Source organism: Rutidosis leptorrhynchoides, chromosome 10, assembly GCF_046630445.1.
Source record: "Rutidosis leptorrhynchoides isolate AG116_Rl617_1_P2 chromosome 10, CSIRO_AGI_Rlap_v1, whole genome shotgun sequence".
Taxonomy (NCBI): domain Eukaryota; kingdom Viridiplantae; phylum Streptophyta; class Magnoliopsida; order Asterales; family Asteraceae; genus Rutidosis; species Rutidosis leptorrhynchoides.
The window spans coordinates 153,502,393-153,574,481 of NC_092342.1; the positions used below are offsets into that span (position 1 = coordinate 153,502,393).

Below are 72,089 nucleotides of genomic sequence, written 5' to 3' on the forward strand. Positions count from 1 at the left end.
TGTAAGATTCGATCTCTACAATCTCAATTTCTTCACAATTATCATTAAAAATTGTATAGTAAATTATTCGTGTTATATAGTAAATCATTCGTGTTATATCTTTACAGATCATGTTTTCCAAAATTTAGTTTTATAGGTTTTATGCACTTATATTGGAAACTTAAATACTGATATACAATCAAACTGTATCGCCGATTTCCATTAATAATTGAATAGGAATAGGAATAATTATAATTACATACGCGGCAAATTTTGAGAAAAAAAGGTATTGGTTGGATTCAAAATAGCTCGTGTAGCAGTAATAGGTTCAATTTTGTTAAGCTTATTTGGACCTTACATTACCTTTTTTATTTACATTCTCCTTATCAGTGTATTTCTTTGAATTTGTGATCGATGCGAAATGTGAATCAATTTCATGTTAATATGCAGGCTGAACAGGAGATGGAGACTGTGGTCAAAGTACTTCAGCCTGGGCCTCTGGGAATTATCAACGAATAATTGGGTAATGTGGAGAGCAGTAATGACTTTGGATCTAAAATTTGACGTATATTTTCTAGTCAAGAGTTCTTTACTAGATAAAAAAAAGAAATACTCCATATGAGATTTGTATGAGCTACAATAAAGGCACTTGTTTGTAGGTTGAATTCAATTGGTAAGATTTATCATCTAAAAAATTAGTTGCACACCAGATGTTTGATGTTATGTCTCAATGAATGTTTTTTGTTGTTGAGTATGTTGTTTAAGATGTTAATAGCTTCTAGCTATTAAACTTTAGACATCTAAAGTGTGAAACATGAATTGTAAATATAGTTATGAAGCTTCAAACATGAGACATGAAATGATTTTGTAGTATGACTGCAAAAATTTGTCAATATGAAATGATTTTGTACTATTCCGAGTTTGTTAATTGATACAGCCTTGCAACCCAGCAGTTGGTGGACCTGCAAAGTCTCAACTAGTACATGAAGTGGATGCATTAGGGGTGAATTGGAAAGATGGCTGATAGGTAAATCTCATGCCCCAAGTAGACATGTTATAAAACGATTTGGCACCTACGAGTTCGATTCTCCGAATGCCTTTTTTTTAGTTTAAACAAATTTTTTATATATAAAAAGCGTCGTTTAAGTGAAATATTATCATATATTCATGTTGTACCAAAATAAGTTTAACAACTAAAATATAGGACATAATATCTGTCAAAGTTTTTTCCATTGTAGTTGTTATAAAAACATTAAAAACTTGTAAAAACTACAAGTTTGTGAACTTGTAATATAGAAACTTAACTTACCTTGCTTGAAAAAATCGCATTGCTAGTTTGCTAGTTTACTACTTGCTTCACGGAATAATGAATTGTTATTTTGGTTATATATATAAGATATGTGGTTCCAAAATATGGATATACTAATTCACTTGATTAGATTGTTCCATTAGAGTTGTGAAACCAGTAGGCTTTTTGACAATTTACTATACAATTATTTCTTCCTATTGCTTCTGATAAATTCATATGATAAATGCCCAATTGCACCAGCAATACATGATGGTTGTGTAATCATTAAATAACATGTTTTTTTCTATTCATTTTGTAGTTATACGTTAGTGAAGCTGTTCTGCAACCACAACAACGTGCAGTCCCAAATCGCTAAATTAGCTGCTGCTTCTAAAGCTCTCAAGGGTGATGGTGAGTTTACACAGTGTTTTTCTTTCATATATATAAAATTTGTAATTTCTTTTGGAATACTAATGGTGATATATGTATATACGTATATAGAAATGTTGAAGGTAAGTTAAGTTTCTATATTCCTGTTCACGTTCTTGCAATCATTTCAAAATCCAAGTATGCTGATTATATATCTATTCTAACTAAAACCAAACCTAATTACAGTTCATCTTCTACAACCCATTACACCGTTGAAATTAAGGACGCATATCTTCCGCCATTGATAACGATCAATGTTTGTGATGCTCTAAGGGCCAATGGAGATAAATCGTTTGAAGCAAGGTATGATTAGATTCTTGTTTCTAACTTCTAATTGACATGTGATTATTACTAAAACTTTTATCATTCATCATATTTTTCCTCATTCATCATATTTTTTTCTCATTCATCATATTTTCTTTTATCATTCATCAGTTTTTTTTTTTTTTTTTTATCATTGATCATATTTTTTTTATCCATCGTGGTTTTTAATCATTATTTGCTTATCATTTATCATCTATTTATATTATTCATTGGGTATTTTTATTATTAATCAGATATTTTTATCATTCATCAGATTTTTTATCATTCGTCGGGTATGTTTATCATTCGTCCGGTATTTTTATCATTCGTAAGATATTTTTATCATTAATCAAGTATGTATTTTTTATTTTTTATTTTATCATTCATCAGGTCACTTTTATGAGTATCATTCATCATACTTCATACAAAATATAATACTTTGATGAATGATAATTATTATCTTATGAACGATAAATGATAACCGTATTCTGATAAACGATAAGTGTCTTTTATATGAATGAAAACAATTAGATGAATGATAATGTTTGATAATTGGGTATTTGGTCTAGTGGTATGATTCTCACTTTTGGTGCGGGAGGTCTCGAGTTCGATTCTCGGAATGCCCTATTGTTTTTTTATAAAATTAGTCATATTATATCAAGTATTCGAAATTCCACTACTTTTGTAACTCTATTAAAATGTTTGATGATATAAAATATTTTAATGCAAGATAATCATTTTGTGATGAATGGTTATTGTTTTCTTTTGAATGATAACCGATTTTTAAAAAAATGATAACTATTTGATGAAAAATAATTTAGATGAATCATAATTTTTTCTAGTGAATGATAAATGTTTGATGAATGATAATTTTCTGATGAAATGATAACTATTTGATGAATGATAATTGTTTTCCGATGAATGTTAAATGTTTTTGGATGAATTATAATTTTTTTTCGATGAATGATAATAATTTTTCGATGAATGATAATTATTTTTAGATGAATGATAAATGTTTTTCGATGAATGATAAATGTTTGATGAATGATAAATATTTTTTGATGAATGATAATTGTCTGATGATAATTATTTTTTGATAAATGATAATTTTTTTTCGATGAATGATAAATGTTTTTCTGATGGTTGATGGTGGTGGTTGGTTGTGGTGGGGGTGGTTGGTGCTTATGGTTGTGATGGTTGGTGGTGGCTGGTGGTGTTTCGTGGTGGTAGTAGTTGGTGGTAGTTTTTGGTGGTGCGTGTTTGGTGGTAGTGGTGGTTGCTGATTGTGGTGGTGGGTGATGGTCATGGTGTGGGTGGCGGTGGTAAGTGGTGTTGATTGATGGTGGGTGGTGGTGGTGGTGGTGGGTGATCGTTGTGGTGCCAGTAGTGGTGGTGGTTGGTGGTGGGTTATGGTGGTGGTTGATGGTGGTTAGTGGTGGTGGGTGGTGGTGGTGGGTGGTGGTGGCGGGAGGAAGGTGGTGGTGTGTGGTGGTGGTGATGATGGCGGGTGATGGTGGTTGGTGGGTGGTTGGTGGTGGTGGGAGGCGGGTGGAGGTGGTTGGTAGGTGGTGGTGGGAGGCGGCTGGTGGTGGTGGCGGGTGGTGGTTGGTGGTAGGTGGTGGTGGTGGGGGTGGGTGGTGGTGGTTGGTGGTGGTGGGTGGTGGTGGTTGTTGGTGGTGGTGGGTGGTGGTGAGTGGTTGGTGGTGGTTGGCGGTGGTGGTGGTGGTTGGTGGTGGGTGGTGGTTGGGTAGTGGTGGTGGGTGGTGTTGGTTGGTGGTAGGTGTTGGTTGGTGGTGGAGGGTGGTGGTAGTGGGTGGTGTTGGTTGGTGGTGGGTGTTGGTTGGTGGTGGTGGGTGGTGGTTGGTGGTGGTTGGTGGTTGGTGGTGGTTGGGTGGTGGTGGTGGGTGGTGGTGGTTAGTGGTGGGTGTTGGTTGTTGGTGGTGGTTGTTGGTGGTGATGGGTGTTGGTGGTGGTGGTGGTGGGTAGTGATGGTGGTTGGTGGTGGGTGTTGGTGGTGGGTGTTGGTGGTGGGTGGTGGGTGGTGGGTGGTAGTTGGTGGTGGTTGGTTGTGGTGGGTGGTGGTGGTGGTGGGTGGTTGTGGGTGTGGTGGGTGGTGGTGGTGGTGGTGGTGGTGGTGGGTGGAGGGTGGTGGTTGGGGGTGGGTGGTGGTGGGTTGTGGTGGTGGTTGGTGGTGGTGGGCGGTGGTGGTGGTGGGTGGTGGTTGGTGGTGGTGGTGGTGGGTAGGGGTGGCAATGGCCACCCGATCCGGTGGATATTCACACGATCCACCCGCTTCGTGATGGATATGGATGAACCTAAATGGATATGGATACGGATATGGATGAACCTAAATGGATATGGATATGGACATGGATGAAAAGTTTCATCCATGGATATATCTATTATCACCCGAAATACATATACAAATACATAAATATAGATATATGCTTACATATTTACCATAAAAAATTCATTTACCGTTATATTTACATTATGTTTTAATACCTATAATGAAATAACTATAATATATTACAATAAAACACGTATATCTAACAAAACAAACTTAAAATTTCATATTTAATTTTTCATAATCTATGTTTTATAGTAAATTTAACAATTTTTGTTATATTTGCGACAAAGATTACACATTTTTATGGATAGATTTTAATTTGTCATGTTATACTCATATTTGTTATACTACGTTTTTATTTTAATCGCGTTTTTATTTTAATCGCATATTAGAAAATTTTATAACAAAATTTAAATAAACATTAGATATCCATTAACCCGCTTAATCCACTGGATATGGATGTGGATGGATGACTTGGAACTAAATGGATATGGATATGGATATGGATGAACAAAAATTAAATGGATATAGATATGGATACGGCGTCACCCGATCTATATCCGATCCATTGCCATCCCACTGGTGGGTGGTGGTGGTGGGTGGTGGTGGGTGGTGGTGGTGGTTGGTGGTGGGTGTTGGGTGTTGGTGGTGGTGGTGGGTGGTGGTGGTGGGTGGTGATTGGGTGGTGGTGGGTGGTGGTTGTTGGTGGTGGTGGGTAGTAGTGGAGGGTGGTGGTTGGGTGGTGGTGGTTGGTGGTTGTTGGTGGTGGTGGGTGTTGGTGGTGGTGGTTGGTGGTGGTGGTGGTTGGGTAGTGGTGGGTGGGTGGTGGTGGTTAGTGGTGGTTGGTGGTGGGTGTTAGTTGTTGGTGGTGGGTGGGTGGTGGTTGGTGGTGGTGGGTGGTGGTGGTGGTGGTTGGTGGTGGGTGTTGGTTGGTGGTGGTGGGTGGTGGTGGAGGGTGGTGTTGGAGGGTGGTAGTGGTTGATGGTGGTTGGTGGTGGTGGTGGTGGTGGTTGTTGGTTATTGGTGGGTGTTGGTGGTGGTGGTGGTGGTGGGTGGTGGTGGGTAGTGGTGGGTAGTGGTGGTGGTTGGTGGTGGTTAGTGGTGGTTGGTGGTGGTGGAGGGTGTTGGTGGGTGGTAGTGGTTGTTGGTTGTTGGTGGGTGTTGGTGGTGGTGGTGGGTGGTGGTGGGTAGTGGTGGTGGGTGGTGGTGGTTGGTGGTGGTGGTGGCAGGGGGTGGTGGCGGTGGAGGTTGGTGGTGGTGGATGGTGGTGATTCATAATATGTTCACTTTTGTATAATTAATTTTTATTAATTATAATTACTAAAATGACCTTTTTACCCTTCTATGCATTTTAAGCTAAATTGAAGTTTTATGATATTTTGTGGTCCATACTTGCTTATCCGGTTTGTACTCATTTTAAGCTTAGCCACGGATCGTGCCCATATATATATATATATATATATATATATATATATATATATATATATATATATATATATATATATATATATATATATATATATATATATATATATATATATATATATATATATATATATATATATATATATATGTTTGATGATGAAAGAGCAAAAGTCTCTAAATAAAGGCTAGAAAAACTCGAGAAGTTGCCCAAAGAAGAATTACCGGAAGAGCCGAGAAAATTCTAGACAAAATCTTAGCAAAATCCGCATCTTCCGAAGAAAACTCTTACGGAATTTAAGCCGGTCTCTATCCAAAAAGGATACTCTAAAGAATCAAAATCTATCAATTCTCTCTGAAAATCAAAAGATCTAGACACCTTTCACTCTTTTCATAAACTCCTCAACCAACCCTATAACCCGTCTTCCTCTTGAAAGAATTCCTAGGAAGAAGATCAGTGCTGTCCTTACTTAACCAGTAGAGATATCGATGCTTCACCAAGCCTATGATGAGAACTGTTACACGACTGGATTCTGAGCGACAATACAACTAGATTAGGGCACCCTAAACACTTGAGTGATACGAGTGATCCGCTATTGAGAAGCCTGGTCATGTATACTCTACATCTGAGAGTTGGGAAGTACGCCTTTTTCACTATGGATGCGATTGAAATCTAGCGACTAAAATCATCGAAGTTCGAAACTTTTTCTAATACTTTCGAAAGAAATGACGACTTCTGATGAAGGCATAATAAAAGAATCGACGGGTAGGCAAGGAAGAATCTACTAAAAAGAACCTTATATTCCCGCCTTTTGCTTGAGGACAAGCAAAGCTAAGTGTGGGGTATTTGATATTGGGCAAAAAGTCACATTTTTACCCTCGATATTGGGCCCTAAAATCCATAAAGTTCCAAACTTTATCGCAAAAATAATTGCTTTGTCGGTTGATTTTGTAGAATCAAATAAAACAGAGCTAAAACGAAGAATCTAGAACGAAAACGGTGAAAGACAAGAAATCAAATTACGATCCAGTGAATTTCAGCTGACCGGGCAAGCAAACGGCTTGCCAAACGGGCTGCCAAACAGCTTGCTTGGATTGCAAACAGCCTGCCACACGCCCAAGATAAACGGCCTCAGCAAACGGCCTGGCCTGGCAAACGGCCTGCCAAACGGCTTGTCAAACAGCCTGCCAGCTCACACATGCGCCCATCATGATTGCTGCTGATTGGAGTCTACCGTTCGAAATCATGTTTGATGCGTGCGACTTTGCAGTTGGAGCTGTACTCGGACAATGGAAAGATAAACACTTTCATCCAATCTATTACGCCAGCAAAACCTTGACCGGAGCTCAGGAGAATTATACCACCACGAAAAAAGGAGCTGCTAGCTGTAGTTTTCGCCTTCGACAAATTCTGTTCCTATCTCATCCTGTCCAAAACTATGGTTTACACAGATCACTCAACCCTTAAATATTTATTCACTAAGCAAGATGCTAAACTGAGACTCCTACGATGGATCTTACTCCTACAAATAGTCATTTGGAGAACCCATCGATGGAACAACTTGCTGAACAAGATATCAGAGACAAATTTTTGGAAGAACAACTTATGAGCTTAGGAGAAGCTAACATACGATCGCAATTTACTGATACCCCTTGGTACGCTGACATAGCCAACTACCTAGTTGCTAGAGTAATACAAAAAGGAATGAGCACATCCCGAAGAAGGAAGTTCTTCAGGGACGCTAAGCACTACTACTGAGAAGATCCGTACCTGTTTAGAATTTGCCCTGATCAGATAATCAGGAGGTGCACAGATGAGAAACAAGCAACATGGATCCTTCACCAATGTCACCACAGAACAAATGGAGGTTATCATGGGGCAAACTTAACCGCAAGAAAAGTCTACGAATCAGGATTTTATTGGCCGTCTATATTCCGAGATGTGCAAGAGCTTGTAAAGTGTTGCGATGCATGCCAAAGGCAAGGCATTATCTCTATGAAGAATGAGATGCCTCGGACTAATATCCAAGCTTGCGAGATCTTAGATATATTGGGATTAGACTTTATGGGGCCATTCTCTAAGTCTAACGGGAAATAATATGTCCTCGTAGCAGTAGATTACATCTCCAGATGGGTCGAAGCCCAAGCATTTCTAATCAATGATGCCAACGTCGTCACCAACTTCCTGAAGAGACACTTCTGCCGATTCGAAGCTCCACACGCTATAATAAGTGATAGAGGCACACACTTCTGTAACACCCAGTTTATGAAATTGATGAATCTATACGGAGTTACCCACAAAATGTCCACTGCCTATCATCCGCAGACTAATGGAAAACCAGAGGTCACTAACAGAGCACTCAAGAGAATTCTAGAACGCACCGTCGACCATCATGGGAATAAATGGGCCGAGAAACTAGATGATTCTCTGTGGGAATTATGGACTACTTACAAGATCCTCTAGGAACTACACCCTAACGAATGATCTATGAAAAAGCCTGTCATCTTCCGCTGGAACTAGAGTATAAAGCTCTCTGGGCACTGAAAACCTGTAACCTCGATCCTTCAATAACCGCTAGGCATCGAAAGATGCAGATGAATGAACTCGCTGAATTAAGAGACAAAGCTTACGAGAAGTCATATATCTACAAGGAATGAACAAAGCTGACACACAATGCAAAACTAATACCTACAAAGTTCTCTCCTGGAGATAAAGTTCTACTCTTTAATTCCCAGTTCAAGAAGTTCGCTAGAAAATTCAGATCAAGATGGAGTGGGCCATACAAAGTTGTGAATGCTTTTCCACATGGAGCCATCGAATTAGATGGACCCACTGGCAACTTCAAAGTCAACAGTCACTGGTTGAAAGCTTATCTAGAAGACCACGACAAGGAGGAGCACCTCTTCTCCTTTGATCCATTTTGAAGATCTGGCAAGAAAAGTCGAGCTCTAACGACTTGATAAACAAAGCGTTCTTGGGAGGAACCCCTTGCTTATCCTTTTTATTTTATTAAATGTTTTTTCAAATTATTTTCAGTCTACAAATATATTATTTATGTGCACTAACCCTAAGCGCCATACTTGCGCTTAGTACTTACGAGTTTGTTGAATGTATTCAGGTAAAATGTCAAGCTCAGGAGCTTCTTATTGCATTCCAGTTCACAGGAGGAGGACTCCCCGAGTTTACCTATCGGAGAGCAGCACATATCAGTTTAGGCCATCTACAGGACAATTAGGCCCAAGAAGTATGATCCTTGAGAGTGTTGCGGAGGACATTAGTATGGCACTACCAGTCCCTCTAGTGAAACGCTCCCAACGTTTAGCTTAGATACCAGCTGAGTTTCCAGAGCTACCAGAGACACGTGAGCCGCAGAGTATGATTCATTATGGAGCCACCTTAAACGATCCAAATGTTACTTGGGCATTACTTTGAGACCAGCAGAGACTTTACCGAGCTTTCAGAGCGTACCTTCATCGTGAAGGAATGCCCAAGAGTACTCTGAGCCCTTCATCGTTCAAGCTAGCATGCCGTGTTACTCCGACACGACAAGCTACTCCCAGGCACACCACTCCAGTCTCAGTCCATTCAGTCGCCTCAGTCGCCGTTCCGACTCACGCTGCTCCCATCACGCCACCTGTACAAGTTGTTTCACCCGCCCCAGTCATGTAGATGGTCCCTGTTCATGAGCTACCTGAGGGCTTCCACTTAGTGACAGTGCCTATCTCTGTAGAGCCACCCATAACCCAGGTTTTTGAGATTACCGGAAACATCCCCGATGAGGAGCCATTTCCGATCCTATCACACCTGGAGTTACCATCGGACCTTTTTCTAGACACACTTTTGAGTCCCGAATTGGATGTAGGACAGTCGCTCGAGTATTTGCCGACCCTTGAGGATGACGATGATCTCTTCGAACCTAATGGATACTTCGCAGATACCGCTCAGCACTTTGGCCAGGATAGTATTCCGTAGACTACTCTACTTTACTTTAATTTTAGTTTTATCTTCTTTGAAGCATTGCATAAAAAGTTATATATATATAGGTTGAAATGCTGCCTTTCTCTTTTTGTTCTTCATGCAGAATTTTTATCAAAGTGACTGGTCCTTTCTAGCACTAAGAGAACCTGACCGTAGGAAAGCACAACACTAGGAGAGTAACCTAACCGTAGGGAAGTAATCTTTCCTCAAATCTCTTTCAATTATCACGCACTAAAATCTCTAAGTGTGAGGTCATCCCCGCACCAAACTCAGATATTCTAGAAGCACTGTCCTTAATTTATTAAATATTAAAATATTCTATTTCAGAGAACATTAGATACAATGTTCTTCTAAGTGTGGGGTATTGGGTAAAGGTTTAAGGACAAGTAATCGTAAAAACGCCAGAGTTTTGAAAAAATTCTTTGGTCTAAAAGTGACTAGCAAGGAATATTTAGGTAATTTCAAAAAATTCTTACCTCGTTTTACCCAAAAGATTCTATAAAATTGCCAGAAATCAGTTTTCAAAACATTTACTAGAACGGAACGATTAAGCTAAAACTCATGATTTATGTCAAAAGATTTCTTTCGATAAAATATGTTAAAGGCTACGCATGACCAAACACAACCCCGAAAAAGTAAGGACTCTTGGACCCAAAGTATCTGTATGACCCATCAAATCTACAGTACTTTGTCAATTCAATTGATGAGCGTACCGGTGTATGGTTCAAGTTAGAACTTGGTTTTGGCATACGTTTCGAGGCCAATGGTTAGTAAGCGTCATACGTGATGCAGGTGCGATACTCCTTCTGAAATCATTCTGAATAGAGAAGACAAAAAGCCACCCATTTTCGTTTCCACTCTACGAAATTTAAACCCGACCATCTCACACAAAGAGTTGATGAATCAGAAATATTCATCCCAAATTCACTCCCAAAATACACTACCCATTCACCTGCATTCTCTCTCCGCTTATCAAAAGATCCAGAGATTGATGAAGAGATAGATCGATCAAATTCGCTTCAAAAGCACTTGTTAAAATATTCCGAACCCCCAACTGTTTTTTATAGGTCAAAACCTATTTTCGGTGAATTATCACTTCCTCTCTGGGCATCAGGAACAAAGGAAAAAAGTTATGAAGAAAGGGTATGCAGCAAAAATAATATATATATATATATATATATATATATATATATATATATATATATATATATATATATATATATATATATATATATATATTGGACCAATCGAGGGATAAGCACTAAATGGGGTACAAACTGGATAAGTGAAGCCTCACATTTTAGAAATCCTAATTTTATACTAAAAACGCGGAGGGTATTTTGGTCATTTTCATAATTTAATTTCCCATAACTTACATTTAGTCTCCAGCTACCGAAACATATCCGGCGCCGGCGGTAGCTTCTACGAGTAAAACACACAATAGTATTGCAGATCTGAAGGAAATTTCATCGTCGCACGTTGATTCTATTAAGCGTCAGATCGATTGCTCTTATTCCGATTTAATCAAGGACATGGAATTTTCTTACTCTCATTTACAGAAACGATATAAGGTGGGTTGGTGCATAGACCGGAGAAATCAGCAACATCTGTTGACGATTAGCTCTTATAACTTGTAAGATTCGATCTCTACAATCTCAATTTCTTCACAATTATCATTAAAAATTGTATAGTAAATTATTCGTGTTATATAGTAAATCATTCGTGTTATATCTTTACAGATCATGTTTTCCAAAATTTAGTTTTATAGGTTTTATGCACTTATATTGTAAACTTAAATACTGATATACAATCAAACTGTATCGCCGATTTCCATTAATAATTGAATAGGAATAGGAATAATTATAATTACATACGCGGCAAATTTTGAGAAAAAAAGGTATTGGTTGGATTCAAAATAGCTCGTGTAGCAGTAATAGGTTCAATTTTGTTAAGCTTATTTGGACCTTACATTACCTTTTTTATTTACATTCTCCTTATCAGTGTATTTCTTTGAATTTGTGATTGATGCGAAATGTGAATCAATTTCATGTTAATATGCAGGCTGAACAGGAGATGGAGACTGTGGTCAAAGTACTTCAGCCTGGGCCTCTGGGAATTATCAACGAATAATTGGGTAATGTGGAGAGCAGTAATGACTTTGGATCTAAAATTTGACGTATATTTTCTAGTCAAGAGTTCTTTACTAGATAAAAAAAAGAAATACTCCATATGAGATTTGTATGAGCTACAATAAAGGCACTTGTTTGTAGGTTGAATTCAATTGGTAAGATTTATCATCTAAAAAATTAGTTGCACACCAGATGTTTGATGTTATGTCTCAATGAATGTTTTTTGTTGTTGAGTATGTTGTTTAAGATGTTAATAGCTTCTAGCTATTAAACTTTAGACATCTAAAGTGTGAAACATGAATTGTAAATATAGTTATGAAGCTTCAAACATGAGACATGAAATGATTTTGTAGTATGACTGCAAAAATTTGTCAATATGAAATGATTTTGTACTATTCCGAGTTTGTTAATTGATACAGCCTTGCAACCCAGCAGTTGGTGGACCTGCAAAGTCTCAACTAGTACATGAAGTGGATGCATTAGGGGTGAATTGGAAAGATGGGTGATAGGTAAATCTCATGCCCCAAGTAGACATGTTATAAAACGATTTGGCACCTACGAGTTCGATTCTCCGAATGCCTTTTTTTTAGTTTAAACAAATTTTTTATATATAAAAAGCGTCGTTTAAGTGAAATATTATCATATATTCATGTTGTACCAAAATAAGTTTAACAACTAAAATATAGGACATAATATCTGTCAAAGTTTTTTCCATTGTAGTTGTTATAAAAACATTATAAACTTGTAAAAACTACAAGTTTGTGAACTTGTAATATAGAAACTTAACTTACCTTGCTTGAAAAAATCGCATTGCTAGTTTGCTAGTTTACTACTTGCTTCACGGAATAATGAATTGTTATTTTGGTTATATATATATAAGATATGTGGTTCCAAAATATGGATATACTAATTCACTTGATTAGATTGTTCCATTAGAGTTGTGAAACCAGTAGGCTTTTTGACAATTTACTATACAATTATTTCTTCCTATTGCTTCTGATAAATTCATATGATAAATGCCCAATTGCACCAGCAATACATGATGGTTGTGTAATCATTAAATAACATGTTTTTTTCTATTCATTTTGTAGTTATACGTTAGTGAAGCTGTTCTGCAACCACAACAACGTGCAGTCCCAAATCGCTAAATTAGCTGCTGCTTCTAAAGCTCTCAAGGGTTATGGTGAGTTTACACAGTGTTTTTCTTTCATATATATAAAATTTGTAATTTCTTTTGGAATACTAATGGTGATATATGTATATACGTATATAGAAATGTTGAAGGTAAGTTAAGTTTCTATATTCCTGTTCACGTTCTTGCAATCATTTCAAAATCCAAGTATGCTGATTATATATCTATTCTAACTAAAACCAAACCTAATTACAGTTCATCTTCTACAACCCATTACACCGTTGAAATTAAGGACGCATATCTTCCGCCATTGATAACGATCAATGTTTGTGATGCTCTAAGGGCCAATGGAGATAAATCGTTTGAAGCAAGGTATGATTAGATTCTTGTTTCTAACTTCTATTTGACATGTGATTATTACTAAAACTTTTATCATTCATCATATTTTTCCTCATTCATCATATTTTTTTCTCATTCATCATATTTTCTTTTATCATTCATCAGTGTGTTTTTTTTTTTTTTTATCATTGATCATATTTTTTTTATCCATCGTGGTTTTTAATCATTATTTGCTTATCATTTATCATCTATTTATATTATTCATTGGGTATTTTTATTATTAATCATATATTTTTATCATTCATCAGATTTTTTATCATTCGTCGGGTATGTTTATCATTCATCCGGTATTTTTATCATTCGTAAGATATTTTTATCATTAATCAAGTATGTATTTTTTATTTTATCATTCATCAGGTCACTTTTATGAGTATCATTCATCATACTTCATACAAAATATAATACTTTGATGAATGATAATTATTATCTTATGAACGATAAATGATAACCGTATTCTGATAAACGATAAGTGTCTTTTATATGAATGAAAACAATTAGATGAATGATAATTGTTTGATAATTGGGTATTTGGTCTAGTGGTATGATTCTCACTTTTGGTGCGGGAGGTCTCGAGTTCGATTCTCGGAATGCCCTATTGTTTTTTTATAAAATTAGTCATATTATATCAAGTATTCGAAATTCCACTACTTTTGTAACTCTATTATAATGTTTGATGATATAAAATATTTTAATGCAAGATAATCATTTTGTGATGAATGGTTATTGTTTTCTTTTGAATGATAACCGATTTTTAAAAAAATGATAACTATTTGATGAAAAATAATTTAGATGAATCATAATTTTTTCTAGTGAATGATAAATGTTTGATGAATGATAATTTTCTGATGAAATGATAACTATTTGATGAATGATAATTGTTTTCCGATGAATGTTAAATGTTTTTGGATGAATTATAATTTTTTTTCGATGAATGATAATAATTTTTCGATGAATGATAATTATTTTTAGATGAATGATAAATGTTTTTCGATGAATGATAAATGTTTAATGAATGATAAATATTTTGTGATGAATGATAATTGTCTGATGATAATTATTTTTTGATGAATGATAATTTTTTTTCGATGAATGATAAATGTTTTTCTGATGGTTGATGGTGGTGGTTGGTTGTGGTGGGGGTGGTTGGTGCTTATGGTTGTGATGGTTGGTGGTGGCTGGTGGTGTTTCGTGGTGGTAGTAGTTGGTGGTGGTTGTTGGTGGTGCGTGTTTGGTGGTAGTGGTGGTTGCTGATTGTGGTGGTGGGTGATGGTCATGGTGTGGGTGGCGGTGGTAAGTGGTGTTGATTGATGGTGGGTGGTGGTGGTGGTGGGTGATCGTTGTGGTGCCAGTAGTGGTGGTGGTTGGTGGTGGGTTATGGTGGTGGTTGATGGTGGTTAGTGGTGGTGGGTGGTGGTGGTGGGTGGTGGTGGTGGGTGGTGGTGGTGGTGGTAGGTGGTGGTTGGTGGTGGTGTGTGGTGGTGGTGATGATGGCGGGTGATGGTGGTTGGTGGGTGGTTGGTGGTGGTGAGAGGCAGGTGGAGGTGGTTGGTAGGTGGTGGTGGGAGGCGGCTGGTGGTGGTGGCGGGTGGTGGTTGGTGGTAGGTGGTGGTGGGTGGTGGTGGTTGGTGGTGGTGGGTGGTGGTGGTTGTTGGTGGTGGTGGGTGGTGGTGAGTGGTTGGTGGTGGTTGGCGGTGGTGGTGGTGGTGGTTGGTGGTGGGTGGTGGTTGGGTAGTGGTGGTGGGTGGTGTTGGTTGGTGGTAGGTGTTGGTTGGTGGTGGAGGGTGGTGGTAGTGGGTGGTGTTGGTTGGTGGTGGGTGTTGGTTGTTGGTGGTGGTGGGTGGTGGTTGGGTGGTGGTGGTGGTTGGTGGTGGTGGTTGGTGGTGGTTGGTGGTTGGTGGTGGTTGGGTGGTGGTGGTGGGTGGTGGTGGTTGGTGGTGGGTGTTGGTTGTTGGTGGTGGTTGTTGGTTGTTGGTGGTGATGGATGTTGGTGGTGGTGGTGGTGGGTAGTGATGGTGGTTGGTGGTGGGTGTTGGTGGTGGGTGGTGGGTGGTGGGTGGTGGTTGGTTGTGGTGGGTGGTGGGTGGTTGTGGGTGTGGTGGGTGGTGGTGGTGGTGGTGGAGGGTGGTGGTGGTGGGTGGAGGGTGGTGGTTGGGGGTGGGTGGTGGTGGGTTGTGGTGGTGGTTGGTGGTGGTGGGCGGTGGTGGTGGGCGGTGGTTGGTGGTGGTGGTGTTGGGTAGGGGTGGCAATGGCCACCCGATCCGGTGGATATTCACACGATCCACCCGCTTCGTGATGGATATGGATGAACCTAAATGGATATGGATACGGATATGGATGAACCTAAATGGATATGGATATGGACATGGATGAAAAGTTTCATCCATGGATATATCTATTATCACCCGAAATACATATACAAATACATAAATATAGATATATGCTTACATATTTACCATAAAAAATTCATTTACCGTTATATTTACATTATGTTTTAATACCTATAATGAAATAACTATAATATATTACAATAAAACACGTATATCTAACAAAACAAACTTAAAATTTCATATTTAATTTTTCATAATCTATGTTTTATAGTAAATTTAACAATTTTTGTTATATTTGCGACAAAGATTACACATTTTTATGGATAGATTTTAATTTGTCATGTTATACTCATATTTGTTATACTACGTTTTTATTTTAATCGCGTTTTTATTTTAATCGCATATTAGAAAATTTTATAACAAAATTTAAATAAACATTAGATATCCATTAACCCGCTTAATCCACTGGATATGGATGTGGATGGATGACTTGGAACTAAATGGATATGGATATGGATATGGATGAACAAAAATTAAATGGATATAGATATGGATACGGCGTCACCCGATCTATATCCGATCCATTGCCATCCCACTGGTGGGTGGTGGTGGGTGGTGGTGGGTGGTGGTGGTGGTTGGTGGTGGGTGTTGGGTGTTGGTGGTGGTGGTGGGTGGTGGTGGTGGGTGGTGATTGGGTGGTGGTGGGTAGTGGTTGTTGGTGGTGGTGGGTAGTAGTGGAGGGTGGTGGTTGGGTGGTGGTGGTTGGTGGTTGTTGGTGGTGGTGGGTGTTGGTGGTGGTGGTTGGTGGTGGTGGTGGTTGGGTAGTGGTGGGTGGGTGGTGGTGGTTAGTGGTGGTTGGTGGTGGGTGTTGGTTGTTGGTGGTGGTGGTGGGTGGTGGAGGGTGGGGTGGGTAGGTGGTGGTTGGTGGTGGTGGGTGGTGGTGGTGGTGGTTGGTGGTGGTGGGTGGTGGTGGAGGGTGGTGTTGGAGGGTGGTAGTGGTTGATGGTGGTGGTGGTGGTAGTTGTTGGTTGTTGGTGGGTGTTGGTGGTGGTGGTGGTGGTGGTGGGTGGTGGTGGGTAGTGGTGGTGGTTGGTGGTGGTTAGTGGTGGTTGGTGGTGGTGGAGGGTGTTGGTGGGTGGTAGTGGTTGTTGGTTGTTGGTGGGTGTTGGTGGTGGTGGTGGGTGGTGGTGGGTAGTGGTGGTGGGTGGTGGTGGTTGGTGGTGGTGGTGGCTGGGGGTGGTGGCGGTGGAGGTTGGTGGTGGTGGATGGTGGTGATTCATAATATGTTCACTTTTGTATAATTAATTTTTATTAATTATAATTACTAAAATGACCTTTTTACCCTTCTATGCATTTTAAGCTAAATTGAAGTTTTATGATATTTTGTGGTCCATACTTGCTTATCCGGTTTGTACTCATTTTAAGCTTAGCCACGGATCGTGCCCATATATATATATATATATATATATATATATATATATATATATATATATATATATATATATATATATATATATATATATATATATATGTTTGATGATGAAAGAGCAAAAGTCTCTAAATAAAGATAAGAAAAACTCGAGAAGTTGCCCAAAGAAGAATTACCGGAAGAGCCGAGAAAATTCTAGACAAAATCTTAGCAAAATCCGCATCTTCCGAAGAAAACTCTTACGGAATTTAAGCCGGTCTCTATCCAAAAAGGATACTCTGAAGAATCAAAATCTATCAATTCTCTCTGAAAATCAAAAGATCTAGACACCTTTCACTCTTTTCATAAACTCCTCAACCAACCCTATAACCCGTCTTCCTCTTGAAAGAATTCCTAGGAAGAAGATCAGTGCTGTCCTTACTTAACCAGTAGAGATATCGATGCTTCACCAAGCCTATGATGAGAACTGTTACACGACTGGCTTCTGAGCGACAATACAACTAGATTAGGGCACCCTAAACACTTGAGTGATACGAGTGATCCGCTATTGAGAAGCCTGGTCATGTATACTCTACATCTGAGAGTTGGGAAGTACGCCTTTTTCACTATGGATGCGATTGAAATCTAGCAACTAAAATCATCGAAGTTCGAAACTTTTTCTAATACTTTCGAAAGAAATGACGACTTCTGATGAAGGCATAATAAAAGAATCGACGGGTAGGCAAGGAAGAATCTACTAAAAAGAACCTTATATTCCCGCCTTTTGCTTGAGGACAAGCAAAGCTAAGTGTGGGGTATTTGATATTGGGCAAAAAGTCACATTTTTACCCTCGATATTGGGCCCTAAAATCCATAAAGTTCCAAACTTTATCGCAAAAATAATTGCTTTGTCGGTTGATTTTGTAGAATCAAGTAAAACAGAGCTAAAACGAAGAATCTAGAACGAAAACGGTGAAAGACAAGAAATCAAATTACGATCCAGTGAATTTCAGCTGACCGGGCAAGCAAACGGCTTGCCAAACGGGCTGCCAAACAGCTTGCTTGGATTGCAAACAGCCTGCCACACGCCCAAGATAAACGGCCTCAGCAAACGGCCTGCCCTGGCAAACGGCCCCTGCAAACGGCCTGCCAAACGGCTTGTCAAACAGCCTGTCAGCCGTTTGCAGGCAAAAATCAAGTCTATTTAAAGGGCTCTCTCCATCCATTTCAACATACACTTAATTTACAATTCATTTTATATTTTCAAGTTTTAGTTAGTTTTTAGTAGTAGCTCGCTTAACTTTTATTTTTCGGAGAATATCCCGGCGAGTCCCTGCGATCTAGGGCAGATTTCTTCAGCCTTTTCATGTTTTTATCCAAAAGCGCTTGTATTTTGTATTAAACATGTATTCTTACCTTTTATGTTTAATAATGCATTCCGATATTACCATGTTGGCTTAATTAATCTGTATGTTGACATGATATAAGTTTGAGTTAGCATAGTTATGTTAAATTAGTACGGTTACTGTTATTATGTTGAACTTGTGAGTCTGATAGATTTGTATGCTAGCATCTTAAGGATTGACCAACCTAGGTTGTGATCAGGACTTGTCCACCTATATGACCTTAGCTACTTCATAAGATTACGACCCCCGGTTATACTGTATCTGAAGATTCTATGAACTCGGTATGGCCGGAGTTTCCGAGAGGCATCTAATGAGCTTTTAGGACACGGAACTTAGGAATTGATACATGAATGACCTAGTATGCCTATTGACTATTCCAAAGAGACCTCTTAGTAGCTGTTAAGATCTAGCTAGTGCCCTGACTTTATTACCCAAACCTATTGCATGTTCTTGTTTGATTGTTGCCCTAGGATTAAGATCTAGCTAGTGCCCTAACTTTATTACCGTATCTTTAGAAGCACATCAACGGTCTAAGAAGACCAAAGGTAATTTGCACATTTCGGCATACTTATTTGTCTACTATGATATGTATTATGTACCAATAATTTTGTAATGTTTGCAGGTCTGGTGGGTTCTTCTGCTACTGACGGTGGTGCCACCTTGACGGATCCCATCCAGTTGAAGGATGATGAGAAGGGTGGGTAATACAAGTATACGCTGGAGAGTTTCGATGATGCTACCTTTGACGTCTCTATCGGGGATGACATCATCCGAGCTTTCTCCCAGCTACACATTGACTATGACGGTTGCCAGAATGCCCTAGAGAAGGGATCCTCCTCTACCATGCTGCAAACTGTTGTTGTCCTCTCCCAGGATGAGGCGAAGATTGCCCGTGCCCGGGCCTTTGTGACATTAAATGCCTTCGTGTTCGACAACTTTATCCAGGAGGATGAGGCGAGCAAAGTCCGGGACGCTGCTGTTGAGGATTTGGAGAAACGGTTGAAGGCTGCCGAGGAGAAGCTGGCTAGAAGGATAAGGAAATATCCTCCGTCTCTCGGTTGAAGGATGCGGCTATGGCCGAGTGTAAGCATTTACAGGTCGCCCTGCCTTTTGTGCTGAAGAAGGCTATCAACTTTGGTACTGTTTGATGCATAATTGAAGAATTTTGGGGCGGTAAACTTTGTTCAGGTAGTGCGGTTGATGTAGAGGCATCATGTTGGAGGAGGGGTTACCCTTCACGCTGATATTGCCAGGAAGGTTGTCCCGGGTGCTATGCAGGAGCTGCAGGCTGCCGAGAAGGCTTTATCGGAGATTCAATTTGCCAGTTTCGAGGAACTTTGTGTTGCTAACGGCATAACCGTTCAATAAGTGTTGGATATTCAGTTTTAGTATCCTGTACTGCAGTTTGTTGCACGTGTTTTTATAATCAATTATACATTTTGTAATGAAAACTTCGTAATTAATGAAGCATATATTGCAGTTTATTTTTTGTTATGGTTGTCTTTTAGTCGAACTAGTTCGTGTCTTCGTATATAAGTCTAGACTACATTTGTATTAGTTTTGGCATGTACACTGTGCAGTCACATGTGTGTATGCCATCTACTCTTTGGCCGTTTATCAGTATAAACTTGTACTGACGAGGGCTAGACAATCACCTCTTAAGGGGGTACAAGTAACTCGCAGGGGACTTATTTGGATGTCTGAATCCGTCTGCCGCTAAATGGTTACTTTATATGTGAACAACGTTGTGAATAACTGATGTGTAAAATCGTGTATATAATTTATCAGTGGAAAATACCGGTTTAATTGATTAGACACACTAACGGGCAGTGTACCCGATTGTGTACTAGTATGATTCGGTAAAGTCCAAAGTTCGTTCCAAGGAAAGTTTTCGTATCAACTTAAAAGTGTAGCTACAAGTAATTAAACTACTTTATCTAGAAATCTAATGAAATTACTGGTTTTTGTAGTTTTGGATATTTAACAATTAGCCGAATCAAGAAAAAGTTTATAAAAGTAAAAACAGACATTTTGTTCTTTTTAGTTTATGAGCTAGCACTTAACAAATATTAAAGATAGATTTGTAATCAATTCAAACAAGAATGTTCATCTAGACCTTTTACCCTCGGTAATGGATGTTCGTGTTATTAAGACCTTTTATCTCAATTATGCATGCAAATTAACTAAACGGATCACCAAGAGTTCTCTTAATGATCACTCAAACTCTAATTACACAGTGTAGGGTTCCCTTGCACTTAAGTCCTTATTGTTTGTGTTCAACTAATTAACTAACTTAGTAATTCGATTAACAATTGTGCTTACGTTCGCTTACACAATTCATTCCTATCCAATTTACTAGTCTTTACCCAATTTATCCCCTTGGTCCGGTTTAGCAAACAACCACTTAAGACACAATAGTTGTAAATTAAAGTGTTAAATTAACCCTGAGTTCCCTTGATCAAACAAACACAATAATCAATTGAGAGCAGACATGTAAACATGAACAAGAATGGGTCTTTTAATCAAGACCAAATTAACATGCATAAAATCCTTGATAATTCAAATCAACATCCAAAACCTCGGTTATTAGTCTAGACAAACATTAAACAATTAGCAAACAATCATGGCTAAAACCAAAATCACAATCAAAATAATAGATGAATTCATTGTTTGAAACAAAGAGATAAACCTAATAGATGAATGAATCTTGAGTGATGATTGAATCGAAGCACGTTCCCGTAATGATTGAAGCGTTAGAATGATCTTGGGATTCCCCAAAAATCACCCTTTTTCATCTAAAAGCTGCTACAATTCGTCTGGGAATAAGATATATAACTAGGGTAAAAATTCGTGCTTTAAATACCCAAATTCTGAACCCGGCTGAAGATGGAGTGGCGCTCCAATTGTTGAGCGGTGCTCAAAGCCTCAATGTATCTGATCTATGGACTTTTAAAACTCTCGACCTCATATTTGTGCCTAATGGAGCGGCGCGCTAGGTTTGTTAGCGGCGCTCCAGGCCCCATTTTGCTGAATCTAAAGCTGCAAACTCACTAACTCCAACCGAACTCGAACCGAACCAACATCTTTCACTCGTTTACATAGAAAGTCACTAAAACCATCAAATAACTTCAAATTTCATCTTCTTGGTCTTAGAACTCGAACTTTCATAACACTTATCGAAATAAATGCCAAATCGTATCCGAAAGGACTAAAATGTGATCGATATCGCTAAGGAAAACGTGTATTAAATATGCGATATCAAACAACCCCACACTAGAGTTTTGATTGTCCTCAAGCAATTGAACTCGACAATAATCTTCTACCATATAATAACTTCTTCAAACATGAATGTAGAACCAAACGAACAACCAACAAACCAACAACTAGCGTGGGCACGATTTTGGAGTAAATATCAACCATACCTCCCACTTGCATTCCCCCAAAATTAACTTCCCAAACCTCAAGCAATTAATATTAACAAAGTAGCTAAATATAGTCTCGAATAGCGTACCATAATAATGAGGTAGAGAATCTCGAACCATAATATAAGTCTTCAAAGAAACCGAGAATCAAGTGGGAGCCGAACACCAAAGATATGATAATCGAACATGTGTGCCAAAAGAACGCACGGGCTACCCCGCAATTAGTCAAGCCAAGCCTCCAACAAGTACCTAACATCGTAATGATGTCGGTAAGAAAATAATGTCGCTTAGGAGGATACTACATTACGTCCAGATATCATCGATAGTCATGAGGTAACCATCTAATCTATTAAATCAATCATGACGATTGAGGTTCATCAGTCTTAAAAGCTGATTAATCTTTAAGGAGATTATCCTTTCGGGGATCTGATAAATCACTGACATTTTGTGTATACATGGTGCCCCCCCCCCCCCCCGGTTTTACAAGACAGATCTCCCTCATTGAGATGAGTCTAACCACTAGCTCCCTGTTTGATGTTGAGGCCTAGTGGATTTCCAGCCGATGATAGAGAAGACTTTTCAAGACTGTTCGTCAACCTACAGCTGGTCTGGACTACATCTTATGACATAAGTCATCAAGTGTGTCGGTCGGGAGACTTGACTCCTTTGAGGGTGGAATGGATACATCCTGTATGGTAATATTAGGTGGTCGGGCACAACATTATCCTTGTTAGGAGAAACAATGAAAATCGCCCTATTTAAGTGTTCGATCTAGCTCATGGCCCGGTTTTGACCATGCGATCCGATCACCGTTCATACGGTTGACACCCCGTTTGGTACAGGTGACCTACGTATGAACTTTTATGTTCATGTAGGATATCACATTCAAAATAATGAACATGTTTTGAAAGTTTAAGACTTTCACCTCTAACAGTACCTCTTCATGATATGATGGGTAATGAAATGGTACAACTTAAGAGGTATACGTACCAAGTAAAACGGTCGGAAGACTTTACTTCCTTAATGAGTGGATCTGACTCACTCTGGATTTCCAATCTATTTCAATTGACACTCGGTTTGAAACATCTTTCGGAACACTTTACTTCCTAGTTGGATAAATCCCAAAAACCTTTGGGTGCCATAGCTTTTGGCTATGGGTTGTGTTGTCTAAGCAAACACAAGCACGTAGCTATTGTTCCTAAAAAGGACAACACTGGTGAAGCTCGCGGCTCCTCTTCCCACAGTATCACACCATTAGATGATGTAATAATAAAATGATATAGTTTCGGAAGTCTGCTATACCAAGTAACCAAAAGTTTTTGATCTGGCACGTGATTCGGTCACAATCATGCTATGCAATCACCGCTCTCTCACGGTTTACACCCATTTTGGTACAGGTGACCTACTATTGAGTTCCCCGAACTCGTAGGATTTCATGTCCAAGAAAATGAACATGTGAAACAATGTTGGCTTCTTTGAAATCACGAAATGCCATAAAAATACCAAGCCATATCAAAACCAATTTTAATAAATAAGGTTTTGGCCGAATTTTCAATTGTTTTTCTACTTTTTTTTTTTCTTTTTCTCTAATTTTTCTATTTTTTTATTTTATTTTTCCCTAATTTTTTCAAATTTTTTTTACGACCAAAACCCGTGAAACGTCAAGACTTTTAGATTCAAAACATACATGTTGATAATTCCTAAGAAACCAAACCGAGAGATTTTACATCCCCACCCCACACTTGAGATCAAGTAATGTCCCCATTACTTGAGATCAAAAATAGATTAAAATCGAAAGGGTAATGTGAGAAAGAAAATAAAACTTATCGAGTTTAACCACTGATCGAGGAATGCAAGTGATAGATGGCGCTGAACTGACTGCCAGCATAAGAACATCGTCCATTCTCGATCCTTACACCAATATCATCAATCACGCAGTTTTGCTGAACTTAATGCCAGACTTGAAAATCGTTTCACCACCAAACCTAACAAACATAACTAAATAATAAAGTGAACCTAATACATGCCGGGGCACAAGGTGGCACCACCGAGGTGACCAAACGCCTTGCACCCAAAAATAATATCCAAGTTTAAACCACACATAATAAATAAAACCTACAAGCATTTAGAGTTATCACATGCGAAAATGAAATAAATAGTCTTAAACACCAAATACAACAACATCATGTGCAACGACCAATCATTCCCTCGGCCACAAATCTCTGAAGGGGTCCCACGCCACACCATATGTGTCCTGGCAAGCCTAATAAGGGTCATACGACGGATCCGGCCTCGGGGGAGTAACTGCTGTATAATCAAGAATCGTAGTATGCGTCGGAATGTAAGCCTCCGGTGTCTGACGCATCTGTTTCTGAATCTGCTGCTGATGAATCTCCCAGTGATTATGAGCCTGAATCCCCATCACATTATACTCAACCCTATCAACTCGCTCACCCAAGCGACCAACCTCCGTTCCAAACAGCCCCAACACTGTGTTAATCGAACCATAACTATTCTGATGCCAAACCCTCATATCCTCGTTATGCTTTCGTTGTTCCTCCAACATTCTCTCATTATGCTCCACCTGAGCATCGTACGCTGACTGACTATTCCGACACTCCAAATGCATTCCATGTACACTGTTAACCAAAGTATCCCAACTTTCTTCACTAAGTGCCCACGTACCCTGTACGTTTATAGCACTTGAACTACCTGCCTCATAAGTTGATCGACTAACACCACTCCCGCGACCACGACCAGCACCATCACCTTGTTGTTGTTGTTCATCATCCCATAACACCCAACCTCTTGGACTTCTTGATAAATTCGACTTTTGAGAAAAATAAAATATTAGTAGGCATCTCCTCAATTCCCAACCTATCACACCTATTAGTAGGAACTGAAAATGCCCGAGCAAACCTAGTCACCAAATGCCCACCTAACAACGGGCGTTCCGTGCGTTTATCCGTTCCAACCTCCTGTAACCAGACTCCTACCATACAAGGCACATCAATTCGTTCTCTAAATTAAATTTGCTATAAAATCTAAAGATCTCTTCGCTGCACTTTATTCGCATTTCCACGTGCCATGAACATATGAGCAATCATTTTAAAAATTATACGGTCCTCCGAAAATCGAAACATTGACCCAACACTTCTACTTGCACTAAAAGCACCCGCGGTATCTTTCGCCACAGTTGGCCAATACTCACTCTCACTAAAAGCTTCTTGCCCGAACACTTTACACTGTATTAAAAACCACTTCAAATCATTGTCATTCAACTCGGGATACAAATCCAATGCCCGAGCTAACCCAATCTTACTCATGCCACGATCCAATCAGCCTAACCTAAGCGTCAAGAAATTCTCCTCAGTCGGAGAAGCTCTTGGTCGACAACTAACCATCGAAAAGAACTCTAAAGTCAATTGCTCATAAATATCCTCTCGGATTTCAAACAACTTTTCATACGGCCTCAAATCTTGACCCGCATATGTTAACCACAAATAACCACGCAACTTTCTTACAATATTATTACCCAACGCTGTAAGTTGCGTCCAATCCAAATAAAAAAATGTTCTTTCAATCGGACGTGCGCTAATTATTGTAAATCGTTCCTCCAAGTCCTCATCATTAGTAATCTGTGACAATCAAAGTTCCGGATTGTTCGGTAGTTGTCGTGGTTGTTCCAGGTTGCTTCTCGTTCTCTACACACATGAAACAAGTAAAGGAAACAAAACACCAAACTCAAAAGTTAGTGTTAGTTAAAATAATAATTATCAAATACCCATCACAACCCAACCATGTTGCATGTTAATCCACCTTAAAAACAATCTCCAAGTCAAACAAGTAACACATGCGAAGACCTCAAATCTAACGCATATCGCATCATCTCTTAAAACATAGCAACATATCAACCATACTCACTTAACAACACAACCAAAATATTACAAACATGACTATACATAACCCTTTTAATTTCCACAAATCTAGTAAAGTGCATCATGTTTGCTAATTTTCACCAACTCAAGTTACTACTAATAACATACTTATCACATCTCCAAAAACACATGTTATATAACCTCTAGCATTGCATCATACATAAATAAACCCAATATAGCACAAGTCATTCAAATCAACATGACCCGTCCATACTAACACAACCCCACACTAGCTCAAAAAACACATCAACAACTCAAGAACAAGAACAATTTAAGCAATTAACTCTTCTATCACATATAAATTCGGATTTGCAAACACACAAACCCTAGATTCAAGTGAAACTTCTAAAAACACAAAATTAATCATGAATTCAAAGCATACAATCATAATCTAACAAAACCCATCACCAATTAGAACACAAAACCCCAATTAAACCAACCCCACACTAATTCATCATGTAAATCAAAGAATAAGCAAGTAATTACACATAATTAGATGAGATTAGCAAGGTAGAAAACAAATTCGGACCTTAGTGGGAGGCATTCCTGTAAGATTTGGCGGTAACTGAACAAGAAATTGGGGTTATGGAAATTAGGGTTTTTAGATCTAGGAATATGTAGGTGTAAGGAAGATAATTAGAATAGATGGAATGAGAGGTTGGAGTGTAAAAAGGCCATAAAACCGTCGCCTATATTTGTGGTTGTGAAAAATGGTTTTTTTTTTAAATCGGACAGGTCCAACAGCTCAATCGGAGCGGCGCTCCATGGGGTCGCGCGACGCTCAATTTGCTGTCAAAATGGAGCGGCGCCCAGAAACCTTGCGCGGCGCTCCGTTTAACTAAAAAAATCAGGTCGAGGGTTTTCCAACATCTGGTACATCATGTACGTACATGTTGAGCGGCGCTCAAAGTTCTGGAGTAGCGCTCCAAATGCTGTTAACCCAGAAATTCGAAATTCTAAGTGAATTTAGCACAAATCCTCATCCTAAAAACCAACAAACGACCAAACCACAAAGCCGAGCAAGATCACATTGCACATATCATCAAACAAGCACAAAAAGACACAAACTCTACAACAATGTGAAGTTTATTACCGAGTCGTTCACAGGACTCGACTCCGCAATCACTCGTTTTCTGGCTCGAAGTTGAGGTTAACCTCATCTTCGATCTCGGTCTCTAGAAAACCATCAATGTAAGGTCTGAACCAGTGGCCATTTACCTTAAACTCTTCACCTTTCGAATTCACTAACTCAATTGTACCATATGGGTACACCTTCTTCACAACGAATGGCCCGTTCCATCGGGACTTTAACTTTTTGGGTGACAACTTATACCTAGAATTATAGAGAATGACTCGATCGCCCTCCTTGAACTCTTTCGGGTTTTTGATTCGGTTATCATGCCAACGTTTGGTTTTCTCCTTTTAAATAACCGAGTTCTCATATGCGTCAAGGCGCAACTCATCTAACTCGTTTAATTGATCCAAACAAAAGCAACCCGCCTCATGGTAATCCATATTGCACACCTTTAAAGCCCAATGAGCTTTATGTTCAATCTCCAAAAGGATATGGAATGCTTTACCATATACCAAACGATAAGGAGTCGTGCCTATCGGTGTCTTGTAGGCCGTATGAAATGCCCACAATGCATCTTCAAGCTTTGTAGACCACTCCTTAGGATTCGTACCAACGGTCTTTTCTAAGATTTGCTTCAATGACTGGTTGGTATTCTTAACTTGCCCACTTGTTTGCGGGTGGTAAGATGTTGAAACTTTGTGGGTTACCCTATATCGTTTCAACACTTTCTCCATTTGAGCGTTACAAAAGTGGGTCCCTCTATCACTAATGAGGGCTTTCGGGGTGCCAAATCGGGCAAAGATGCCCTTTAAGAAGGTGATTACAACTTGTGCATCGTTAGTTGGGAGAGCTTTGGCCTCTACCCATTTAGAAACATAATCAATTGCAACGAGAATGTAAAGATTCGAATGAGATTTAGGATACGGGCCCATAAAATCAATCCCCCAAATGTCAAACACCTCACATACTTGAATGCTATGTTGGGGCATCTCATCTCTTTTGGTGATTTTCTGGCCCGTTGGCACGCATCACAAGATTTGAAAATTAGGTGGGCATCCTTGAAAATACTAGGCCAATAAAAACCTGCCTTATAAACCTTCATCCCCGTGATATGGGGACCTAAGTGCCCACCTGTAGGACCAAGATGGCAAGCTAGCAAAATTCTCGTGCATTCATTTCCGGAAACACACTTTCGAATTGTACCATCCGGACAACGACGAAAAAGATAGGGATCTTTCCAGAAATAGTGTTTAAGGTCACAGAAGAATTTCTTCCTCTTTTGATGTGACCACCCTTTCTCCAAGAATCCCCCAACAAGATAATTAGCTATGTCCACATACCATGGCTCGTCCACCATATCTACCTTCATGAGATACTCGTCGGGAAAATCATCATGAATACTCGACTCATGAAGGACTTCGATATTTGGATTCTCGAGTCTAGACAAGTGGTCGGCCATGAGATTTTCAGCACCCTTCTTATCCCGTATCTCGATATCGAATTCTTGCAAAAGCAAGATCCATCTAAGCAGTCGAGGTTTGGCATCCGGTTTCGAAAATAGGTACTTTAGAGCAGAATGGTGCGTAAAAACAATAGTCTTAGACAAGACTAAGTAGGACCGAAACTTATCGAATGAAAAGACCACCGCAAGGAGCTCTTTTTCAGTGGTAGTATAATTCAACTGTGCTCCTTGCAAGGTCTTGCTTGCATAATGGATGGGTCGGAAATGTTTCTCGACCCTTTGGCCCAAAACAGAGCCAACAGTAAAATCGGATGCATTACACTTAAGCTCGAACGGAAGGGACCAATTCGGAGCAATTATGATAGGTGCATTGATGAGTTTCTCCTTAAGAAGTTGGAATACCTTTTGGCACTCTTCGGAGAAGTTCCAAGGTGTGTCCTTTTCGAGGAGTTTGTTCATCGGGTTAGCAATTTTAGAAAAATCCTTAATGAACCGCCGATAAAAATTGGCGTGCCGAAGAAAACTCCGAACACCCTTAACATCGGTGGGAGGTGGAAGGTTCTTAATAGCAGTTACCTTTGCGGGATCCACCTCAATACCGTTCTTAGAAATCTTGTGCCCGAGAACTATGCCCCCTTGTACCATGAAATGGCACTTTTCCCAGTTGAGCACAAGATTAGATTTCTCACACCTTACCAACATCCGTTCTAAATTAAGAAGGCATGAATCGAAAGTGTCACCGAAGACTGAAAAGTCATCGATGAACACCTCCATGCAATCTTCTATCATATCGTGGAATATGGCCATCATGCACCTTTGAAAAGTGGCCGGAGCGTTACAAAGGCCAAAGGGCATGCGACGGTATGAGAATGTGCCATACGGGCACGTGAAACTGGTTTTCTCCTGGTCCTCGGGCGAGATAGGAATTTGGAAATAGCCCGAAAAACCATCAAGAAAACAATAAAAGCTGTTTCCCGCTAACCTTTCTAACATTGTTCCATAAAAGGTAACGGGAAGTGGTCTTTGCGTGTGGCGTCGTTAAACTTTCGGTAGTTAATACAAACACGCCACCCCGTGACAGTCCGAGTGGAAATTAACTCATTTTTATCGTTGGTGGTAATAGTCATACCACCTTTCTTGGGTACACAGTGTACCGGGCTAATCCACGGAGTGTTAGAAATCGGGTAAATCAGACCAGCATCGAGGAGCTTAACGATCTCTTTCTTCACGACATCTTGCATGTGAGGGTTCAACCTCCTTTGACGTTGCACCACAGGTTTGGAGTTTTCCTCCATTAGGATTTTGTGGGTGCAATATGAGGGACTAATACCCTTGATGTCGTGAATTTTCCACGCAATGGCCGTTTATGGGCCTTTAGCATGGTTACAAGTTCAGTTTTTTGACCTGTAATAAGAGAAGAAGAAATAATTACCAGGAGCTTAGATTCCTCCTACAAATAAGCGTATTCCAAATGATTTGGAAGTGGCTTCAATTATAACTCGGGAAGCTCTTCAATTGAAGACTTGCTTTGGTAATCAACATCACGATCGAGTTCTTTGAACTCCTCCTCAGTCGGCTCATAGCCGTTTTTCATCAAGGTGGTCAAAATATCCACCTCCTCAACCTGCAACTCTTCATCAATTTCAACCAATGAACATTCTCCTGAACCCTGTAACTCTGGGAATTCCTGCAAAAACTCAGACTGGACATCCACAGTGTTAAGAAAATAACATGTATCATCAGTGTAAGCAGGGTATTTTAAAGCACGGTCGATTGAGAATGTTGCACTCAAGTCATCTATCTTAAGGATCAACTGTTGGTCATAAACATCGATGATACATCTAGCCGTATTTAAAAATGGCCAACCCAAAATAAGTGGAATGCTTTCATCCACTTCCATACCCAAAACCACAAAATCGACCGGGAAAACCAACGACCCGGTCTTAACTAGCATACTCTCTATAATTCCACGAGGGAATTTAATAGAGCGGTCAGCTAGTTGAATAGCCATACGCGTGGGTTTTAACTCCCCGGGGTCTAGCTTTAAATAAATAGAATAAGACATTAAATTTATGCTAGCCCCCAAATCTGTCAATGCCCACATACAATCCAAATTACCAAGTAAACAAGGAATGGTGAAACTCCCAGGATCCTCAAGCTTCTCGGGAAGCTTGTTTGCAACTACCGCTGAGCATGCGGCATTCAACCTGACTGAAGACACGTTCTCCAGCTTCTTCCTGTTAGTCAGCAAATCCTTAAGAAACCTTGCATACTTTGGCATACCTGCAAGCACATAAATAAAAGGCATATTTATGTTAACTTTTTTAATCAAGTCCATGAACTTGGACTTTTCTAACTCTAGCTTCTCCAATCTCTGCTTCCTCGAGAATGGGAGCGGTGGTTGATACTCTTTAACTACCGGTTTAGCAGCAACGGTTTCCGGTACCCTTACAACTTTCTCAATCACCTGTTCCGGCTCCTTTTCCCCATCCGGTTCACTAACCACAACTGGCTCACAATTCTTCGCTAATGGCACCTACAAATCATACTCATCGGGCTTCCTCGGTGGATCATATGCTAAACCACTTCGGGTGGTGATTGCATTAACGTGCCCATTCTTCGGGTTAGTATCTGTTTTACTCGGTAACTCCCCCGGTTTCCTCTCATTACTCTGATTAGCAAGTTGACCAATTTGTTTCTCTAAATTCTGAATAGCTGCTTGCTGATTTCGAAACATTTGATCATTCTTCTCATTGTTTTGGGTAACAGTGGTAACAAGCTGAGTTTGAGATATCACATGCTTTTCGATCATAGCTTCAAGGTTGGACTTTTTCTCTTCGGGTTGGGGTTTCTGAAAATACCCGGGAGCTTGCTGTTGGAATCCTCCACTCGGCTGATTCTGATAATTATTACTACTACTCCCTTGTCGACCTTGAGGATTGTAGGGACTATTGAAGTTGCGGTTGAACTGAGCACGCCCTTGAAATTGATTATGATTCTGCTGACTGATGAACGCTATCTCTTCTTTTTGACTTATCGTCAAACCCGCATCACAATCTTTTGCTAAATGTAATCCCCCACAATATTCACAACCAACCTTCATACCATGAATATCCTTATCCATCTTCTCTAAATGTCTACCAAATTTATTTAACTTGGCATTTATAGACCCAAAATCATCATACGCACCAGTGGTCTCGGTACGCCTTACTGAAGCTGAACGGGATGACTCATAATCTTGATGCCATTCGTGAGTGTAGGCAGCTTGCTTTTCAATAATCTCTAACGCCTCTTCTTCTGTCTTATCCATTAATGTACCACCTGCTGCTTGATCAATACTCTGACGAGTTGGTATGTCACAACCTTTGTGGAAAATCTGGACCTTTTGTAAATCATTCAACCCGTGTTGCGGACACGAGCGCAACATATTAGAAAATCGGTCCCAAGCATCAAATAATGTCTCACTGCTCTTTTGTCTGAATTGTGAAATTTCTGCTTGAAGTCTAGAAGCTCGAGACGCAGGGAAAAACTTTGATAAGCACTTATCTACCAACCCATCCCAAGAGGTAAACGTACCCTCGGGTTGCTTATCTAACCACCTCTTAGCTTCTCCTTTAAGAGTCCAGGAAAAAAGCCTTGTCTTGATCGAAGTATCATTAACCTGATTCAGCTTGAATAAGTTGCAGACATCATTGAAAACATGAAGATGCTCGTTAGCATCCTCACTATCCTTGCCATGAAATTGGCAATCAGTAGCTATCAAACTCAGAATTGGACCTGTGATTTGGAAAGGCTGAGTAATGTCTGGTTGAGTAATCGAATTCCCTTAGCCAGCTCGGGTGGCCTTCAACTTTTCTGCCATAGTATGAGGCAAGGTTGCAAAATACGTGAGACGGGGTCGAGACGGTCGGGTTCTAAAAAGGTCGAGACGTTCGAGACGGGGTCGAGACGGGGGTCGAGACGGACGTTGACCAAAATTGACTTTTAAATATATAAGTATATAAATGTATATATGTGTACATATTTTAAAGTTAAAAACTTTAATCGACTAATTTGTACTCATAATTGCTACCACCGTTAATATAATAAAGAAAATTCAAACTAAAATACTACAAATTTGACCGATTTTATCGACTTTCTGGCTTTTCCAAATTTTGAGAGACTTTGACTTGATTTTTTCAACTTTGACCCGAATTTTGACCGTTAATTGTCATATTAGACGGTTTTCTTCAAGACGGGATGGGCTAGTCACCAAAACGTCGCAACGGGCGTCGAGACGGCTCTAGACGGGGTGTTTTGCAACAGAGGTCTGAGGATGAGGTGGTTCTTCGGCCATCTCTTCAGTCTCGAAAATATCTAATGAAACGTAAGTGTCATCCTGTTCGTTGATTTCAAGCGGTGTATTTGGCACCACAGTCTCAGAACTACTACCCAATGGAATTATATTATCACTCGAAGAAGCTGATGAATCCACTGTAGACTGTTGTTCTTGACTTCACGCTCTAAATCACTCTCTTTCAGGTTCTTCAAATGGTCGAAGAATCGGAGAATCTGAAGAACGCATATGTGGCATGCACTACCTGTTATCTGTAAAACACAAACGATAAAAAGATTAAACGCACTGACTCAAGAAATATTTAAAATCTAAGAAAATAAATCCTAATTAATCACAAATAGATAGCGATCTCAAATTGACACAACTTTCCCCGGCAGCGGCACCAAAAACTCGATGTGTAAAATCGTGCATATAATTTATCAGTGGAAAATACCGGTTTAATTGATTAAACACACTAACGGGCAGTGTACCCGAACGTGTACTAGTATGATTTGGTAAAGTCCAAAGTTCGTTAAAAGGAAAGTTTTCGTATCAACTTAAAAGTGTAACTACAAGTAATTAAACTACTTTATCTAGAAATCTAATAAAATTACTGGTTTTTGTAGTTTTGGCTATTAAACGATTAGCCGAATCAAGAAAAGGTTTATAAAAGTAAAAACAGAATTTTTGTTCTTTTTAGTTTATGAGCTAGCACTTAACAAATATTAAAGATAGATTTGTAATCAATTCAAAAAAGAATGTTCATCTAAACCTTTTACCCTCGAATATGGATGTTCGTTTTATTAAGACCTTTTATCTCAATTATGCATGCAAATTAACCAAACAGATCACCAAGAGTTCTCTTAATGATCACTCAAACTCTAATTACACAGTGTAGGGTTCCCTTGCACTTAAGACCTTATTGTTTATGTTCAACTAATTAACTAACTTAGTAATTCGATTAACAATTGTGTTTACGTTCGCAAGCAAAATTCATTCCTATCCAATTTACTAGTCTTTACCCAATTTACCCCCTTGGTCCGGTTTAGCAAACAACCACTTAAGACAAAATAGTTGTAAATTAAAGTGTCAAATTTACCCAGGGTTCCCTTGATCAAACAAACACAATAATCAATTGAGAGCAAACATGTAAACATGAACAAGAATGGGTCTTTTAATCAAAACCAAATTAACATGCATAAAATCGTTGATAATTTAAATCAACATCCAAAACCTCGGTTATTAGTCTAGACAAACATTAAACAATTAGCCAACAATCATGGCTAAAACCAAAATCACAATCAAAATAATAGATGAATTCATTGTTTGAAACAAAGAGATAAACCTAATAGATGAATGAATCTTGAGTGATGATTGAATCGAAGCACATTCCCGTAATGATTGAAGCGTTAGAATGATCTTGGGATTCCCCAAAAATCACCCTTTTTCATCTAAAAGCTGCTGCAATTCGTCTGGGAATAAGATATATAATTAGGGTAAAAATTCGTGCTTTAAATACCCAAATTCTGAACCCGGCTGAAGATGGAGCGGCGCTCCAAATGTTGAGCGGCGCTCAAAGCCTCAATGTATCTGATCTATGGACTTTTAAAACTCTCTACCTCATAATTGTGTCTAATGGAGCGGCGAGCCAGGTTTTGGAGCGGCGCTCCAGGCCCAATTTTGCTGAATCTGAAGCTGAAAACTCACTAACTCCAACCGAACTCGAACCGAACCAACTTCTTTCACTCGTTTACATAGAAAGTCACCTAAACCATCAAATAACTTCAAATTTCATCTTCTTGGTCTTAGAACTCGAACTTTCATAACACTTATCGAAATAAATGCCAAATCGTATCCGAAAGGACTAAAATGTGATCGATATCGCTAAGGAAAACGTGTATTAAGTATGCGATATCAATAACATAGTAAAGTTATTGTAAACAAAGAGCCATTTTATTCATCTTAAAAAAGAAAGACATACAGAGTTTCTTATTTGAAAAGAAAAACATAAATAACAAGATAACCTTGACTGAAGTGATCAGTTTTAACCAGGGTATCCGTCTAAACTTCAGCGTGACATCTGGCCACTTTTGTTTCCTTTAGCCGGTGTTCTATCCTAATTTGAGATCTCACAACTTTCTGGCTTGGAACGTCCGAGTGACGTACTTAAAGGTTCGTTCATTTCTCGTGTAGAGATAAATTGTCCTTCCCATTCTGACCGGCGGTACTGATCGGCACTGCCCTGCCCTATTTCATAGGTGGTGATGGGTTTCTTCCTAGTTGACTGTGTCGGTGGCGTTAAGTAAGTCAGCCTTTTAAGAACTGACACACGTTCTTCTTCCAGGATATGTGATGTCCCCTAGTTTCGATGTACTGCCTTGCTTGTGTATTCTCTGCTTCTGGGAACGGTTGACGGGTAGATTTGACCGTCGCCACACCCTATCGGGTTGGAAATTTAAGCAGACCGTGAGCGGTGGAAGCTATTACACCTAACTTAGTAAAAAAACTTTCTTCCCAAAATCACGTTCGTGCCGGTTACAGATTTAACAACGTAAAAGTAGATGATTTCACTACGGAGGTAAGGCTGAGTGCCCACTGTGATTGTTGCCTTGAGTTTGCCAATGGGTTTCTTGGTTGACCTCGTGAACCCAGAGATGATAGCGTTAGATTGCATCATTTTTCTTCCAACACATTTTGGGAGTTGGGAAAGGCAATGGGCATACAGAATATCGACTTCACTCCCTGTGTCGGTGTAAATTTCTTTAACACGAAAACCATCTATTAGTCCGTCTATCACTACCGGTTCTTCCCGAGAGTCACGTCCCGGTAGCTTTGGGAAAGTGATTACAACGTATTTCCAGGAACTTCGTGCAAAGTGCTTGTTTTCTTCAACGCTGATCATGTTGATTACCACCGTGTCCTTTGCTTTTCGCATTTTTTCTCATCTTCTTTTTAGCAGCTAAACGTTTTGTTCGGATCAGCTTTTTTTAAATTTTCGCCCTTGCAGCAAATGATTTAGTTCACCAGCTTTGATTATTGCAATGATCTCGCGCATTAACGCTTTGCATTCATCAGTGTCGTAGCCATTGTCCTAGTGGAACTCACAGTATTTGTCTGACTTTTGGCCATCCCTTTTTTACATTGGTGCCATAGGGGTGAATTTTTCTTTCACCGGCTCTGTCAGTAATATCTCCCTTGGTGTTTTTTCAGACTATCGATTAAAGATCCCTTATCATATGGCCTTCGGCTACCTTTGTCATGCTTATGACTGTCATGGCTTTCTACCGTGGCTGTTATGGCTTCTATGATGGCTGTCGCTTCGGCGGCCACCGTCATGATGGTGTCGACTTTCACTACGCCTTTTGTCATCTTGCTTCTTCTCGTCCTGGTGATATCCGGCTTGCCTTTCTCACCCAGAATGTTGATATTTTCTTGCTACCATTACGGCGTTCGCGAAAGTATTCCGGATGTTCCACTGAAGTTCGGTGACGAGCGACGGGTGTGCTTCTTTGTCACGCATGTTACGAACCTTGAAATCTGTTGCGTCTCCGGGAGCCATTGAATTTTTTAGCATTCTGACATGTATCTGGTGATAAAGTTTCCGATTCCCCCCCTCCCCGGTACATTAATATTTTGTGAGCATACAGGTGGGTGAGTGTGTGCCATCAGAAGATTTGATATTGCATGAGAATCTTCTCCCACAGATCGGCGAATCATGTGATGCCGTTAGGTGGCAGTTTGGCGAACCATTCTCTGGAAACAGACTGTAGGATGGTCGAAAAAAGATGGCATGCCACCTCATCACTCTAATGTTGGGTTTTCATGGCACCCTCAAAAATTTGATGGAAATCATCCAGGTCAGTTGTGCCGCTGTATACCCCCAACGTAACCGGTATGACGATGTTGTCGGGAAGAATGCAACCAATAATTCGTTAACAAAGGTTTTGGCTGGTAACCGACATCTCAACCGGTCGTTTTGCTTTGTTTTCGGCTGTAAAGCAAACGCGTTCTCAAGTGCAGTGCCTTGACGACATGTTGCGGCAGAGAATGTTTATATGCCGGTGGGGCAGCCTGCACAAGGAGTTCAGCAAGCTATGCATTGGCAGCAGCCTTTGCGACGCCTTCACCCCCTGCACCGTTGTTTGGCAGAGAGCTAACCTTCAGGATGTCGGAGCTCTGCCGTTGTTTTCTGCTTTCCAAGTTAGGACTATCACCCAACATGGCCTTCAATTTCTCGATCACTTGCTTTTCAACGTTAGCTGAGATCATTTTGGTGATCATTTCAGTGTCACCCTGAGATGATCCAAAACCGATTGAACCACCAGTTTTAGGAACGGAGATGCTGAGGTTCAATCGTCTATCACCAGTTGGGGATTTCTCCCGTGTATCTTCGTCATCGCCAGAAACGTTCATTTGGTCATCTGAAGTTTTACCGGAGTGAATGTGAGCGATCAATTGTTTCTGGGGTTGGGATGGTTCCACTGTTGGTGAATTTTCTTTGTTCAAAGTTTGTGGAATGACATCAGACGTACCCTTCTTGTTTGCCGTTTCGTTGCCTTGTTTTATTAGATTGTTCGTACCTTTAGGTGGCTCCATTTGATCAAACCAAAATGGTATCTAATGAAGTGGATTTTAGATTTGAGTGTTAGATTTGTGGAGAAAAGTGGATCGAATATTTTGTCTCCAATAACTGTGCAAACCCCGATTTGAAATCTGGATTTCAAGGGAGTAAAACAAACGATGGGATTAACCTTACTCAATTTGGATCAAATAAGTTAATATCTTAAAGATTAACTCTGATATCGACCGGAATCTCTATCGGAGTTGTATTTTTGGCCGGAGAATGCAATCATAAGAAATTTGGGCAGAGTAACATTAATGCATCCAGTGTTGTGTAATGAATGATCTTGTGCGTGTATTTATAGGTGTTATGAGGGAATGATCACCTGACACATGTCCCTTTCATGGTTATAACAAACTTCATAAGATCTGAGGGCTGACGTGGCACCCGTCCCCTTCATTGGTATAACAAACTTTCCTAGATTCGTGGGCTGATGTGGCGTTCAGCCTGTTTGTGCGTTTGTTTCAGGACTACGTGCCTGTCCGGGGTCAAGTGTTTGTTCCGTGACTAAATGCACATCCTGGAATGGTGCAGTCATTCCGAGATGGTGTGGTGGGTCCGACTATAATGCGACGGAAGAATGTCTTGCTCTTGGTTAGGACTTTGCTTGATGTTTGTTTCAAGTGCTTCTTCTCGGTATTCTTATGACAGGGTAAGATTGCAACCAGTTCATATTTCGTAATGATCTTGTATAGATTGTTGGGTGCCCGACGGACTTGGTCCAGTAGGCCTTTTTGTTATAATATGGTTCATAACCTCCCAATATTTTGTATTCGGCTAAGTGGTGCCGGTAGCCTGCACATTTGTCTAGGTAGGATGGGCCTTATGTGGCATCACGGTTAGCCTTTGTCCGAGACTCTTCTTCCCGGATGTGCACACGAATAACCTTCTGGTCGGATTACCAAAGTGGGGCCGGGAAGAGGTTCTTTGTCTGGGATAGTTCATGCCGGTTATGTTCAAGACGGAATGTTGTCAATAATGTGTCTTTTTGATACAGATCACTATGCGTATCATCAGTATCATAAACTCGACAACCTCAAAATCATTATCTTCAGTGTGACGACCCGGAAATTTCTGACCAAATCTATACTTAATCTTTAATGTGATTTAGACATGATAAGCAAAGTCTGTAATGATTGAGTCTCAAATTTTTGGAATTTATTATATGGATTCAGTGACCTTTGACTACTCTCGACGATTCACGAACAATTGTGTGTAAATAGATATGTAAATATATATATAAATATAAATATATGTGTATATATAATAAATTAATAAAGTACACTTAATCAATTGGATTTAAAAATGTAAATAATAAATAAAATAATTAAGTTACTATTATATGAATATATATAAATATATATATGATATTATTATGGATATATATATATATATATATATATATATATATATATATATATATATATGTATATATATATATATATATATGATTTCTTTAAATTATTATTATTATATTGTAAAGTATAGATATTAAATATTAAATATATGTTATATTATATATATATATATATATATATATATATATATATATATATATATATATATATATATATATATATATATATATATATATATATATATATATATATATATATATATATATATATATAATGTATTATATAATTATATAATATTACATAGTTAATAAATTTTAATATTAATATACTAACTGTAATTACAATTTTAATTAAAATTGTTATATTAATTAGTATTACTAGTATTAGTATCATCAAAAATTATAATATGAAATCTGTTACATGTAATTGTTATATTATTATTACTCTTATTATTAATATTAATATTAATATTAATATTAATATCAGTATATTGTTATTTTAATATAATATATAGATATAAAAATTGTTATATATTTAATTTGTTACATCATTATTATTGTAAATAGTAGAAAAATTATAATGTTAGTATTATATGATTATTATTAAAATTGTTACTAAAAATTTATTATTTTTATTTAAAATTATCATAATCATAATTTTTATTATTTTTATCATTATTATTAATGTTACCAGTATTATTCTGATATTAATATTATTAATTTTATAAATAATATTTAAGGTATTATTATTATTATTATTTATATAATTATAATTACTAATTACTAATTATTAATATTAAATATATATTATATTTATAAAATCAAAGAAAAAGGATCGAATCTGTTATACTTAAACATCAAACTGTATTAATTTTTTTGTTTCTGTCTTCAATTTGTTACAAGTCTTTATCGAACGTACCAATCAATTTAACATCACAGCTCGAATTTTCGTGTTCTTAATTGAAGAACTTATTCGACTACATTTTATTATAAATTGATCCATTCATGAAGTATTGCAGTCATTGAGATTTATTATCACTATCAATATCGTTTATAAAAATCAATAACTGTTTAAATCAATTAAAATCATCGATTTTTTTTTAAAACAGTCAAATACTCTGTACGCTCATCTCTTATCCAAAATCTCGAATTTGAATTGCATTTCAAAATCCTTAAATGTAGAAGTGTTAGGATTCTTCTACTCAATCTTTCTAAAAAATCTCAAATCCCAATTCTTTCTATCGAGTTTCAATTTACGAGTCAAAGTTAATTGTCAAAAAGTCCAAGTTTGTGTTCATCGCGAAATTCGTAATCACTTTGATGTTTTAAGTCTAATTGACGATCCAGAAAGTTTCTAGGAGTGAATTACAATATATTTCATGTTGTAATATCTGTCTAAAACCGCCTTAATTTCATAATCAATACTCGAGTTCTTGTTTTGAATAAAAACGCTGCTGTGCTCTTTTTATTTTATTTTGTTTTTGTTAAATTCAAATGTCAAGTCTATGAATCGTTTATGCTTTGGTTATAAATTCTAAAACTAATCCAATGTGTGATATAATTATGGTATTCGATCACTGGTCGACTTATTAAGTGAAGAAGAAGAAGATAAATACGTACGGGTTATATATATATTATAAGTTGGTTTAGTATCAGAAAACGAGCAACAACTCAATGGTTAAGTGTGTTTTGGGTGAACGGGAGGTCATGGGTTCGAGCCCGGGCATGGCCTGTTTTTTTTTTTTTTTTTTTGGAACATCTTCCTTTGAGGTAGTTTTTTATTATTATTATTATTATTATTATTATTATTATTATTATTATTATTATTATTATTATTATTATTATTATTATTATTATTATTATTGGTATTGGTATTGGTATTGGTATTGGTATTGGTATTGGTATTGGTATTGGTATTGGTATTGGTATTACCAACACAAGTAGTAAATATCATTGTTATTGTTATTATGATTATAGTTACAAAAATGAATATTATTATTAATATTGTTAAGATAGGTATTATTATAACTATCATATTACGATTTATTATTATTATCATTAAATATTAATATTATCATCATATTTACAATTGTTATTAACATTACTATCATTATAATTATTATAAGTGTTATTATTAATATTACAATTATTATTATTAAAATGATTATCATTATCAATATGGTTATTAATATTAGTATGGTTAAGTTAATTATTAGTATTACTATAATAAAGCAATTACATATTATTATCATTTAAATAGGTGTTATTATCATAACTATAATTATTATTATCTCCATAAATATTACTATTAAGGTTGTTATTATTACCACTAATATTACTATAAGTATTATTATTTATATTTATGTTATCATGAGTATTATTACGTATTTACTAAAATCATTATCATAATTAGCATTAACAATAAACTTAATATTTTTACATTTACTATCATTAATATCATTATTATTATTATTATTATTAGAATTATTAACATTATTATCTCATTAATAATATTAAGTATTATAAACATTTTTACCACTATTAATATTATTTTGGTATTATTATAACTACTATTATTAATATACAAATGATATATTTAAATACATATAATATAATAAAAATTAATATTTTTATATACAAAATGAATATATGAAACATATATATACTATTAATATAAAAAGGATATAACTAATAAATTTATATATATATTTGTTCGATTTCCATTATGTATATTAATAAATATACAAATGATATAGGTTCGTGAATCCAAGGCCAACCATGCATTGTTCAGTATCGTCGTATGAATATTTTTACTACAAAATATTGTATCGTGAGTTTCATTACTCCCTTTTTAAATGCTTTTGCAATATATATTTTTGGGACTGAGAATACACGCGCTACTTTTATAAATATTTGACGAAATAGACACAAGTACTTAAATACATTCTACGATTGAGTTACGAATACACCGGATATCACCCCTTTATAATCTGGTAATCTAAAAATTAGGGAACAGACCCCCTAATTGACGTGAATCCTAAAGATAGATCTATGGGCCTTGGCAAGCCCCAGTCAGAGAATTTGAACTGCTTTAGTACTTCGATTTTAGTATACAACCGCCAGCTTTAAAAGATATGGACCTGTTTGTGAGGTGTACACAACCGTCATATTTAAATGAGTGGCCTGTTTGTATGCTGTTTGCATGCAGTTTGCGAAATCCCTGTATGCGGGGGATATTCTAGATGCATTTTGTTAATGTCGATTACCAGGTGTTAATTTTGTGTGAATGATTTTTATAGCAGTGAGCAGACCTGCACAGATTATTTTCGAAATATGAGTATCTTGTGGTCTATTATACTATTGAAAATGATTGATTATGATAAACTAATGAACTCACTAACCTTTTGGTTGACACTTGAAAGCATGTGTATTCTCAGGTATTAGAGAAATCTTCCGCTGTGCATTTGCTCATTTTAAAGATATTACTTGAAGTCATTCATGACATATTTCAAAAGACGTTGCATTCGAGTCGTTGAGTTCATCAAGATTATTATTAAGTCAATTATAGTTGGATATATTATGAAATGGTATGCATGCCGTCAACTTTCGATGTAATGAAAGTTTGTCTTTTAAAAACGAATGCAATGTTTGTAAAATGTATCATATATAGGTCAAATATCTCGCAATGAAATCAATTATTATGTAACATTTATAATCGATATGAACGGGGCATTTCATTCAGCAACTAGGTTTTCATAATCAGCATACGCGTTCGAATAAAAAATCACAATACGATTTGAATCAGGAAATTCATCGTTTAAAGATTTGAATCATGAACACTGATCGGTCCGTTGGATTTCATGCAGGAACTTCATTGTTTAAAAATTATTATTTTTTGAAAAAAAAAATCAATCACATGTGATTGTCGCGCCACATGTCGTGCTCTGATGATTGGTCCGTTGGATTTCAATCAAATTGTTGGATTCAAGAAATTACAACTCATATATATATATATATATATATATATATATATATATATATATATATATATATATATATATATATATATATATATATATATATATATATATATATATATATATATATATATATATAGTGGTAGGATCAAAGAGGGAAGTAACCAATCGGGGGGAAGCGGGGGGAAGCAAAAACTTTTTTTTCTTCGTTTTTTGAAAAAACTTTGTTCACGAACATTATAGATGAGATGAAAATATGAACATTTAGTAGAGACACTTTGTGATAAATGTTTTTATTTTGGCGAGAAAACGCTCAAAGAAGTAATATATAACAATTATCGTGTTTTTCTAGCGTATATTGAGGTTTTAGCTATTGCGGTTTAGATATTAGGGTTTAGATATTAGGGTTTATAGGGTTTAGATATTAGGGTTTAGAAATTTAGGGTTTATGGTTTAGATTTAGGGTTTAGATTTAGGATTTAGATTGAGTTTTTAACACGAACGGTTTAGAGTTTAGGGTTTAGGGTTTAGGGTTTGGTGTTTTGGGTTTATGGAATAAACCCAAAACACCAAACCCTAAACCTAAACCTAAACCTAAACCTAAACCTTAAACCCTAAACTCTAAATCGGGCTAAATTTTACTTCACAAAACATGAAGAAAAAAAAAACGTTCATATTCTTCATGAACAATATTATCTTGAATGTTATTTTTGTCGATCGTTTTCCCGCCTAAATAATAACATTCATCACGAAGTATCTCTTCTAAATGTTCATATTTTCGTGTGATCTTGATGTCGAAAAAAAAAATTCCAAAAAAACAAAAAAAAAAAATTTTTGCTTCCCCCGATTGGTTACTTCCCCATTGATCCTGCCCATATATATATATATATATATATATATATATATATATATATATATATATATATATATATATATATATATATATATATATATATATATATATATATACAAGTAATTTCTCGCAGCAATGCGCAAAGCATCTCTCTGCTTTTTTAAACTTTTGAGTATATTTATTTTATAGAAAGTTTGTAGAAATTTCCGATATGTGTATTGTAATTAGAAACTAGCGAAAGAGTGTTTAATGCATACCAAATGAATATTCAATGCATATAGTGCAATGACATATGCTGCAAACCTTTTTCTCCCCAATACGCGAATCATATCTACTACAGAAAGATGTTAAAGATATAGAGCGAAATTATTCCCCGCATTAACGCGCGGGCAACCCTTCGCTCCTCTGAACCATGAAAAAGGAGACTGATATTTTGTTATACTTCCAATTCTATCTATTTTTGAGGAATAACTTTATGGTTACAAAAGTAGGGAATCATTCATATTTGCGGCACAAACATGGGGACCACCAACTAATGGTGTTTGTACATTCATATTATTCTTTGCATTTCTATCCAACTAAACAGCTACTAGTAGCTCTATAAAAAGGCCCATGGTATATAACAAGAGTTTCTCATCACAAAGCTTTTAGATATCAAATAGCTAAATTTTCAAAAGAATAAAATGGGTCTAACTGGGAAGAAGGTTGTTAAAGTTGATATCAAACGCAACAAAGATGTTGTTTATGAACTCTTTAGGTACAAATTTTTTGAATTGGTCAACATAGTCCCTGAGCACTTTCTTAGTGTTGACTTGCAAGATGGCGAATGGGGCGCTGTAGGATCCGTTATCAACGTGAACTATCTCCTTGGTACGTAAAGATTCATTTTTTGTAGGGAATAAGTATAACACATTTAATTCCCGTTGTTGTTGATGATGATATTGATGATGTTGCTTGAAATCATATTCTATGATTATTTAGAGTTGATAGACATACATGTTACTATGTACACTCATAAGTTAATAACTGAAGTAAATTCATAAGTTAAGTAACATGATGATACTAACTTGTTTGATGATCAATGAACTCGACAAATGATGTAAAATTAATGTAATAAGCTTATAAATGAATAAATAAAATAATATAATTGTTTAATAACTAATTTATATTTCATTTAAGAAAGGTGTTAGAGGAAAGGGGGATGATTCTCACACACACTTTTTTGATCCTCACACACCAATTGATTATTATTAGAAGAGTAAAAGGTTAAAATAGGTGTGTGAGGATCAAAAAAGTGTGTGTGAGAATCATCCCCTAGAGGAAATAGATGTGATAAGTAGTTATGAGAGTATTTTTAACTTTGAGTGATTCAACAGATAGTTGAATGGTTCATCATTGTTTATCATTCATTCAGATGTTATCAATCAACTTACTGAAATACATAGATTGCTGATGAAGCAATCAAACGCACCCAAAATTTTATGATCTGTATGTATAATATTTATATGTTAAGTAATCTACATAACGTTTAGCAAGTTTGGAATTTCAATTGAACAATTTAATATACTGTAGTAGAACATTTTCATAAAGTAATTAAAGTAATGTATATGTCTATTTATTAATCATTTTATAAGAAGACATGAGATGAATTTTATTTTTTTGAAAGGCAGTCATGAAATGAGATGAAAAAAATGATCATATTTGAACTTGGAAGGTTTCAGTCCATAATTAATCATATTTACAAACAAGGCTATATAATTTCTATACTAGTGAAATGGCCCGTGAAATCTCGGGTTTGTTTAAACGAAACAGTTTAATGATATATTTTAGGTATTAAGTGAACGCAAATGCTAAAGTTATTTAGTTTAATGACCCGTGGAATCACAGAGTTCGACTAAGAAACTCGTCAGCTGAACATTTCATTAAACACCTAAAATGCATATTAAACAATCCACATCCAATCATAAGAGATAATATTGATTGTCATTTTATTTAAAACTGTAAATTAAAATATAAATTTAGAATTTGTTTTTTCTGCCTAACTTTTATACCTTCTCGTACTCAATTCAAAATAATTAATTAAAATTATTCAAAATTATTTAAATTTAATAATTAAAATAATTATTAATAAGATTTAATAATAATAATTAATTAATTAATAAGATTTAATTTTAATTCAAAATTATTTAGATTAATGACATCACTTATCCATGCTTAGATTTTTTTCTTTTTCTTTCTGATTTTTTTTTAACAAAAGAATTAGTCTAATAATATCATCATTATAACATTTTAATATTAACTATCGATGTTAAACAATTTGTCAATATTGAATTCTTCATTATTAAGTGACAAATCAGTAGTAGTATCCATATCATGTTTGTTTGATTATTTGTAGATGGAAAAAAACAATTCTGTAAAGTTAAAATCGAAGCTGTTGTTGAGGCCAACATGTCAATCACCTTTAAGATATTGGAGGGAGATCTGTTAAGTGTTTACATAAGCTTCAAAGCGGAACTGCGTGTTGATGGAAACAACGTTAACTCCACTGTCACATGGACCATTGAATACCAGAAAGTGAACGAAAGTGTCCCCGACCCAGATTCGATTATTCGGGCTGCTCAAAAAATTATCAAATATGCTGAAACTCGTCTGGATGCTGCTCTTAACATTACCAAAGATGTTAAGATTCCTCAGCTTCAGTGATCATATATATTTAGTACTGATGAAGTGATGATGAAGTCTTTAAGAAGTTAAAGGTTGTTCCAATAAATAAATGTTTGCACTAATTAATAATGGGATGTGATATGTATGTTTGAAAGTTATGAACACGAGATTTCATGGCTTTCAGTATGTCTGATAAGAATAAAGTTGATTTGAATGTGTTTGTAAGATAATGTTGATTGTTAAAGTACTTCAAACTAATTTTCAACTATAACAACAACAACAACAATAATAACAACAACAACAACAATAGGCCCAATCCAACATGCGTGAGTAAGGGCGGAGACAAGGGGGACAGGGTGGTGCCGAGCCTCCCCCAATGCCCAAATCTCGATCATTATTTATACTGTTGAATTGTGAGTCTGTGCCATAAAAGAGGTGAAGATGTCGATTGATTCGTTTGAGTTTCAGATTGGTAAATGGTCATGTAGCCTATATAAGTTAGGTGAGTAGAAGATGGTTTATTTTGGTATAGATTTCATTTTAGTACCTTTAACCAATATCTTATATATTAGTTTAACCCTTCAAGTTTAGAATACATATCAATTAAAACCATCATGAAGAAATAAATATTGTATCATTTAATAAGAAATCAAGTAATCAACATATCAATATACGGAGTAATTAGCAAAATTTTCATTCCTTGAAAATATAATATTTTTTTCGTGTTTGAATAAGTTGTACAAAATATTATATCTATAAGAAACTTAAAGAATTAATTCTTGTTACTAACTCGTATATAATTTGAACATGGTGATTTTGTGTACATTTAAATATTTTTCACTTTTTATATTTTGAGTCATGAAACATTTTCATATAAATTATGTAACTATGTCAAAAGCAAGGATGAAATAACATTTCATATTAATATTAATAAATGTATATATATTATGTATACTGTTTAGAACAAATTCTAATAAACTTTTGAGATGCAATTGCATATAGCAGAAAATGACTAATGAGTTAATCTATGCTATTTAGCCCCACTCAATCCTTCATCTATCATAGAATAAAGAGAAATCATTTTTCCACCTCGAGTGAAACACTCACAAGAGTAGAGAAAGTTCTCTCTCTCTCTGTTCGACGGATAAAGAGATTGCTTCCAAGAGAACCTCCGGCCCAAAAAGTAGGAGAAAATAAAATAAAACAAACTACAATGAATAAAGTAAACAATTTAAATAAATAGAGATAAATAAATAAATAAAAAGAATAAGATACAAACTTGATAAAAGTAATAAAATTGAGACGCCATGAAAATGGTAAAAGCAAATTTCCATGGGTTTTAAATCAAGCATGGAGTTCAATTTAATTAGCCTCTAAGCGGCAGTCAAGTCGCCAATAAATCGACGCTTATGTTGCCTCATATGATTTTCAAGTATAAGTATGTTGTATTTATTTTGTCCGTAATTGATTTAATTCATTTCTCAAGTATTTTGATACAGCTTCATATTCCTTACAAGGATCATTTTTAAGTACGTGAGACTCTCGCGTCATACGGCTCCGTCCCGGAATCAGGACCCCTTTCCTTTGACCAATGGAAAGGAGCGAACGGAAAGAGCGATCTTACTTATAAGGGTACAAGCTTAGAGCCTTGCGTCACTCTGGTATGCTAATTACTTCGAGGCTTGCCTCGAGAGGATGATCGGCGTAAACTAATCGAAAGAAAGAAATCTATTGATCCTCCATCGCTCGAGCAACTCCTTTCCTCTATACATGAAATATGTTGGAAAAACTTGATAAAACATGTGTTTTCACCAAACTTTGGACACAAATAATTATATGTTCGAGTGATATATAATAGTAACTATTTTGTGAGTTTTGTAGTCCTTGACGAGGGCTTTAAAATTGTGACGACCCGGCAATTTCCGACCAAATTTAAACTTAATCCTTATATGTTTCCGACACAATAGGCAAAGTCTAGTAAATTGAGTCTCAAAATGTTTGAACTATTTTTCATGAATGTATTTGACCTTCGACCGCTTCCGACGATTCACGAACGATTGTTTGTAAATAAATATGTATATTTATATAAATGTATGTATATATATATATATATATATATATATATATATATATATATATATATATATATATATATATATATATATATATATATATATATATATATATATATATATATATATATATATATATATATATATATATATATATAATTGGAAATAATAAAATAAATATAAAAAAATTAAATATGTGAATTAAGATAGAAAATAATTTAAAATTAACTTATATATAATTTCTATATATAATATGTATATTGTGGTATATATTAAAAGGTATAAAAATTTAATATTAAATAATAGATCTATAATATACATTATATAGTTATATTACATAAACAATAACATATAATACTAATATACTAAATTTAATTATTAAATTTTATAATAATATTGTTGTTTCTTTCAATATTAATATCAATATTATTATTATATTATTATCTGTATATAAGAAATTTAATGTATACAAAGTGATAGTTTATTATTATTAATCTTATGATTATCATTAATAATAAGTATTACTATAATTAGTATTATTATAAGTAATATTATTGGTACCACAAATAATAGTGTTAATATCATTTTTTTTTCATGATTATTAAATCGATTAAAATCAATATTATTGTTATTATTAATAATATCATATTATTATTATTATTATTACTTTTATCATTATTAATGTTAACACTAGTATTGGTATATTTTTTTTATTTAATATCAATATTAGTAATCCTATTATTATTATTATTATTATTATTATTATTATTATTATTATTATTATTATTATTATTATTATTATTATTATTATTATTATTATTATTATTATTATTATTATTATTATTATTATTTTTATTAACATTAATATTATCATAACTAATATTATAATTAGTATCACTAATAATATGATTATGACCATTTTCATTAATAGTAACATTATTATTTATTATTAATATTAATATAATAATAATAATAATAATAATAATAATAATTATAATTATTATTATTATTATTATTATTATTATTATTATTATTATTATTATTATTATTATTATTATTATTATTATATTTATTAATATTAGATTAATTATATAGATTAATTATAAAATCAAAGAACTCGTACCAATCTGTTTCATGTATCCATCGAGCTATAGTTAATTCTGATTTTCTGTCTCAAATCAGGTACCAGTCGATTCTTTTACATAAACATAAGTCCAAATTCAGTTTCATATCATCCTCAACTTTTTATTTAATTTTTTTCTTCTTCTTTCCTAACCTGCTTGATTCCTTCTGTCGAGCAATGGATTATAAGACAAATCTATTTGCTTAATGATTTTGATAAACACACTTCACCCTCCATTATCAAATATAAATTACTAAACAACAGCTTTCATATTATTGAAAATTTTTTTTAGAAAGAAAGATGAACACAGGAATATATAAACTCTGTTCTTATGCAAAATTTTGAAAAACCTTAATTCGATTTTAATTGCGAATTGTATTAATGCAAAGTTGTTAGGAATAATCTATACAAACTTTCTGTAAGTTTTCAGCCTTCAATTTCTCTTATCAAGCTTGAATTTTCGAGTCAAACTTTTAAAAACAAAAAGTCAAAATTTGTGTTCATCTTCAAATTTGTAACCGTTTTGAAACAACCCAACCCGTATTAAAACCGGCCCATAAAATTTTTTCCTTTTAATACGCGTTAAATAATACTTTAGGTCCCGTTACACATATTCCAAAACGTATTTGTTATCAAAGTAAGTTCATCGAACTTAAAACATACATTAATGCTTTAAACTCCTTAATACAATGGTTCGTTAATTAAATCGTAAACCGGTTATAATCATTATGACCCGACTAGTTATGTTTACACAAAACCGAGCATGGTGATTTGGGACTACGCTACCCAAATCCTAATCGAGTCCAAAAGCAAGATCTTCTAAAGCAACCTAGCCGAGATCTCTAATTCCCAAGCTTACCCGAGCCGCCAAGCATGCGAACCTATAAAAATATCAACAACGAGAGGGTAAGCTAACGCTTAGTGAGTGAGAATATACTACATACATATATATGCATAAAATGGACACGCCACAAAATAGCAAATACCGCATACCGGAGCATCCAAACATAAAGGCAAGCTAGTCTAAGCATACCGTAAGATCACTAAGCAATGAGCTAAAGATACATCAACAAAATATAAGTTTGCCAACAACGATGTGAACAATGGCAATAAGCTACACCCGGAGGGTTAGCTACAACACGACAATACAACATTATATGTATACAATATATATGTATATATATGTATATATCTCTCGAATAACATAATTTGCTTACGCTTACAACACAATAACCATGGTTAACCAATCGTACAAGGGAACGATACTCGTAAGAGACCGTCGGAGTTCGTAACATCCATTAGCGTTACTTAAACACCGCGTAATCACTAATCCCCCGGGTGATGTCTTAAACACCGCGACTAATTCACCCCCATGACAATGTGGCGTCTTAAACACCGCGACGAATCCACACGCCAATCAAAATAATGAGTGGTGTCTTGAACACCGCGACAATTCCACTCCCATGACAATGTGGTGTCTTAACCACCGCGACAATACCACATGCCAATCAAACAATGAGTAGTGTCTTAAACACCGCAACACTACTACTCGTTACTTAGAATGTGGTGTCTTGAACACCGCGACAATACCACATTCATACTACACAAATAAATACATTATATACGTACACGCATAATTATTCCACTCACAATATTAACCCTTCGCCATTGGGGTTATATAATCCACATCACACGCCCATGTGATAGAGTACACGCAAGGTGTGCACCTCGTCAAAGATGGTCAACCAAAACGCACAACCTTGCCAATTGGACCTACACACAAGTCCATCAATCCACCTATATGTGAAGTGAGCTCTATAACCGAGAACCACTTCACCCGACCCGCACCCATCCTACACATACATATGCATATAGGATATTAACACTCACCTTAAGCCTTGATGAATGCAACCAAGTAATCCGCAACTCGTCAATGGAAAGTACCTATTCCATTATCACAAATTCAACAACACACTTAGATTGGATTTACAAACCAACCCAATTTGACACTTAGTGCAAATTCGACCCAAATGTAATTCCAAGTACAAACCGCGCCCAAACTAACCAATAATTACTAACACGGGTGAAAATGGTCCTAATATGCCAAGTAAACCCAAACACAAGTGTTAAACACATGTCTCACCCATTTTGACACCAAAACCCTAATTTTGACCCATTAAGTCAAAATCTCACCGTTTACAAGTCTTGACACCAAAACACATTTAACTCGATTTAATACTTCAACTTAATCCATTTTAAGTTTATAAACCTTAATAAATCAACAATCGGGTCAAAATCATCACCAAACCCTAATTTTGGCTCTAGTCAAAATTAGTCAACTCCAAGAACCCTAAATGTCCCCAAAACCTCAATAATCACTAATACTAGTGATTATACACCATTTACAAGTCTTACAAGCATGAACTTGCACACCAAACCCAAAACCCGACATTAACAACAAAAAAACCGAATCTTGGTGTTAACCTTCAATTAACAACTAAATGGGTTTCACCTATGAATCATACAATCAAAAGCCCTAACTTGAATGATGAACACGAAAATGAATTTCGGAGTTAGAGCTTACCACTAGTATCACCGTGTAGCTAAGAACGAGGAGAACACACTTGTCAACTACGCCAAGGATCAACTCCCGATCCTTCCTTTTCAAAAATCCTTTTGAAATCAAATGGGTGTTTGAGTTTGAGAGGAAAAATGAAAAGAAAAGGGAAATTAAAATGAGAAATGAAATGAATGGATGAGGTTAAATCCTCAAATCTGGCTCAAACGCGAAAAGACCAAATTGCCCTTGAACTTCATTTAAATTTACAAGAATCTGGTGCCAGTTCACACCATTCGTCGCGCCGCGGCCTAATTCGTCGCGCCGCGACGATTGCCTCGAACTGGTGACTTTGTTAACAAGCTTTCTGATCTGGATTTATTTGAAACGCCGCGCCGCGGCTCCCTTTGTCGCGCCGCGACACCCAACGTGGCCTGACACATTTTCTCGCATACAAGACTTTAACACCCAAACATGTATCGAACCCTTCATACGCCTGTCGTACATACACAATACACCTATAAATCATGTACGGGGAAAAACGGGGTGTTACAACTCTCCCCCACTTAGACTCGATCACGTCCTCGTGATCCTTGTCATTTAACCAAACGGACCACACTTCACGGTCCTCAAACATAAGTCCAAACCGACTTTCCTAAGCAATTCTTCCCACTGAATTGCCTTTAACAACTAAATCGTCACCCGCGATTTATCAAATCCACAATCCGAGCACTAAAACCATGCTCATTCCCTAACATCGGGAAAACTCAACCAATCTCGTACAGAGATATCAACCCCTTAGCGTACCCTTACCGAGTACAACGCTAAAAGCAACCAAGTCTCAACCTAAGGTCAACAATCCGAAACGATGAAGACCGAACCAACGAATCCTGACGGATAACACCAATCACTAAACATCCCTTGTAGTGCGCAATACGATCAATACGCAACTACCGTAACATCATAATCAAAAGGCTAAAACCGATAGCGCCCAAAACGACTATGAAAATGCCAAATCCAAAGGTGTACAAAATCGACTATCGTCACACCCGTAACAACACGTGAGCGAAACATGGCTATCGCATCACTAATCATACCACATGGTCCTCGCGACCCCACCATCGGCGTATAAAAACACCCGATCGATCACACAACACGGTCCTTACGACCCCACCATTGGTGTATAAAACAACCAACAGATCAACATCATGGTCCTTACGACCCCACCATCGGTGTATAAAACAACCGACAGATCACACAACACGAAGGCTGGCCGAAAACACACGCGCCTTAGTGAATCCGAACTACACGCGATTCACTACCATGATGAAGTCAGCGAACCCGAATATCATGCTTCACCAATCAATAATCCCATGATGAAGTCAGCGGACCCCGAAGGTCATGCTTCACCAATCTCAACACCGGATGAAGTCAGCGGACTCCGAAAGTCATGCTTCACCGATATAACACCTCGCTCATGATGAAATCAGCGGACCCCGAAGGTCATGCTCCACCAATCGCATACTCCCATGATGAAGTCAGCGGACCCTAAAGGTCATGCTTCATCTATCACCAATACCATGATGAAGTCAGCAGACCCGAAAGTCATGCTTCATCAATCAACGCCCTTTTGGCCTCGAACGACGAGCAGCGTAACATCGCGCTCTGCTACGCCATAGTGAATCCTAACGGATACCACTAACCATTCACATACACGAGCAAGAACCACCTATATCAAACATAGGCACAAAACAATTATTCTCTAGAAGAGAATCCGACACACACCTCCCTTAACCGAAGGATTTCACCTTGCTCGCCAAACACGTCCATTATCTCTCAATCGAGATTTACCACATTACCACCTCGGTGATAATTCAAATCCAAACCATAAGTACAATTTATCCGAAATTGTAATCTACCACAAATCGACCAAAATCAGGTCTCGACAACATTTTCCGGATCTACCAAAAGCATCATCCGAAATCTCACACTAAAACTTCCTCGTGCGGGAGTGTAACTCCCCCATTTGGAACTACGTCCCATATCCACAACTCGTACAACCGTACAATGCTACCTAAGGTAGACTTTACAAAGATTGGGCTCACATGACCCGTCACCATATCTTGCTCCAGCCTTGAGCACACAAAGGATTTCAATCAATCCTTAAACACTTCGAGCAAAAAGTGTACCACGATTACACAAACCATACCTTCGCAATCATCCAATTGCTTTAGTTTGTCAAATTACACCTAGTCACTCATGTACCTAAGGATTTCACTTCGGTACCCTAAGTACAATGTAACCGCAACATAATCGGAGTCGAACACCACGCTAGTAGGTATAAAAGAGGCACCTAATGTCGCGTCATAAAGACTCCATTACCAACATACATCGAGATTCAAAACACTCGATCTCAAGGGTTTCAGCCCACCCGTCGAACCTCACGGTTCATCGACCTCAACACAAAAGCGAACACGCGCTTAACAACCGAACACCAACCCATTTCCATGGCTTGGTAGAAACATTTTACAAATATCAAGGAATGCTTGGTTACACCAAGTCTTACGCCCTTCGCCCGTCAATCAAAACGTCGTCATAGGGTACTTCCATTAGGAACGTCACCCATATCAATAACATGCACAACACAATGCATTTAATAAACTCAACTTCAAACGGCACTTAATAAATAATCAAAAGACATATTTATTAAAACGAAACGTACCTTAACGTCTCCTTGCCGGCCTCGTCCCCGCTAACTTGGGACATTCCGACTTACGATGTCCTTCTTCTTGGCAATTGAAGCACACCATGCCATCGCCTTTTGGTACCGAACATTCCCACGACTTGTGACCCCTTATGCCACAATTGTAACATCTAGACGCACTAGAATCCAATATACCCGTCCGTGTACCACTCGTGCTCACACTCGGACCCTTAGTCCTCTTACTCAGAGCACCATGCGAAACAACCCTTCTCTCGCTCGAAGGTTCACCCTTCTTTGATCGTGAATACGACTCGAAACCTCTAGCCACGGCGAATAATTCCGCAAACGATTTCGCGTGACCCCGGCTAATCTTATTCTTCAAGTCATCATTCAAGGTTCGATAGAAATCCTCCATCAACAACCGATCATTCCCTAAATACTCCGGGCAAAAACGAGTCTTCGCCATAAAGGTCGTCTTGAGAGTATTCAAATCCATAGATCCCTGTTGCAAGTTTCGCAACTCATCACGCAATTCCGACAAGTCGGCCGAAGTCCGGAACTCCTCGAAGAATTCCTTCTTAAAATCGTCCCACGATAATGCCATAAACGGCTCACCACTGACAAGATCAATCTTACCATCCAACCAATCCTTCGCCCTACCCCGCAATAAACTTGTAGCGAGTCTTGTATTTTTCTCGGGAGGGCATTCAATAGTACGAAAACACCCTTCAACATCCGAGATCCAAGTTGTGCTTACTAAAGGATCCGGTTTCCCGTCATACATCGGAGGTTTAGTCCTCATGAAGCTCTTAAGACAATGCTCCATTTCTCCACCATTTCGAAATTCGGAATACTTCCTATCCATTTCTTCTCGAAACGCACTCATTTGCTCTGCAACGGCGGCCGCAACTCTAGCGTTAAACTCAGCATCGTTCGTCTCGATCCCATTTCCTGTCGCCATTCTAAGGAATGCAAAGCGGTTAGACCACGAACGTGTAAATCACACGCACAACACCGCCCCATCTTGCTAAACATTTGTCGTACATCACTTGCTAGACACGATTTGCACCCGTAATAAGGTTTGCAAGTCCTTATTACGCATACACGCTGTATCGGCTCGTTAGTACAACAACTGTCTCGCTCGATGATATATGTAAACACAAACAAAATTCTACGCGATATAAGCACACGCGAGAATTATTATCACATCACAATAGCATATTAATAATATTCGTATTACTAATATAAACGTTAGTCAACCTATAAACAAGGCACTAGCTAGAACCCATTCCGACCCGTACTCCTACAAGTCCCGCAACAAATTAAGCACACACAAAAGTCTAAGTCTAGGCACCTATCTCAAGTCACCTAAATCCCTTACACCATGCTCTGATACCACTTGAAACAACCTAACCCGTATTAAAACCGGCCCGTAAAAATTTTTCCTTTTAATACGCGTTAAATAATACTTTAGGTCCCGTTACACATATTCCAAAACGTATTTGTTATCAAAGTAAGTTCATCGAACTTAAAACATACATTAATGATTTAAACTCCTTAATACAATGGTTCATTAATTAAATCGTAAACCGGTTATAATCATTATGATCCGACTAGTTACGTTTACACAAAACCGAGCATGGTGATTTGGGACTACGCTACCCAAATCCTAATCGAGTCCAAAAGCAAGATCTTCTAAAGCAACCTAGCCGAGATCTCTAATTCCCAAGCTTACCCGAGCCGCCAAGCATGCGAACCTATAAAAATATCAACAACGAGAGGGTAAGCTAACGCTTAGTGAGTGAGAATATACTACATACATATATATGCATAAAATGGACACGCCACAAAATAGCAAATACCGCATACCGGAGCATCCAAACATAAAGGCAAGCTAGTCTAAGCATACCGTAAGATCACTAAGCAATGAGCTAAAGATACATCAACAAAATATAAGTTTGCCAACAACGATGTGAACAATGCCAATAAGCTACACCCGGAGGGTTAGCTACAACACGACAATACAACATTATATGTATACAATATATATGTATATATATGTATATATCTCTCGAATAACATAATTTGCTTACGCTTACAACACAATAACCATGGTTAACCAATCGTACAAGGGAACGATACTCGTAAGAGACCGTCGGAGTTCGTAACATCCATTAGCGTTACTTAAACACCGCGTAATCACTAATCCCCCGGGTGATGTCTTAAACACCGCGACTAATTCACCCCCATGACAATGTGGCATCTTAAACACCGCGACGAATCCACACGCCAATCAAAATAATGAGTGGTGTCTTGAACACCGCGACAATTCCACTCCCATGACAATGTGGTGTCTTAACCACCGCGACAATACCACATGCCAATCAAACAATGAGTAGTGTCTTAAACACCGCAACACTACTACTCGTTACTTAGAATGTGGTGTCTTGAACACCGCGACAATACCACATTCATACTACACAAATAAATACATTATATACGTACACGCATAATTATTCCACTCACAATATTAACCCTTCGCCATTGGGGTTATATAATCCACATCACACGCCCATGTGATAGAGTACACGCAAGGTGTGCACCTCGTCAAAGATGGTCAACCAAAACGCACAACCGTGCCAATTGGACCTACACACAAGTCCATCAATCCACCTATATGTGAAGTGAGCTCTATAACCGAGAACCACTTCACCCGACCCGCACCCATCCTACACATACATATGCATATAGGATATTAACACTCACCTTAAGCCTTGATGAATGCAACCAAGTAATCCGCAACTCGTCAATGGAAAGTACCTATTCCATTATCACAAATTCAACAACACACTTAGATTGGATTTACAAACCAACCCAATTTGACACTTAGTGCAAATTCGACCCAAATGTAATTCCAAGTACAAACCGCGCCCAAACTAACCAATAATTACTAACACGGGTGAAAATGGTCCTAATATGCCAAGTAAACCCAAACACAAGTGTTAAACACATGTCTCACCCATTTTGACACCAAAACCCTAATTTTGACCCATTAAGTCAAAATCTCACCGTTTACAAGTCTTGACACCAAAACACATTTAACTCGGTTTAATACTTCAACTTAATCCATTTTAAGTTTATAAACCTTAATAAATCAACAATCGGGTCAAAATCATCACCAAACCCTAATTTTGGCTCTAGTCAAAATTAGTCAACTCCAAGAACCCTAAATGTCCCCAAAACCTCAATAATCACCAATACTAGTGATTATACACCATTTACAAGTCTTACAAGCATGAACTTGCACACCAAACCCAAAACCCGACATTAACAACAAAAAAACCGAATCTTGGTGTTAACCTTCAATTAACAACTAAATGGGTTTCACCTATGAATCATACAATCAAAAGCCCTAACTTGAATGATGAACACGAAAATGAATTTCGGAGTTAGAGCTTACCACTAGTATCACCGTGTAGCTAAGAACGAGGAGAACACACTTGTCAACTACGCCAAGGATCAACTCCCGATCCTTCCTTTCCAAAAATCCTTTTGAAATCAAATGGGTGTTTGAGTTTGAGAGGAAAAATGAAAAGAAAAGGGAAATTAAAATGAGAAATGAAATGAATGGATGAGGTTAAATCCCCAAATCTGGCTCAAACGCGAAAAGACCAAATTGCCCTTGAACTTCATTTAAATTTACAAGAATCTGGTGCCAGTTCACACCATTCGCCGCGCCGCGGCCTAATTCGTCGCGCCGCGACGATTGCCTCGAACTGGTGACTTTGTTAACAAGCTTTCTGATCTAGATTTATTTGAAACGCCGCGCCGCGGCTCCCTTTGTCGCGCCGCGACACCCACCGTGGCCTGACACATTTTCTCGCATACAAGACTTTAACACCCAAACATGTATCGAACCCTTCATACGCCTGTCGTACATACACAATACACCTATAAATCATGTACGGGGAAAAACGGGGTGTTACACGTTTTAAGTTTTCTGTTGAATTTGATAATTCAGAAAGTTTATAAGAACGATTTAGAATCTTTTTCATGTTTTGATCTTTACCTAAAACGCCTTTAATTTTCGAATTTGAATTTGGGTACATATCGAACTCTATAGTCTGTTCGTTAGTTTTTTTTATTTTTTTTATTTTTTTTCTCTCTTCGTTGCTATTAATCTCAACATCTCAAATAAATTCTCTCTGTTTATTTAGGTCGAAAATAAATTTTGAGTTTTAATGTTTCTGTTATTTGGGATTCTTGGATCGATTGATTTGGGGTTGAGGCATTTGAAGAAGAAGGTGAAAAAGAGGCAGCAGATATTACGAGTTATAAATTTATTCATGAGATATAATTTAGAGAAAATGAGAATAGCTGAGTGGTGAGTTTGTTCGTGTGTTACCGAGAGGTCGCGGGTTCGAGTCCCGGCTTGGACAGTTTTGATACCTTTTTGAGCCTTTAAGGTAGTAAACATTTTTGTTATATTTATTATTATTTATTTTTATTTTTATTATTATTATTATTGTTGTTAATATTATTATTATTATTGTTATTGTTATTATTAATTAATGATAATATTACTAGTATTATAATTATTATTATCATTTGTATTATTATATGTATCATAAATATTATTATCAATTTAATATTATCCTTAAGTATTATTATTATTATTATTATTATTATTATTATTATTATTATTATTATTATTATTATTATTATTATTATTATTATTATTATTATTATTATTATTATTATCATCGTTAATTATTATAAGTATTAATAATATTATTATTAGTAGTAAACTTATCATTTTAGTATTATTATTATCACTATGATTATGATTATGATTAACATTATTATTATTATGAAAGTAATAAGGATATATTATTATTATCATTAATATTAGAATTTGTATCATTTTATTAATATTAGTATTATCAATATATTTATAATTATTAATATCATATTTATCCTTAATATTGTTATAAGTATTATCATTAATATTATCGTTAGTAATATTATGATTATCATTATTAATACAATTATTATAAAAATTTATTATCATTACTATCAATTTTATTAAGGTTATCAATAAAACTATCTATATTATTATTATTAAAAATAGTTTATTAATATAAAAATAAAAGTTTTACTAACGTTGTTAAGACTATAGGTGTGAAAATAAAGATTTCTATATACAAAGATATATTCAAAGTACAGAACTTAATTATATTAATATCTCTATGTATATAAAATGAAAATGTATAAATAAATAATGAAACTTATAAATATAACAAATACATTATTAATAATAAATAGATTTATTTGATTACGAGAATATGTATTAATATATAAACAAATGTTATAGGTTCGTGAATCCGAGGCCAACCCTGCATTGTTCAATATAGTCATATGTATTTTTACTACAAAATACATTAGGTGAGTTTCATTACTCCCTTTTTAAATGCTTTTGCAATATATATATTTTTGGGACTGAGAATACATGCGCTTTTATAAATGTTTTACGAAATAGACACAAGTAATCGAAACTACATTATATGGTTGAATGATCGAAGCCGAATATGCCCCATTTTACTTAGTAACCTAAGAATTAGTAAACCAGTCTACTAATTGACGCGAATCCTAAAGATACATTTATTGGGCCCAACGAACCCCATCCGATGTAGCGGATGCTTTAGTACTTCGATGTTGTTTTATCATGTCCGAAGGATTTCCCGGAATGATAGGGGATATTCTTATATGCATCTTGTTAATGTCGGTTACCAGGTGTTCAATCCATATGAATGATATTTTTGTCTCTATGCATGAGACGTATATTTATGAGAACTGAGAATGAAAATCTTGTGGTCTATTAAAATGATGGAAATGATTATTTATGTTAATCTAATAAACTCACCAACCTTTTGGTTGATACTTTAAAGCATGTTTATTCTCAGGTATGAAAGAAATCTTCCGCTGTGCATTTGCTCATTTTAGATATTACTTGGAGTAATTCATGTTATATTTCAAAAGATGTTGCATTCAAGTCGTTGAGTTCAGTAAAGATTACGATTAAGTAAATGACAGATTAGATCATTTATAGATGGATATTATGAAATGGTATGCATGCCTGTCAATTTTTGATGTAATGAAAGTTTGTCTTTTAAAACGAATGCAATGTTTGTAAAATGTATCATATAGAGGTCAAATACCTCGCGATGTAATCATATGTTATTGTATTCGTTCTTATGGATTTGGATGGGTCTTTACATGTGGTATCAGAGCGGTGGTCTTTGCGAACCAGGTCTTGCATTAGTGTATCTAACTAGTAGTTGTTAGGATGCATTAATGAGTCTGGACTTCGACCGTGTCTGCATGTCAAAAGTTTTGCTTATCATTTCGTGTCGAAAATTATCTACTTATCATCCTTAGGAAATTACCTGCTTATCATTCCTAGTCTAGACACATCTTACTGCATTGATTGCATGAAAAGTGTATAGACAAATCCATATCTTAGCGTATCTGTTACTGTAGACTTTATCTGACACGTTTCCTTAATTTCCTCCGTAATCTACGGGATCTTCTGTACTATATTAGATATTCTATATAATTAGAATATTATCCGATAACCGAAAATCATTTCATATCAAAAATCCTCTAACTGATCATAAGAGATGAATCCTACACCTAGCTTGGATTCCATTAGTTCCGGAAGCAATTTCGAGATGCGTATTGAAGTAGACTCCGAAGTCAATGAACCTGAAGTGTCTCCACCATTTAGCTATTTTTCTTTCTGGAGTAGATGGGGGTGGGTCCGAGACTTACTCACTCGATGGAGAAATGAAGAAGGCGAGCCCTACTGCGAACCAAACTTACCTCCTAACATCGGAGAAAACGATGTACTCACCGGTGAACCTATGCGCAACACTGTATTCACCCTTCTTGCTAAATTTTTCCACCTCGAAGGTCGCATTACTGCAATCTCAGAGAATATTTAACATCTACTTCCGAATACCAATCGAAGGGGAATATTAGAAGAAGTTAAGGAACTTTGAATTGATAATCAAGATCTATCGAATCAGATGAGTGGATGGATTGAAATGATAGAGGGTAGGATAGAAACCCTGACAAGAATGGTGCGTGATTTACAAGCTATACTTACTACACCAACATCATCACCAACCTCAGCACCAACAACACTTGTAGCACTGACAGCAACAGTACCACCATCAGCAGCACCAGCAACATAACCAGTACCAACAACAACAACATCATCACACGTCTTAACCTCGCAATCTATAACTCAAGCATAATCATCGTTCTACGAATCATTCTACATAAACTATCTTCGTCCTTCATGGCGATTATGTAATCTCTAATGTTTTAGAGATTATGTACTCTAATTTTAGCCGTAAATCTGATGAGTTTAATATCATATTAACTCATAAAATCCATGATTACATATGAAAAAAATATATATGTACATATATTTTTATAAAGATTGTAATTAAAAATTCTTTCGTACAAACTGTTAATGCTGAAAATATTTTAACGGGTAGGTAATACCCGAGGAATATTTAGATTTCACATTAATAAGTACACTGTACATTCTTTCAAATCTAATTCAACAATCATTTACTATCCTATTTACATCCACCGATATACAAATCCGTTCACCACATAATAACCATATTCATCCAATTTCATATTTAAATTTTGATTTATCAGAATCCAACAAGTGGCATAATGAAGAAAACATTTGACAAAATAAAATTTGTTAGAAACAAACAAATTAACTATAAAGAATTTTGTTAAGAATCCACGCTAACTGTTCCTAGCTAATTGTTCCTAGCTAACTGATTACATTTTATTTATCGCAATTTAATTATCGCAATTTACATTCTCGCAATTTTATTTATCGTCATTTAATTTCTGTTATTTACTTTACGCACTTTATTTATCATCATTTAATTTCTGTTATTTATTTTTACGCACTTTAAATATCGGGACACGTATACAAGGTTTTGACATATCATATCGACGCATATATATATTATTTGGAATAACCATAGACACTCTATATGCTGTAATGATCGAGTTCGCTATACAGGGTTGAGGTTGATTCTATAATAATATATATACTTTGAGTTGTGATTGAGTCTGAGACATTACACGGGTCACGATACGTATTAATTAATTCGAATATTATATATTAAACTATATATGAATTATTGGACTATTAACTGTGGACTATCGACGGTGGACTAATGACATTGGACAATTAAAATGAATTAAAATATTGATTATAACATATGAAACTAAACATCTCTTTAAGTTTGCCACTTGATTTCATCCTAAACTTCATTTGTATCTTGACGATTACGATCTGCGTTCAAACCTTTCATGATTCTTGAAAACACCTCAAGCAAGAGAATGGACCAACTGCACTTCATCCACGGAAGAAAAGATTTATGCATATAGCTATGCACCTGAAAAACTCTCGGGAACTGAGTAAACGTTTAACACGTAGCTGTGCTAACTCCTTTGGCGTTATTATTACCAAAAATAACTTTTCAATTTCTTTCCAAATTAGCCAAATTTGTCACAGCTTCAACAAGTCAACTTCGACTTTTCGTTCGAAACAACCTTATTATAACCTTGACATATATGTGTGCTCTTTTATTGTTACCGGGAAACCTTTTATATTCCACCATATTACCATCAGCATTTAATCATCTAAAAACACAATCCTCCTGAAACCACCTCGGATTGATAACCGATGATTCAGATATCGTAGCATTAAATGCAGAGGAAACAGAAAAATTGTTGATGATCTAAACGGCCAAAAGTTTGATGATAAAGAAAGGAGTGTTAGGAACGCTCGATAGAAAATTTAGAGCTGAAAAACATATTAAGCAAACCATGAAGGAGACCAAGGCCAAATACAAGGACCATACCATATATTAAAGAATTCAGGTAATTCTGGATCCGATGAAACCTTCAACGAATATCTTGCTCCGTACTCATGTTAAAATCTTGCGGGAAATCTTTCTTCATCAACCATCAAAATTAGAAATTCCAAAATATCATCATAAATATCTTCGATATTTCTAAAGATATTTTCATAAATATTCTCGTCCGAAATTATTTATCTCTTCGTGCTATCTGTATTACATCATAAAGGAAACTATTTAGTTTCTATCTTCTGAAAACCTTCGAGTTTAAATTTGAAGGTTTTTGAAGTAGTGTGGAAAATTGATGCATGAGTTAGTATAATATAATGACACTTGATCAACGTGATTATATTACAGTAAGTCGTGCTGAATTTCTAATGGAACGTGATGATTCACAGAATCATAACATCATCATGTACTATTCTACACGACTCTTACATTCTACCTAATCTCCAAACATATCAAGAACATATTTCCTTGATAGTTCTATTCTCAGTGATTTTGGTAATTTGACAAATCAAATCGTGCTATTACGTTCTTTCTTGTTTAGAACATGAAGTTCATTCGAAAACTCTATAGTTATGAATTTTGAACCATTACTCGCTTTACTAGAGGTCGAGAAGAGAATGAAAAGGCAAAGAGCTCCAAAATATAAGAGAAAATATAAAGCCCAATAACAACACGGAGATTACAAATCGTGGATATTAATACGAATGGCAATATAAAGACACGGTAGAATTAAGAATATATCACCCCAAGGTAATAGTATAAGTAAACAGATTTTCTGGTGGAAGATTGAAAAGAAGGATGACAGAAATAATAATTCGGAAAATATCAAGGATTAGAACTGGATTAAGCATTTTCATAATCTTTTGGATGTATCAATTAAGAAAGAAAGTATAGGAATGGTGAGAATAATGGAACGGAAGAGCTTAATTTATCATGGAAATATCAGACAGAGTAATCGAGGCAGATCACCGTATTTAATTATAGAGATCTTTGATAATGCTAAAAATGAACATATATTTCATAGAATTATCCTTCAAGAAAGACAAGATTTTAGTTGCAATTGTTCTATTTACAAGTGATATTCGTTTAAATAATAAAAGGTGAAGACAAAAGACAGATTTGACGAATTGAAGACGCAAATGACCAAAAAGCTCAAAAGTACAAAGTACAATCAAAGTGGTTCAAATTATTGATGAGATACGTCTAGAAATTACAAGAGTACGAGCCGCAAAACGCAAAGTACAAGATATTAAATTTTACGCAAGGACGTTCGAAAATTCGGAACCGGGACCAGAGTCAACTCTCAACGCTCGACGCAACGGACTAAAAATTACAAGTCAACTATGCACATGAATATAATATAATATAACATATAATTAATTCTTAAAATTATATATATATTACATTATTTATTAAAACCGTCGGCAAACTAGCAAACAAAAGCATGTGGCCTGATCCAGCTGGCCATGCGATCGCATGGTGAAAGGATCCGTTCATATACATTATAAACGATTCACAATAGTTGATTACATCGCGAGGTATTTGACCTCTATATGATACGTTTTACAAACATTGCATTCGTTTTTAAAAGACAAACTTTCTTTACATCAAAAATTGACGGCATGCATACCATTTCATATTACATCCAACTATAATTGACTTAATATTAATCTTGATGAACTCAACGACTCGAATGCAACGTCTTTCAAAGTATGTCTTGAATGACTCCAAGTAATATCCTTAAAATGAGCTAATGCACAGCGAAAAATTTCTTTAATACCTGAGAATAAACATGCTTTAAAGTGTCAACCAAAAGGTTGGTGAGTTCATTAGTTTATCATAATCCATCATTTTCGTAATAGTAATAGACCACAAGATTTCAGTTTCTATAAATATCCGTACACTCGCAAGTGTATAAAAGTATTCTATAAGTTGTAGGCACCCGGTAACAAGCCTTAACGTTCATGTTTTACCCTCTGAAGTACACCAGATCAGGTGTGTTCAAAATAACCTCGAAGTACTAAAGCATCCCATAGTCAGGATGGGGTTTGTCAGGCCCAATAGATCTATCTTTAGGATTCGCGCCTACCGTACATAGACAAGTAGTTTAATGTTACCAAGCTAAGGGTATATTTCTGGTTTAAACCCACGTAGAATTAGTTTTAGTACTTGTGCCTATTTCGTAAAACATTTATAAATCAGCGCATGTATTCTCAGCCCAAAAATATATATAAAAAGGGAGCAAATGAAACTCACAATACTGTATTTCATAGCAATTATGTATATGACGGCACTGAACAAGTGCAGGGTTTGTCTCGGATTCACGAACCTGTATTAAGTATATATATTTATATGTTGGTCAATATCTGTGTAACAATTTAGGTCAAGTCGTAGTTTATCACAATCCTAATGCTCGAGACCGACATGCAAAAGTCAACAAAAGTCAACTTGACCCAAAATGACTTCCAAAATCTATACATGTTTATTATATAACTTATATATAGTAGTTTTATATATTTAAATATATTTATTAGATCTTATTATACTAAATAATACAAGTCATTTATTAATAAATAAAAATTTATATTAAAATTCATATATGATAAAAATATACTTTTATATATCTCAAGTAATAAAATTTATAAAATTCACTTAATATCATAAAAATATAGTGGTATGTATTATTAATGTAATTACATTACGTGTGGTAAAAATATCTTTGTACGCATATTTATTTGATAAAATAATATTGATAATAATGATAATGATAAAAATAATAAAATGATAGTTTCAATAAAAATATTAATTTTTAGTAATAAAGATAATTTTAGAATTAACATCAACTGATAACAGTTATAATAATCATTTTAATAATAATATTAAAATTAATGATAATTCAGTTGACCATATCTTTTAATCCGTTCATCGAAACCACACGATTTCTAAATGAAAAGTTATTAATTTTTTCTTCAGCTTTTCAACGACATGCATATCATATAACTTATCTCAGTAGCATATGTATCAAATTCGTGATTTATCATAAACTATTTAACGACGAAACTAAGCATACAAACATGCATAATCATATATACTCGAGCACTAGTTAGGGATACACTATTAATATATAAAAGATAAGATATGAATGCTCACGTATCAATATTGTGATTCAATATTGCAGGAAAGTACGTAGACGCAACGAAAATGATAAACGTTAGGTTGACCTCACGAGCAATACCCTCGATTAATACCCTAACCTTCATAGCTATAACCCATAATTTCCTTAGCTCTATCCCATTTGAAAACTTATTTTGAAATCGTCTGAATATAACTCCGTCGTAGTATTTTATGTATACTAATAATATCTTGAAATAATACTAAGTAAATATATATATGTAATTCGATTGAGAGAGTTTAGAGAAATATATTTTCAAGTTTCTATGAAATAATGAAACCTATTGAATTCTATTTATAATAGATTTTTGAATTATTAAAGTGAATTATTAAAGTATGAATTATTAAAGTGAATTATTAAAGTATGAATTATTAAAGTGAATTATTAAAGTATGAATTATTAAAGTGAATTATTAAAGTATGAATTATTAAAGTGAATTATTAAAGTATGAATTATTAAAGTTAAAGTAAAGTAAAAGTAAAGTAAAGTAAAGGTAAAGTTAAAGTATAGTAAAAGTATAAAACTATGTACGTATAATACGCGTATAAAAAAATATATATAATATTAATTTAAATCGTTTTATATATTTAATAAAATAAAATATAAATATCGTTATCTTTATCATACTGGTTAAGTATTGAGTTGTCAAAATGAATAGATTTCTTAAATCACAGTGGACCTCATAACATAGGCCCGTAATCATATCATAATGTATCTGATAATTCAATTATTTGATATTATCTCTTAATTCTGTCGATAAATATATCGAAATAAATATGTTCATGTAAAGTATCATATATCTAATACTTTGTTAATGTTTTCAGTTAATATTATATATTATATATATATATCTATATACACATAATTGTTCGTGAATCGTCGAACACGGTCATAGGGTAATTGATTACATTAATGTAGTTCCAAACTTTTTTGAGATTCAACATTACAAATTCTGCTTATCGTGTCGGAAACATATAAAGGTTAAGTTTAAATTTGGTCGGAAATTTCCGGGTCGTCACAGTACCTACCCGTTAAAGAAATTTCGTCCCGAAATTTGATCGAGGTCGTCATGGCTAACTATAAAAATGTTTTCATGACGAATATGAGTTGATAAATAGAGTTTTATCATCATTGAGTAATATAGATAAAACAATTTGATTACGCGAAGAGTATAAGTGAAGCTATCGCAAGAGAGTGAAATGAGTAAACGTATATTCGTTTTAACCGATGACGTAGTTATGATTGATTTTCGGAATTCATGGGATTTAAAGAAAATCTTTGCAATAAGATTTGGTTCTTCGGCGATTAAGGAAATCAGGATCTTCTTTGATTAAATGCGATAATCTGTCTCGATTTTTCTGTCTGATATTTTACTATAATTCCACCCCCTTCGTTTCTTTATTTCCACAGCTCACACCTTCTAGTCTTTCTCCCCAATTCATACTTTAAAGCATTCGTTAATATGCTTCATCCAGTATTGATTCTTGATATACTCTTAACTTTCATATCTGTCATTCTTCTTTTTCATCTACCACCGGAGGAAGTTATTTTATTCTACCATTACCTTGGGGTTATTGTGTTTTTTATTCTCCCGTGTCTTTATATTGCTATACGCATTGATATACACGGTTTGTAATTTCGGGATTGTTATCGGGCTTTATATTCTCCATTATATTTCGGAGCTTCATGCTTTCGTTTTCTCTTCCCGACCTTAAGTCAAGCGGATAATGGTCCAGAATTCATAGATATGAATTTTTGGATGAACAAAGTTAATGTTCCAAGAAGAAAATCTTAATGGCACGATCTTGATTTGGCAAATTACCAGAATATCCGAAAATATAGAGCTATCAAGATGATATGTTCTTAATATGTTTGGAAATTGGGTAGAATGTAAGAGTCGTGTAAACAGTACATGATGACGGTATGTTCTGTGAATCATCACGTTCCATTAGAAACTCAGCATGACTTACTGTAATATAATCACGTTGATCAAGTGTCATTATATTATACTAACTCATGCTTCAATTCCCAACACTACTTCAAAAACATTCCTATTTTAAATTCAAATTATTTTTTTTTAGAATTTAGAAACTAACAAAGTTTCTTTTTATGTTGTAACGTAGATATTGCGAAGAGATAAAAGATTTCGGATAAGAATAGTTGTGAAAATATCTTCAGGAATATCGAAGATATTATAATAAAATATACGATAATATGGATGATGAAGAAGATTTGTCTGTGAAGGTTTAGAATAAGAAGTAAGTTGTTTGCTAACGATTTCAGTAGACACTGAATCATTTGGATCCTTTGAAGGCAGGTTTAGTCTTTGTGATTTGTCCACAGCCTCCTTCATGGTCTGCTCAATCCGTTTTCCAGTTTCAAACCTTCTCTTTTTCTCAGCTTTACCACCATACTATTCTTTATCATCAGACTTTTGACTGTTAAAGTCGTTTACAGTTTTTGCTGCTTCATCAACATTTTTCCAATTTCGGAGAACTAGTTCATAGTTTGGGATGTTTTTCAGAAAATTCACATTCGAAGTATGTAAGTCTAGGAGATAGACGTTATATGTATAACTTTTGACGTAAAATTGTCGCGAAATTCAAAATACTGATTGCTAATTCCCAGTAGTTGGTTTGACAATTATTGTTACAGGATGTAGGTGACTACATGATGGGGTTTTAATGAAAAAGTATAGTGGCTTTTCGGAGAGGCTTAAGTCGAAGGTTAATGAAGTTGTTGCTAAGTTTACTGCTAATGTGGCGAGATATGAAAGGTTCCCCGGTAACAATGATGAAGAGGTAATTGTTATAATAAGGTTTATTCGTATAAACAAATGAAGGTGATTTGCTGGAGCTGTGACAAAACTGTCTATTTTGGAAAGAGATTGAAAAATTATATTTGGTAATAAATATCAAAGGATCTGACACGGATACGTGTTAAACTATAACTTTGGTTTAGAGAGCTTTTCAGATGCATGACAGTGGGTAATATGTAGTTGGATCATCATCTCGCATGTCTTTAGGAATTTTGAAGTGTTTGAACACATATTGTAATTGTTAATATACATATGATGTTCTAAGATTTTGAATGATACAAATGTTTTTTGTGAGTTCCATGAATAGAAATGAGGTTCTAGGACAGTTTTGAAGTCAAAGTATAGTTTTGAAAGATGTAGGAATCTAAGAGTGATGATTTCGGTTATATCTTGAATCGAATTCTGAGATTTCAAAATCAGAATATGTAATTAGATTTTGAATGAGTATGGTTGTTTTGATTTCTATAAAAGAATGTATATTGTTGTGAAAGTAGGGAGTATAATGGATGATTTGCTGAATCAGATTCGAAGAATGTAACATATTAATTGTGAATTTATATATCTCCCGGGTATTACCTACCCGTTAAAAAAATTTTACAATTAATATTTTGTACAAAAGAATTTTATTACAGTCTTTATGGAAATATATATGTGTATATTTCTTCAGATGTAATATTGATTTAATGAGTTAATATTAAATTAAACTCATTTGATTTATGGTTAAGGCTAGGATAGATAATTTCTAAACTTTAGAAATTACATAATCGCCGTAGAATGTTTCCCCAATGAAGTTATGAATCAATACTTCATCGTTGTGGTATTCCTTGGTATCTACATGGCGTATGACGTCGATGCTCGTGGGACAGATTGTGAAGTTGAGGTTTGCGATGCGGTTGTTGTTGGTGGTGGTAATGGTACTGTTGATGTTGTTGATGGTGGTACTGGTTATGCTGCTGGTGCTGCTGCTGGTGTTTGTAACCTTTGCACCATATTCTCCAAAGCCACTACCCGAGCGCGAAGCTCGTTGACTTCTTCTATTACACCGGGGTGATTGTCGGTTCGGACGAGCGGATAAATAAGATCTAGAATTTGGTGTAGTATACAATTATGACGAGATACTCTGGAAATGAGAGAGAAAATGGTGTTTCGGACAGGTTCGCTGGTAAGTGCTTCAGGTTCATTGCCAAGAGGGCAATGTGGTGGATGAAAGGGATCGCCTTCTTCTTGTCTCCAATGGTTAAGTAGATTATGAACCCATCCCCAATTCATCCAGAATAGATGATGGCTAATTGGTTGATCTATTCCGGTCACACTGCTTTCGGAGCTCATGTGGAAATCCATATCGGCACAGCTGTCGGAATCCGAGGAACTCGAACTGGTTGAGGGATCCATCTTGTATGATCAGGGAAAGAATTTTTTTTTTGGTATGAAATAGATTGTAGAATTTAGATTTGGTATTCTTCAATACATAATTTACATATGTATATATAATACCAAAATCCCATAAATTACGGAGGAATCTTTGAAAGATGTCAGTCAAAGTTCACAGTAACAGATATTCTAAGATAAGAATTCGTCTATACACTATTATGCAATAAATGTAGAAAAACGCATCTAGACTTAAGAATGATAAGCAGGTAATTTCCTAAGGATGCTAAGTAGATGATTTCCGACTAAAAATGATAAGCAAAACTTTTGACATGCAGACACGGTCGAAGTCCAGACTCACTAATGCATCTTAACAACTATCAGTTAGACACACTAATGCAAGACCTGGTTCGCTAAGACCACCGCTCTGATACCAACTGAAAGGATCCGTTCATATACATTATAAACGATTCACAATAGTTGATTACATCGCGAGGTATTTGACCTCTATATGATACGTTTTACAAACATTGCATTCGTTTTTAAAAGACAAACTTTCTTTACATCAAAAATTGACGGCATGCATACCATTTCATATTACATCCAACTATAATTGACTTAATATTAATCTTGATGAACTCAACGACTCGAATGCAACGTCTTTCAAAGTATGTCTCGAATGACTCCAAGTAATATCCTTAAAATGAGCTAATGCACAGCGAAAAATTTCTTTAATACCTGAGAATAAACATGCTTTAAAGTGTCAACCAAAAGGTTGGTGAGTTCATTAGTTTATCATAATCCATCATTTCCGTAATAGTAATAGACCACAAGATTTCAGTTTCTATAAATATCCGTATAATCGCAAGTGTATAAAAGTATTCTATAAGTTGTAGGCACCCGGTAACAAGCCTTAACGTTCATGTTTTACCCTCTGAAGTACACCAGATCAGGTGTGTTCAAAATAACCTCGAAGTACTAAAGCATCCCATAGTCAGGATGGGGTTTGTCAGGCCCAATAGATCTATCTTTAGGATTCGCGCCTACCGTACATAGACAAGTAGTTTAATG

The 72,089-nt window shown here is 36.0% G+C and overlaps 1 protein-coding gene across 1 annotated transcript; it reads left to right on the forward strand.

The window, feature by feature from the left end:
* The first annotated feature begins 44,200 nt into the window (after positions 1-44,200).
* On the forward strand, positions 44,201-46,465 carry LOC139871786 (kirola-like). The gene is made up of 2 exons (XM_071859514.1): positions 44,201-44,441; positions 45,967-46,465. The coding sequence occupies exons 1-2, from the start codon at positions 44,255-44,257 to the stop codon at positions 46,272-46,274; spliced, it is 495 nt and encodes a 164-aa protein (XP_071715615.1). The 5' UTR covers positions 44,201-44,254; the 3' UTR covers positions 46,275-46,465.
* The last annotated feature ends 25,624 nt before the right edge of the window (positions 46,466-72,089 follow it).

Excerpts from the sequence above, each read along its gene's own strand:
- LOC139871786 (XM_071859514.1), top strand. The coding sequence starts at position 44,255 with ATGGGTCTAACTGGGAAGAAGGTTGTTAAAGTTGATATCAAACGCAAC. Across the intron at positions 44,442-45,966 it reads CAACGTGAACTATCTCCTTG|ATGGAAAAAAACAATTCTGT; the intron begins GTACGTAAAGAT and ends GATTATTTGTAG.